The 60,948-nt window shown below is 39.5% G+C and overlaps 1 protein-coding gene across 1 annotated transcript; it reads left to right on the top strand.

Annotated features, from left to right (window-relative positions):
• Positions 1 to 1,398: 1,398 nt before the first annotated feature.
• Positions 1,399 to 31,256, top strand: SLC17A6 (solute carrier family 17 member 6; the record flags this gene model as incomplete). Its single annotated transcript, XM_079786994.1, has 12 exons — positions 1,399 to 1,484; positions 4,176 to 4,431; positions 6,073 to 6,191; positions 15,426 to 15,540; positions 16,967 to 17,054; positions 17,630 to 17,716; positions 21,186 to 21,328; positions 25,783 to 25,932; positions 28,970 to 29,102; positions 29,495 to 29,605; positions 30,090 to 30,217; positions 30,921 to 31,256. The coding sequence occupies 12 exons, from the start codon at positions 1,399 to 1,401 to the stop codon at positions 31,254 to 31,256; spliced, it is 1,752 nt and encodes a 583-aa protein (XP_079643120.1).
• Positions 31,257 to 60,948: the final 29,692 nt, after the last annotated feature.

Genomic DNA, 60,948 nt, shown 5'->3' with positions numbered 1-60,948 from the left:
ATTAAACACCTGTCTTTTAACCAAGGTCATTGAGGTTGCAGGTATTTTTTTCTTTCTCTTTCTTTCTCTCCTTTCCCTTTCTCTCTTTTCTCTCTCCCTCCCACCTCTCTCTCTTCCTTCCTTCCTTCCTTCCTTCCTTCCTTCCTTCCTTCCTTCCTTCCTTCCTTCCTTCCTTCCTTCTTTCCTTCCTTACTTCTGTTCAGGGGTTAAACCAAAAAGCATGAGCAATATAATTATGCATTTTGTGTACATATGTTTTATATCCAAGGGATCCCAGGTGCCCCCAGAATACCACAAACTTAAGTAAAATACATTGTTATCTTCCTTCCTTACAACAAACAGATTTGTCAGCTTGCTGAGCAAAATGTAGGAGATTAGAACAGTCACTTGTCAATTTTTTATAAAGTCTTCCTCCCTTGCAGCGCCAAATGCACCATTCTCCCTGCAAACTCGGGCGATGATGACATCTTCCCACTTGGTCTCCATGGCATCCATGTCTGACGATCCCCAGAAGGCTTCCTGTTCAGGGCAATCCGCCCAGCTCCCCTAGAAAGTTGGCGATCTGGTCAGCCAAAAGAAGCGTCCCCATTTCCTGGAACTCTGTCCGTGGTGCTGAAATATTCTGACCAGCCGCGCCCCCGAAGGCGCTGCGAAGGAGGCGCAGTCAGCTTGGTTGGAAAAAAAAAAAAAAAAATCTTCCCTGAAGCTGCCCAAATCAGAACTGTGCGTCTGTTATTTACTCACGTCCTCAAAGAGCAGCGAGCTTTCTCCATCTTAATTCGACTCTACCGCAGAGCAGAGTTGCGCAGGTGTGATGGGAGGAGATCATAGGAAGGAGACAAAACGAATAGCAGCATTGCTCACCTGAGACCCAAGATGCTCCCATGAGTTTTGGAAGTGCTCTGCTCCTCATAGCAAATACACATATTTTTACAAAATGCTTTTATGTTGCCTTTGTCCTTACACAAGGGTTCTGTGATGTTTCCACCCTTCCGTTTAAAAAGCCAGAAGATTGGACAGCAATAAGGCTTCAGCACCAGGAATTTAAATTGTTTTTCAGTGGACTGACTTCCAGGACAAGAACTCATCAGCGCCCGCCCAAATACCATGCGCCCTTTGCCACCGGAACCTCCCCTTCCAATGAGACTTTCTGATTGTGTCTACCAACTCTCCTATTAGGAAACCCGTGGGTTGCATGCAGCTATTCTGTTGTGTTCTGTTCTCACTCTCCCTCCCTTTGCTCACTGGCACTCTTGCTGGAGGCACATCAATACCTTTCCGCTGAGAAGAAAAACCCCCACAACTACCTTAGAGGGTTAAGACAATATGCGCAATTCTCGCCTTCTATAGCGATCACTATTTAAATCTGGCAAGAGCCTGACACCAGTCTTTGCAAGAATGGAATCCGTAAAACAAAGGGTTTTGACCCCCGGAAAAGAGGGGCTAAAGAATCTTGCTGGAAAATCCCTCGGCCAGATCTACAGGTAAGAGGAAAGCAAACCCATATTTGCCTGGGGCTCGGCATGCAAAAATCTGCAGGGCTATTTCCGCAAACCGCGTTGCTTAGGTTGCTTAGAGAGATTGTAATATGATCGGAAAGTATTTTTTTCTTGCTCATTGCTGGAGCGGGCTGCTCTGGAAACCTGCTTGTTTATTCAGGAATGTTGCACTAAATGAACCTGTCTGCTTTGTGCATGTGTGTGTGATTTTTGTTTCCGTACCTGCAGATTCTCATCCTTTCCTGCCCAGGGTTTATCCTCTTTACAATTGAAAAAAGACCAGTACCTGTTCAAAAAAAACCCCAAAAAACAAAAAAAAAAACCTTTCTTTTGGTGCTTATAGTGACACCAAGTTAATTTGTTTTATCCAGACAAATGAATAAAAAATACAACCCTTTAAAAATGAATCAAGAAATTCCAAAGAGTAATGCCAAAAAAGAAATTTAGATCTTAGCTTTAAAACCACTTGAGTAGCGAATCCCCCCCGGTGGAATCATCCTTCTTTAAAGAAGGAAGAAGAATCAAAACATATCAATAATTGATAGCGAAAGCAGTTCTTCTCTCTGAACCCAGAACAATGTATATGTTTATATTTATTATTTGACCTCTCATAGAAGTCTATTTCTTGTATGGGAAAGGTCACATTACTTATAAGAAAAACCATAGTAATAACCAGTAAAATGACTTTGAAAGTACTGGAAATTTTTTAAAAAATAATTTCATCCTCCCTATAGTCATTGCACTAATTATGCTGTCAATTCCACCACTTTATAGCCTTTCAAGATGTATAATGACTACACCCTTTCTTAATATGAGCCAAATCAAGAAGAGAGGGCAGAAATGAAAGGATAAACGAGTTCAAGAGAGCGCCAATTTTCACATTTGGACAACTGAAGCCTTTGGGAATGGATAGGAAATGTAAACAAATTGACCAATGTGCCTCCCCATTTTCCAAATCTCTTTGGTTCCGGTGGGCTTCATGCAGGCTCCGTCATGCACCTATGCGGCAGTGCATACCGCAAGGGCCCTGCAGTCCCGCAGCTGCCTGGGAAAGAGCTGTTCTTCTCCAGCCCAACTGCCAGCAGGTGGGGAGGTCAGGTGCAGAGTTGGACTTTGCAAGATGAGTATAGAACGCCAATGTGAAATAAGTAAAAATAAAATCTCATTAGTTCCCTTTTCCTCTCCCAGTATATATTGCCCTATGTTCTACAATTGGGATTGGACTTTAGGAATAAGCATTAACAGAGCCAACAATACGTTTGTGACCTATTTCCAGGTGTTACTTCCAGAATTTGGAAGTATGACTTTTTTTTCCCCCTCGTAGCCTCAAATTGCTTGACAGCCATCTCCCAAGCCATGCATTCTTGGAATTGATATTAAAATTTCATTTGCTTTACCCGTGTGTATGAAAACAATTGTGTCTGGATATATCATTGAAAGGGCACGCATAAAAAGCAATTGTATGGTAGATTGGAAATATCTGCCCATTTTAAACGGGGAGGCTCTTTGTTTAAATATTGAGAGCATTCCCCTCAAGGGTCCATGGCGATGTTACTGTTCACGTGCTTTTTTTTAAAAAAAGCACAGAAATTTCACAGTTAAATGGTGGACTAGAACAACATTATGGGTTTTTAGTAAAACCTTTCTGTCGCTCCGCTTTTCCCTACCCCCTTCCCCCAAGGACAAAAGCCTAAAAGGAATCAGACGGGTGAGATCTGGTGAGACGCTACGCTTATTTTAAAAAAAGAAAGAAAAGAAACACAAAACAAAAACTAAATGTGAGACCTTCTACCTGGGTATGGACCATCCTACCAGAGTTGATTGGGGGGCGCGTTTGTATACCTGGGAGTCGCATTTCAAACCTTTTGGAAATGGGCCGGTGACATTTTTTTTTCCGGTGTTGGTAACCGAGATAGTAATGACGCAAGATTGTGAAGAATTAATTATTCATGTTCTGGCAGTAGGAGGCTTAGGTGTCGGCCATATGTTGCGGAGGCCTTTGTTTCCCACTCCAGTAACGAGGAAAAAGATGTGTAACCGGAGAGAAAACATTGAATTGGCACCGGGGGCTGGAGGAAGGGGCCCGAGAGAGCGCGGCTCATTCACAGACCGTGGGCACGGGAGAGGCCTTAGTCCCGGGAGGCCTGGGGCTCCTTTGTGGGCGGGATCGCGGGGTCCCCATCCGGGAAAGCTTGCCTGGGAAGGAAGGGGTAGGACGGGTGCGGGGCCTCGGCTGGGCCGGCCCGCAGCTGGGCAGCTGGATAAAAAAATCCCGGGTAAAGCACTGCGGCGGGGAGGCGCCCACACAGTTGCTCAGAAGGCGCTCAGAAGGCGCCTTTGGGGTGATCCTCATAAACTGAGAACCCCGCAAAAAAGTTAGGCCCAAGCAAGCGGCCTGTGCACGTGAATCAAGGTGCTGCGGGGGTGGCTCCGGGGGGAAGGGGGCCTGGAGACCCGAGGCCAGCGGTGCTAACCTTGAAGAGATGCTGCCAGGGGGAGGGGACTGGCAGAGGATGGAGAGTCCGGTGCATCCTCATCCCGGAGGGACCGGGAGTGCAGTGGGTCAGCGCCGCTCCCCTCAGCCCTGCCGGGCCCTGGGAATTGGGGACAGGGGGGCGTCTGGGGTGCCTAACCTGAGGCGTCCTTGCCTCCCCGGCCCCCTGCTCTGCCGCACAGGGTGCTGGAGAAGAAGCAGGAGACCTCCGGGGAGACCATTGAGCTGACGGAGGATGGGAAGCCCCTGGAGGTGCCTGAGAAGAAGGCGCCGCTGTGCGACTGCACGTGCTTCGGCCTGCCGCGTCGCTACATCATCGCCATCATGAGTGGCCTGGGCTTCTGCATCTCCTTCGGCATCCGCTGCAACCTGGGCGTGGCCATCGTGGACATGGTCAACAACAGCACCATCCACCGAGGGGGCAAGGTCATCAAGGAGGTGGGCGACCGCTGGCCGTGGCTGTGCTAAGCCACATCCCCTGTTAGAGCCCGGTTACCCACCCCACCCCCACCCCCTCACCCCCAATACATACACTGAATGGGGAAGGCCTGGGTGCCCCCTCGGGCCCTTCTAATACCGCCTTTCCACGGTGGAGCCCTAGGATCATCCTCACCTGCCATTTTTGCTCCTGAAGCACGTGGCTTCTGCCCTCTGGGCCTTCCTTTTCTCACCTGCAAAACGGAAAACCGCGTGTAGCTCACTGGGCTTTTTTTTTTAATTATTTTTATTGATTGATTTATTTATTTTAGCTCACTAGGTTTTTGAGAAGAGCAACTTCATGCAAGAAGTTGGGGCTTAGTCATGTCCGCAGACTCTTAAATCGAAGTATTTTTCTTTTACTCGAAGGAATGAAGCAGCATGTTAGTTATAATTTCCCGCCGGATTCCTCCGAACATTTTTAATAATGAAAATGAAACAAAACCGAAAAATAAATCAACTCAACCTGGCTGGCGCGGGGGAGTGGAGAGGGGATGCAACCCAGGGCATCTTGGGGTCTCTGGAACCCAATCCTCTGATCTTACAGGGTGTGTCGAGTGACCCCTAGGAAGAGCAGGGTCCATGTCAAGGTCACAGAAACCGGTGGGTCTGTATTTCCAGTTTAAGAATTTGAGCGCCCATTCACCAGGCCAGGGTTGGGAGGATTAATTTGGCACTCGCTTTGGAGGGGAAGCGGCGAGCGCTGTCGGGCCCTGGGGATTCGGGGAGACCCTGCAAAGTGCGCTTGGTTTCAGAATTTTTTTTCTAACGGAGAAAGGGGGCCCCAGTTGCTCAGGCGGAAGAAGTGCGCTTTCCCCTTTCCCCTGCAGGTATCTCGCCCCAGTTTACTTAGGGGTTCACCTGGTGCAGCCGCCGGGGCTGGCGATGGCAGACTTAGGCCCTGACCTCAGGCACACCCTTCTGGGCTCTCGTGACCACCCCTGAGCAGCACCTCCCTCTCCGCTGACTCCCCAAGTCCCCAGGGCTACTCTCAGTCCTTCCTGCTCATGCCTGTCCCCGTTTTTCGCTGGGACCATCCTCCTTCCTAACTCCTCCAACCAACCTCCGCACCTCGCACCCCAAGTTCCCCAATTTCCTTCCCCACAATTTCCTGGGTTGGATTCCGTTCTCCAAGCCATTCCACTCCTGCCCACACTGGCTGGCGTCTAATAAATGCGCCCAGGAGGGTCTCTATGCCCAGCGGGCTAACGAAATCTCTTCCTGGGAAGTCGGAATTTCCCAACCTGGAGCCCTAAGCTTTCCTCACTTGTCCGGGCGTTTCCGCCCGCCTGACGTGGTTCCCAGAGCAAAGCTAGGGGGTCTAGCTTTTCTATTAACCACGACACGTTTCAAATGAGCACGGGTTTCCAGTGAAAAACGACATTTCCTCTCTAGAAGAAGGTATTGGTTCTGTTTTGTTGAGAAACGAAATTAAGTCACCCACACGCCCCGAATGCAGAGAGTGCCCGGGGAATGGGGGCTCCTCGGCTGGAAAAACCATTGAAAGTGAACCCCGGCCCAGGCGCTGACTCTACCCTCTCCCTCCACCCCAGTTCTGTAAATTAAATTTTATTTAAAAAATGTTTTGTCCTACTCTCATAGAAAGCCAAATTCAACTGGGACCCGGAAACCGTGGGGATGATCCACGGTTCCTTCTTTTGGGGCTACATCATCACCCAGATTCCTGGCGGCTACATCGCGTCTCGGCTGGCGGCCAACAGGTAACGCGCCCAGCGGGCCCCGGCTCGGCTCGGGGTCCTGGCGGTGGTACCCAGAGAAGGGCAGCGGAGACTCGGGGCAGGGAACACCGCCCCGCGGGGGTTGGGAACTCCTGGGCCAGGTCTCCTAATTCCCTGGCACCCCCTTCCCGGAGCAGGGATTGCTGGGGGCCCCCTTCCAGAATAAGGCGCCCTAAAGGATTTGGGGTCTCCGGGGAGGGCGCACGTTGTTGTCGCTTCCTCTGCGCCCGGTCTGAATCCGCCCTTCGCAAAATAGTCGACGTGCCTTAAGGCCTGGAAGGAGCTGCGGCCTGGCGGCGAGCAGACCGAGCTGGGGTGGGGAGGCCAGGTGCACGCAGGGGTGGGGGCGTCACGTGCCGCGCTCTCCCCCGCTTGTCCCCCGGGTGCCCCGGCTCCTTTCGGCGCTGACCTCCCGGCAGGGCGGTGGAAAGCCCGGCGGGGGCGCCCGCCCAGATGGGGCTCTAGGTCTGAAGGATTTGTTTCTATGGAGGCAGGCGGGATTTCAGGCTCCGGGGAGGGGGGGAGGCGGGGAGGGGGGAAGAGTCCACCTGTTAATGAGCTCCGCTGAGCAGGGGCGGGGTGGAGGCGGCGCCACCTGCGGCCTTCGGCGGGGCTGCTGCAGCGGGGTGGCTGCGAGCCCAGGTCTTGGTGTCAGCCCCCAGGCCTGCCCCAAGCGCCACCCGGAGAGGCACCCCAAATCCGGGGCATAGGAACTGGTGGGGTGGGGGTTTCAAAGAACACAGCCACCCAAGGGTGAGAGACGGCTTCATTGACTCCACTGTGTGAATCATGACAAATAAAACTAAGTGCTCTTTAAATCTGAATTGTTGAACTGATAAAGAATACTCGCCCTTCCAGGTAATGCTGCACAGAGACCCCGCATAGAGACTTTGGGTCTTTCATCAGACCCTGTACCTATGACTTCTCCCATCCTGCCCCCCGAAAGGTGGCAAGTAATCTAGAATTGGCACCTCTCTAGTCTGAGCTCCTCTGTTTGTGTAAACTGGTCCCTCTTCATCTCAGTGCAATATCCCAGGCCACTTCCAGTACCTTTTTTTACCTACAGTACCATTCCCAGAGGTGTCTTCCTTCCCAAGATTTCCCAGTTGTTTCCAAGGCCTAGGATCCTTCCTAGGATCCTTCTTGGAAATTTATTTTAGGTTTAATGATTCTAGAGTGAATATTTTGGGGCAATCCTTCAAAATGTTAAGAGGAGAATGCAATAGATTAAGAATAGTGCCCTTTGAATATTGTTTTTACTCTGGCATTATGGATGGCTAGCACTTAGACCCAACAAGAGACAAACTTTCTTTTTTTTTTAAAAAAGGAATCAGTTTAAAATGAAAGGCATTAACTGTGTAGAGGACTCAATTTTATAAATGGGATAAATAAAAAAAATTATATTAGAAAAAGCTGAAACATTACTGGTAATGAACTTGTTACATTTTTGGCTTTCATGTCCCTAATATGTTGTGTTTTGAATCTTTCTTTTTTTCCTATAAAATATTTTCTAAAACAAACTAAACTTCCCCAGAAAGATACTCCAAATACATACATGAGATATTTTCACTTCAGGGGATAAATATACAAAAAATTCACCAAAACCCAACAATGATTCAGGGAACTCAATGTAATGTGAAATGAAAATATAACGGCTGTGCCTGTAAGTGTTTTCAGAGTCAAAGCCTCCAGCTTGCCAAATGTTACAATGTTAACATTTTCTTGCCAAGAAAACAGCACCAGGGATGTCCCAGCTTTCCTGGTTGTAAAACTGGGAGGTCAATAAATAGGTTTTTCTGTTAGTTTTTGTCATTGTTGTTGCTTTTTTTTTTTTTAAGCAAGCTCATTGCTATCATTTGTGTCATGTTTAGCAAAGAATTGACTAATACTGACTCATGTTCTAATTTATTTGGTACATTTTCCACAAAGGAAATTTTCTGAATTTAAAAATTTTTATTTGGATTTGTATACACCTTACCTTTAAATAGGTATTCAAGGGAGAGGAACTTAATATTTTCACATGCAGTGTTTTGTGTTCTACAAGACTGAGAAAACTAAGTTAAAGTTCATTGTAAAATATTAAGAATCGATGGAAAATCATTGACTAGCTAGGATTTTGAGATCTTTGCTACATTTAAAAAATATAACAAAACATTACAAATATAGTTGAAGCCTCCTGTGAATGCAGGTTTTAAAAATATCTAACATTTCATTTTCTAATTATAAAATCATTACATACTAAACAAAAATATATAAAAAAGAAATTATAATAAAATTATAAATAATTTCATCACCCAGAGTCACCTATTATTAACATTTTGGTCACTGTCTAATTAGTCTTATACCTGCTACATGGAATTTAATCTTAGAAGAGTTTTGTTTTGTTTTGTTTTGACACAAAATCTGAGAGATTTTTAGAATTGGGTAGAAAAGTGTATGTTTTCTATTATAATCACTTTCAAACACAGTAAAAACAACACAGCAAGACCAGTTTTCCACCTACAAGTATTGATGCCCATTCAAATAAGATTCTCCCTATAGATCATTTAATAATAGAATAAAATTCCCCTTGGGTGGGATACTGGGGACAGATTCCTTTCCCTCCAGGAATAAAAGAAGCGTGCTTTGGAAAATGTTTGCCATCACTGTGATGGGTGGAACTAGAACAGAGGAACTGAGGTGTGTGGAGACAGCACCTCAAGAGAGAAGGGCTCCTGGTTACACTTCCAGGCAGTTCTCAATGAAAAACAAACAGCAATGGTTTGGTACCTCTGTTTTAAGGAGAAGCAAAAGGAGCCCCTCATGGACAGAATACAGGTTCTTGGTTCTTTTTTCTGGTCAAATTCTAAGAATTCTTGCTTTCCAGCTCATGGAGAGGAGGAAATGAGGGAGTCCCGGGAAGAGAAAACTCAATTCCCAAGAGAAAACTCAAAAATGCATCACTTTTTCCCTTTGTCTTTCCTTAAAGGGCATTGTGCATCCTGGTCAGGAGAATTTACTCACCTCCATGGAGGGCCTTAGGGTGGGGAATCAAAGAAAGACTCCTCACAAGAGCTGTACTATTTTCCCATGAGAACATATTTAACATAGTGATTGAAAGGTGTTGGGGACAATTAGCTTTGCCTTTAAACAATGCAGCATGGAGCGTCCAGTGATCCAGATATTTACAAATGGGAAATGGCTAAGGACTACTTGTACCTTGCATTGAGAGAGTGAGGAGGAACCTTACTGGGAAAATATTTAATGTGAGAAACAACAGGATTTTGCAGTGGGCATAATCAAAGAGGTCAGAATTACCAAAGGAAGTTTGGACAACATGACATTTCTAATGGATGATATTATACACACAGATTATTCTTGCCTCTTTATTCAAGGTGGCAACATTACTGAAACCCTACTTAAAAATTGCCCCTAATCTGCTCCTGTCCTCCTGACTTCCCAACCCTGCTTTAGTGTTTTTTACATAGCACTCACTGCCATTTGCTATTCCAATATTTTACTTACTATTCTCTTTAATATCCGCCTTTCTCCAATAAAATGTAAGTAAGCTTCATGACAAAGCAAATGATTTTGTCCATGTTGCTTTTACTGCTCTATACCTAACACCTCAGAGAGTGCCTGGCCCATGATAGATCCTTGTTGATAAATAAAATGAACATCACAACAAAATGTTTGTGGCTTAAAAAGAAAAGGATCATGGCATAGTGGTTAGGATATAGGTTCTAAAGCTAACTGTATGAGTTCAGATTCCTAAATATGCTATTTAATAACTGAATGGCATTACACATTGTTTAACCTCTTTGAGCCTCAGTTTCTGTTTCTATAAAAGGGAACTAACCAAAATATCTACCTGATATGGCTATCCTGACAGCTAAATAAGAGAACATGTGTGAAATTCTTACAAGGGTCTGGCACTCAATAATTGTTTGCTGTTGTCATTCACTATTAATAAAATCTTAAATCCAGAAAACACATTAAAAGAAAAAAGCTCTTATGAACATTCAGCATTACTTGTGTTTAAATTTGCCTTAAGTATTAGTAATGCAAAGGATTATTTTTATTGTGATAAAAATGCCTCTTTTCAGGTCAGATTTCTGCCTTTAAAGTTGTTTTCCTTTACAGACTATTAATATTATTGTTCACTGGAAATGTCATGTCTCATAAATAGCTGTCCTAAAAAATATCTCCAGCCCAGGGTATTGAGAGTGTTAGTACTTCAGTGCGTGCAATGTCTGAATTCTAGCCAGGCATTATAAATGCACTAAGAAATCCACAAGCTGGAAGTTAACCTCTTTGTTGAAAGCTACTATTTTTTTTCTCTTGCCCCATTCTTTATTTAAAGAAGATTCAGTTCCTAGTGCAACATTTTGTCTTTCAGGGTATCTCTTGGGTTTCTAACTTGAATTTCGCTAAAGAAAAATAATTCTTTATTTGAAGAGACTGAGGGTTGCATATGTCTGTCCCATAGAGTGCACTCCCTGTACCAGAAAGAACCCATAATGAGAGCTGGACAGGACTCATCAAATCCAATCCTCTCATTTTACACACCAGGAAAGGAAATAGAGAATCAGGGAGTAGGTGATGGGCCCAAGGTCACAGAGAGATTGAGACTAAAACTCAGATGTCCCCTAGTACATGACCACAGCCACATCTACTTTGAAATTGAACATCTCTGCCTGATAGTATGGACTTCATCTCAAAGTTCACTTTCAGCAGCAGGCTGAGCCATCTGTTCTCTGGATCAGTGCCTACAATCTATCATGCCCCAAATCCTGGACAAAAATCCATGAATTAGAGAGAGAAGCTTTTAGTGGGCCCACGAGATCCTTAGATTTTTTGTGGCAGGAGAAACATACTAGTATAGTATTTGTGTGTGTGTGTGTGTGTGTGTGTGTGTGTGTGTGTGTGTGTGTGTACTGGCTCCCGAACTATTTAGCCACAACATGAGTGATTCTGTTCTTCCCTCTACAAAAGGCAATATCCAAACTTGATAATGACTTAAACAAAGAGTGTGATTATCTGGAGAGGAAAACATGGTATTTAGAACTTTTCCTCCCTACTCAGCCCCTGTGGCAATTTGGGCTCCTAGAAGATTGTAGAGGTTCCAGCATGACTGGGAGAGTGGAGTAGTTTAGACCTTTTGTCAAAGAAGAAGGGTTCTTCCTTGGGATTTCAAATGGCCCAATTTAATTCATACTCTAATATAAAAGAGAGAAGAACTTATACTTAAACATGCACAGATTCAAGTGGATGGATTTTAAAACTTTATTAGTGTGCATTTGCATTTATAAAAAGGAAATTTGATATGTTTTAAGTAAATATTCTCGCTAACATAATTATGAAAAATTCCCCAGTGATAGTGATTTTCAGAATGAGAGAAACAAAGATACTTTAAACACAACACTTTCATATTTTAAGCCCAAAAAGAAACGATTTTGCTGGAGCTATTCTTTTTCCTTCATAGAAATAAAACAATAAAAGTGTGTTTTATTTATTGGAAATCTTACGTCTTATTGCCAAACACACATGCACATACAAATACACCCTATCTGCTTATCTATCTATCTATCTATCTATCTATCTATCTATCTATCTATCATCTATCTATCTCTATCTATCACCTATATATCTATCATCTATCATCTTTTTTCCTCTGTACTTTTACTTATTTTCTGCAACATTGAAGTAAATTGCAAGCTAGGGTTCCTTAACCTTTCCAGGGAGAAACATTTGCAAATTCCTTTTGTGTGAGAAAATAATTCAGACCAAAATCATAAAGCCTGCTGCAAGGGACCACTATTCTGCTATGATGGAAAACAGTCTGTAGTCATTCAGTCTCTTAGGGTCAGAGGTGACTATTTCTATCTCACTCATCTAGCTGCCTTCCCATTGTGGGCCCTATAGGTTAGGTATCTAGGGCAATGCAGAAGAGGCCTTCCTTTTTCCGACAAAAGAAATACCCTTTCCACAAGATGAATAGATGCATGGAGAGGGAGGGGGGTCCCTAAGGGCTTGCAGGTGGTTTGCTGACATGAGCTTCTCTCAGCTTCTCTGGCCTTTCATTTTCCCCTCCTCTCACCCCTTACCAGCTCTAGCTTCCCCTGTGGCCACATCTTACAATGGCAGCCCCTGGAGGGGAGGGAGGGGAGAGTCAGGTGGGCAGCTGGTGGAATGATTTCCCCTCCACCATATGCCACTGTGGGGGCTGTCCAATTTCTCTGTCATGAGTGATGAAGTCATTTTTACAACTTAATGATGTACCAAGGGAGCCCGAGGGCTGGTGCGCTCGTGTAGTCCTTATTTAATATGGGAGTGGGGGCATCAGATGTGACAAAGGGAGGTGCCTGAGCACGGATTTGATTAGACTAAATAGATTAAACAGCCTGAATCACTCTATTCCTGCACACGCTCTAGGAGAGGATTAGTGCCACACCTGGGGTGCGGAACACTAGTTCCCTGTTAGTAACAAGCCGCTGCCCAAATGGAGATTGATGGATTGATCCCAGGAAAATGGATATAATCCATAGAAGTGACAAGTCACCAGTGCTTCTGTCACCTCTTCCGGGCAAATCCTTGTGGGGTGGGCTTGATATGTGAGGGGGTTTGTGGCTATGGCTCATCGAAAAAGGATATGACTGCGAATCCCACAGCTAACTCACTTTGGAACACACTGAAGGATTATCATCAGGCAGGACATGGTGCAGGCTTTCAACAGCAGCTTCTTCTTTTCCCAACATTTCTGTATCAGCGATACTCCATGAGTCTCAATTTTGGTAATCTCTTTAGTAATACAGAGCCTCCTATACTGCACACACATACAAACACACACACAGGCATACACACACACAGGCATACACACACATTGCTTTCCTCTCCTTTGTCTTTGGATGTGAAATGATATTTTCTTTGGGGGGGGGGCGGGTGCAGGGAGACATCTACATTTTTAATGAGCACTCAGCGAATTCTAATGCAGCTGGCTTATAGATGACAGTTTGAAAGAATTCTTTGAAAGGGCTGAATCAAGTGGATGCATAACTCATATCAACACTTTCAAGAATCTTGTAGCATTATGTGGCTTTGGTTCTCTTTATCCTTAAAGCCCTGAGCAGTCAGTTTCACTATTATCAATGATAATAAACAAAGTGGGATGGATCTTCAGAAAGACAGCACACATTTGCCAGCACCCAGACAGCTTACTCGTGCAACCAGAACTCCTGTGCTGTTTGTCCTTTCCAACTTCATTCTTTCTGCTGCACAGGTACCACATCCAAACTCCTAGAAAAGTGGGAAGATATGTTTGCCTCACTGGCCTTTGGGAACATGCACCGTTTAACACCAAGTCCAGCAAACGTGCCCCATAGACTCCCCCTTACTCCCTCAGCCCTAAAGGATCCAAGGTGTTCTGGGGATGGCACGCAAGAACATTTAGATTGTAGACTTAAGAGAGGTGAAAATCCTTTTAATTCAAAAGAAATAAGTAAGGATTAAAATACTTTTAAAAGCAATTCTTATAATAATATTAGATCCTTATTTTACAGGACAGGTTCTGGGATTTTTGCATTTATTTTCTGAAAAAATAAATCCATATTTGGCAGAAGTTTAACATCACTGGGTGTGTGGCATTTTCATGGGAAGAGTTATTTCTAGGAACAGAAAGTTTCTATTTGGTGTCAAACAGTTAGGAAATAAATTATGTTTTGACACAAAAACAAAGATACCTATTCAGTGGACAGAACAGAGGGAAATGGAACAGGACTTTCACCTCCTGAGTCACCCTTTACCTCGCTGGAGAGAAACCTCTGAGGACAGGGGCTATTAGGCTGCATCAAGTACACAAAAGTATTTGGCTCGGTCTAGGTCTGTGATTCATGGAAAAGGAGCTTATCTTCTTCAACCCTTCGTAAAGTCATTATTCAAATCTCAGTAGCAGATGAATAACGATCAAGGCTCCTTACAGAAGCTCAAGCTTTCCGCAGTTACATTTCAATGTGCCTCTGGAAGAATCTGAGGTTCTCTGAGGCAACAAATTTTGACTGAGTACTAGTAAAAGGCTCAATGTGTGACTTAAGAAAACTTACATAGAACACATAGCTAAGCTCATTAGAGATAATATGTCACAAACCTTCCATGCAAGAGGATATTTCTAAAATCACTCAGTTGGGGCATGTTTTTCTTGCTTTAGTATGAACATTAAAAGTGTTTTAAGTGATGAAATGGACTTTTCATTTTATTTTATTTTATTTTATTTGTAGATGATTAAAAGGCTGAGTGTCATATTTTCATCAATTTTTTCTTGAATTGTAATGTATATGTATGCATCTAGAGATGCTACTCAAACATCATCTCCCCACCTACCCATATGCAAAAAAACAAACAAACAAAACAGAGAAAACTGAGACATAAATATTAATTAATAGTTATTTCGATTATAAAAATATGTGCTGCCCTAGCCGGTTTGGCTCAGTGGATAGAGCATCGGCCTGAGGACTGAAGAGTCCTGGGTTCAATTCTGGTCAAGGGCACATGCCCGGGTTGCAGGATCAATCCCCAGTAGGGGGCGTGCAGGAGGGAGCGGTCGATGATTCTCATCATTGATGTTTCTATCTCTCTCTCCCTCTCCCTTCTGCTCTGAAATCAATAAAAATATTTTAAAAAGCAAAAAACAAAAACAAAAACGTGCTGTGGGATCTGATCATGTGATCTCTTGGGGCATTTACAATATGATATCATTCATAAAATTTTATGAATCTACTGATTTAAGGATGTTAAAAATACTTGTATAATGTAAGGCACAGCTCCATTTAGGCATTTATTATTTTTTCAATAGCTCTTCAGTGAGTATCTGCTATATGCCTGGCACATAGTATTGAGGATATAACAGTGTATCTGAAAACACACTCTACCCCTTAAGCAGCTTCCATTGTAGCTGGAGATACAGACCAAAAACATATGCACTGATTCATTAAATATTTGCAATTTGTACGTACATCTGCAAAGACAATAAATACAAGTAAGTATAACTAGTTTTATTAGATCTTTCTTTTATTTCTTGTATTTCTAGCATTTCGAGTTAGTCTACAAATCTGTTTGCAATGGCTTGAGCCAACCAAGTCCAGAATGTATTTTATTCTTTAAGAAAAAACATTCTACTTTAAAATTGTTTGTGATTAACGTAACCAGAGAAAATTAGATCTATTAACTTCTTTTGTTTTTCAGGGTTTTTGGAGCTGCCATACTTCTCACCTCTACTCTGAATATGCTAATCCCATCAGCAGCCAGAGTGCATTATGGATGTGTCATCTTTGTTAGGATATTGCAGGGACTTGTTGAGGTATGGAACTGCAGCATGACAGCATGCTAAGGTTGCCATGTTATTAAGAACCAGCAATCTTTGTCTTGATCTACAAATAAATATGTCTTAGTTGGTTGTGTCTACATCATGTAAAAAAATTGAAAAGTTAAGCAATCAGATATTTTGTCTTTAAATGACGATAAATTACAACTGTGACTGCTTACTTCCCCTTCTCTAGAATTGAGTGGTATTAAAGAAATGTTTAGTGACTATTTCACTTTTAAAAAAACAGGCATTTTTTAATTGTGCTGGAATGAAAATTCTTGAGTGTATTCTTTGCTGACCATAACACTGAATTTTGGGAGTTTTATACCAAGTCTCTCTATTGGTTTTGAATCATTATTTGAGTTTTCACTAATGCATTTTATTGAATATATTCCTTGGGCACGTAACTCTAGTGACTGACTTGCTCTATCAGCTTACGGCCTTTGGAAGAATTGCATTTAAAAATGTGAGGTTGGCCTACCTGTTGCCCCTTCTCTCTCTATGGAGTATGGTGGGGATAGATAAGTCAGGTAAGTATGAAGGCACTGAAAACAATCTCCTCTCTCCAAAAACAAGGAAAGATTAATAGGATCAAAATAATAGAAAAAGGAGAATTATAGTCGTTCCAGGACCCTCGTTTGGATACCAAATTTCATGAATGAGCAAGTCCTTTAAAATGGTGTAGTCTTTGGGTATAACATTTGCACGGACCTCCTTTGTAGTTTATACCATCTCTAAATTAAATATAGTATCTAATACAATGTAAATACTATGTAAATAGTTGTGATACTCTATTGTTTAGGGAATAATAACAAGAAAAACAAGTGTATACGTTTTTGGTACAGACACAACCATGGTAGGCCCAACTACATAGTACATGTCAGCAACAAATGTAGCATTTTTCCCCTAAAAATTTCAAGCTGAGATTTGTTGCATCTGCAGATGTAGAATCTGTGCCTGCAGAGGGCTGACTATGCTTTAAGGGTCTTAAGTTCTAGACACTACTTTCAGGAAGTGTGAACTTCAAGGATCTAAGCTTTAACTTCCTTTGTATGGATTCCTTATATTAAGAATCACTGAGTGTAATGCCTCACAGAAAGGTCTTCCAAATTTCTCAAACTGTTCAGAATTATATATGAACTGAATAGTGTAAGATCTCTTCATTTTGCCTTGATCAGAAGAAAATTGAGGTAGAAATCAGACTTGAAGGGTGGGGAGAATTTGAACAGGTGGCTAAAAAGAGGCCATGCCTTACCTGGTCTGGGCTGAAAGTTTTAAAATGGAATTTCAGGGAATCAGCAAAGTCTCATGAATAGCAACTTCCCCTTGTGCCCATTCTAAGGAAACTGCATCTGGGAATGTGCCTATTTTCCAATGACCCTGGATCCTAAATGGTGATATATACCTTCTTCCATCACAGGGTGTCACCTACCCAGCATGTCATGGAATATGGAGCAAATGGGCCCCTCCTCTAGAGAGAAGTAGATTGGCAACCACCTCCTTTTGTGGTAAATACTATGCGCCAATGTAGTTATGGTGGGTGAAAGTTTAGGAACTGTTTGAATAAGATTTTTAAATTAGTAAAGGGCACCTGAAAAACCAATGGGGGAGTGCCTGTGTGTGTACATGAGGAAAGGTTTGGGACCACCATTTCAATTTCTTTAATTCTTATTGGTCTCCTGTATTTCTTCCTGTGCTTTGTTGTGTATGTGTGTTTTGTTTTGTTTTTGGCGGGGGGGGGGGGGGGGGGGTTGTTGTTGTTGTTCATCCACATCATCTAGGTTTTCAAGTTTGTTTATGAATTAATTTTATTATAGTCTTAAATTTAATTTTTATTGTAGTCTTATTATTTTTAAATCTTTGTTGTGTCTTGGGCAAGTTATATCTACTTGTGTAGTCTTGTATTCTTAGCTAAATATGTAGGCATATATGTGTGCTTGGAAGTGTATGATTGTGAGTGTGCATGTACTCAAGTGTACAAGTGGATATTTGTGTGTGAGTGAATCAAAGAACATGAAATAAAGTCAAGAATTTTTATTGATTTCATTTACCTTTTTTTTTTCTATTTTCCCTTCTACTTTAGGTTCCTATGCTGGAGCTGTGATTGCAATGCCTTTAGCTGGCATTCTTGTACAGTATACTGGCTGGTCTTCAGTATTCTACGTCTATGGTATGTTACATTTCTATACACTAGAGTTCAAGGAAATCTGCATAAGCTAGAACAATGAGATAGGTCACTAAATGTAACTTCTGTGTTTACTTACTTATTTTTCCCCTATTAAGAGTTCTTTCCTTATATTCTGAGAAGATCAAGGAAAATGTTCTACCTCTATGATTTTTCCTACATTGTTATTTATTGTTTTAAAAAGCAAACACATTGCTGATGGAAACCATGTGATGTATGATGTATAGTGCCCTTGATTATGAATAATAAAATTAAGTTAGCTCTTGAGTCAAAGCTGAATAAGAGGAAAGAGCTAGGAAGCCCCCCCTTCTCTTTCTTACTACTGTTTCCTTGATCATTTCTCTGATCGTGCCTCCTCAAGACTGAATAGGGTTAGAGAGCTGGACGGCGATAGTAATGCTAATGAAACAATTCAATTTCGTGAAGAAATATTAGCAGTCCCTTGCAGCTGTAGTACATTTGAGTCCTCATTTCTTTTGCATTAAAGGAGATTAGGCCCCCAAATGGAAATAAGAAGTACAACAAGAAACCCTAAATTCAAACTCCCTTTCTGTTTACTTTGTAAGGAGAAGCTGAAAACTTATCAATGAACGTCCCCCTAAGGTCTCTCTCTGAGAGACATTTTTATAATAATGAGGAAAGGAAACACATAAGAAAGCTGGATTCCAACTGATATTGTCACTGATTAGTACCATCTCTGAGCATGAGCATGAGAACCTGGAAGATTAATGGAGCCATGTGGTTGAGCAGAAGAGTTATCTGGCTGTTTCCAAATTTGTTGCAATTCATTTCCATTTTGAAATGTTCTCATCAGAGCAAACCCTTATGTTTGTAGAGTGTTATTAAATATACTTTACAGGAGGGGCTCTTAGTCTGGCTCAAAAGCCCTGGATGGCTTTTGCATTTATGAATGCCCTAAATCAGTGGTCGGCAAACTCATTAGTCAACAGAGCCAAATATCAACAGTACAACAATTGAAATTTCTTTGGAGAGCCAAATTTTTTAAACTTCTTCTAATGCCACTTCTTCAAAATAGACTCGCCCAGGCCGTGGTATTTTGTGGAAGAGCCACACTCAAGGGGCCAAAGAGCCGCATGTGGCTCGCGAGCCGCAGTTTGCCGACCACGGCCCTAAATTATAAGCCATGCATGCATTTGTACATTGTTTTTCCTGGAGAGATCATTTTATCAGATTTTAATCTATATCTTTCATTAGATTTTCAAGAGTTCATAATTCAAATAAATTTCAAGCATTTATTTCTAGGGTATAGAGTACAAGTTGGAAGGTTCCATCCATTAAATCCTCTGACGTGTACCTAGTCCATTACTTGATTGAAAACATGGTGTGGCTTTAAAGTAAGGAGACTCATTTCCACAAAGCATGTTTGAAAATCAGCCACATTATTTCAAGTTATAACTTATTTTATGTTTATCCTTGAATGGTTCAAAGTTTAAATATTAGGTAATCTGAAAATATCCTATCATAATACCTGCTCAGTTGCTGTGTATAACAAAAAAAAATGTGGGTCTTTGAGTCACACATTTAATATTGATATTTTAAAACTCAGTAAGATAAGATTTGTGTAATGACTAAGGTTTAAAAAGATAATGCATACAGAGTGGGGCAAAAGTAGATTTACAGTTGTTCTTATGGAAAATAATACACTCATTAATAAATAATAATACCAGGATAAACTATGTTTCAGGTAATTACAACTGTAAACCTTCTTTTGCTCCATCCTGTAAAAAGCAATTAGCTGCATATCTGGCACTTCAGATGCATTCAGAGAGGAGTAATGGCAATTATTTCTAAATCACAAGAGCTCCCATTTATTGAATTCTTATTTTCAGCCCTCCACTGTGCTAGTGGCTTTGTGCATTATCTGCCTTAACTTTTCTTTGCCACAATCTCATAAAAAATGAATTATTATCTCATTTTACAGTGGAGGTTTAGAGAAATTCAGTTCCTGATCAGATTATGTAGCTAATGAGTGACACAGTGAGGATTTGAATCTGGGAGAGCCATATTCCATAACCAGTACACTATATGATTTTCACTCTCATGTTTTAGTAATTGAAAGAAGCTTGGCACAGCAGAAACTATGGTATTAAGGGACACTGAGAGACTGAGCAAGAAAAAAAGAAAAGGTATATGGGGATCAGGGATTGTTGCTCAAGGGAGAAAGAACAGCCTGAGGCAAGAATGAAATGGCCAGCTGCTGGGAAACAAGAATAAATCACTTGAAATACTTTGTATTATTAATGTGTCCGGATTTATATCACAAAATAAGGGCATGTTTAATGGTGAGAGAGATGAATAAAGAAGGGGATGAAAAGAACTTGCAAACAGTTTATTGTACTGAAATTTATAACTTTCATCTGCCCCCAGAAAATGATCAGTAGGCAATAGCATGTCCTGAAAATAATATGGTATTCAGTCACATAAAGTGGGAAATGTTCCTATAATAATTACAGAAGCCCATTTTTAAATGTACAATAGCCACTCAAGGCTGAAATAATTTTCTATATTTTATTTAATAGTCTGTTTTCTAGATCTGGAAATGCTATCAGAAGAGGTAAAGGAGCATTTCTTTTCTCTGGAAATGCAGACCGCTCTTGTATATTCAAGACAGGCCAATAACAAAAGGATTAACCTCATAGAATTCTTTGAGGACAGGGATTTTGTCTTGTTCCTCATATTTCTGTCCCTTAACAGAGTATCTGGAAAAGTAACTTCTCAATAAATACTTGTTGGATGGGTGAATGTGTTCCAGACCACACCCTTCAATAATTATTGGTTGTGAGTTTCTTGTGTATCAGCATTATTTAAAGAGACAAAGAGGTAAATCCAGGACCACCCTTCAGGAAGATTGAAGTCTGGTGGCAAAAGACAAGAAGAGATGACTAAAGTCAGTTGTAGAAACATAAACTTGAATTCACATTCTATCCTACCTAATAAAAGGGTAATATGCAAATAACCATCACTCCGATACGCCCATGATTGGGCCGGCGGGAGGCTGGGGGGCGGGACTCGGGTGGCAGATTGGGCCGGCAAGAGTCGCCGTGGGAGCGGCGGCGGCGTCTGGTCCCGCCCCTCAGCGATCTCGGTCAGAGAGGCATAGGCACCCGGGTCCCTCCTATCACTGAGGGACCTGGGTGGTGGCGGCGCCCAAATCGCGGATGGCGGCGTGGGGCCCAGCAGCTCCCGCCCCACACTGCCACTGCTGCTAGGGTCCAAGCCCCCACCCTGAAAGAAGGCGGAAGGAAAACTGGTGCCAGTAGCCAGGTGAAGGAAGGTCTATTGCACGATTCTTCGTGCAAAGGGCCTCTAGTAGAATATGATTGCCATGAGATTTTTTTTTTTTTTTTGTAGTGTTATTTCAGCAAATGACTGTTAAATGGAAGTATTTATAATGGTTTTCTTTGACTTGCTCCTTTTGAACTCTTGCTTGCAGGAAGTTTTGGGATGGTCTGGTACATGTTTTGGCTTTTGGTGTCTTATGAGAGTCCTGCAAAGCATCCTACTATTACAGATGAAGAACGTAGGTACATAGAAGAAAGCATTGGAGAGAGTGCAAATCTTTTAGGTGCAATGGAAGTAAGAATTTTATTATGGTGTATATTTCTATTCCTATTCTCCATCTCATCTCCCTTCAACCAACCAAATTATTTTATGAGTCCCTATTCAACAAAACTAATTTGGTATCAATCATGAATATTTTCTTTACTTCATCCATATTCCCTGAAATACTTGGGAATTATTGCTATAATATTTTTCTTTATCTTTAAGTATTTTCAAATTTGCCCTGTGTTATAGCTATGACTATAAACCTAAGTGAGTTTTTAAAAGCAGCTCAATATGGTCCATAATTTAAACAAATTCAACCAATAGTTAATTTTAGATTGTAGGGAATACCAAATCACCTAATACAGTCATGGAAAAGGAGATTTTTGTTCATTAAATAGTCTAAATGTAGGTTTCATACATATGTATTTATATTACATGTGGTTTAGTAAATCATAAAGCATTAGAATGCTGATAACAGATAGCTGATGTGAAAATATTCTTAACATAATCCTTTTATTGATATAATCCATTTTCAGGATCATTGTTATGGAGATCATTATATAGATAATGTTGTAAAGCCCTTTTTCTGATTATGATTTGGCTTCTTGGACAGGATCTGCCTATAGAGAGTGAAATGAAGTTATATGTCAATAATGCAACTATTTTAGTACATGTGACATTAATAATTCATAAATAGTAAGTAGTAGATAGCCATATGATACTATGATCTAGTAAACTAAAAGTCATGTATTTAGACAGGTTTAGTAATTCAGCATTTAATCAGTAACTCAACTTCCTTATGCTGAGTGGGAAGGTAACATTCTCTGGCTGAGGAATCAATGCCCCTTATACATTATGTTTCTCCTCCCCACATTCGAATTGTATATTATTCCAGCTCTGCTTCTCTACTTCATTTGTTAGAGAAGGCCTGTCTTTGACATCTCATTCTAGGTAAAAGGTTGGTCGCCCATTGTTACTAAGGACATGCATCTTGACCTTTAATGAATAAGAAAAATTCCATGTTGGATATTATCCAGAAGTTAAACTTCAATACTTAAAAATAATCCTTACAGTATAGCTGTTCCATGAGCTGAGTAGACTGACATTTAAAACTTTCCCCTTCCTGTTTCCTTCTGTAAATGGATTGATAATTTCTTTCTAGAGGTGGCTACTCAAAAGATAGGAGGTTATGTGTGTGTGTGGGGGGGGTGTTGGCAGTGTGCTCTGGTGCCCACCAGCCACAGTTGCTGTGAGCAAAAGCTAAAAGTAGGTTGATTCGAGGTGAGTTCAGAATTTAGCTTCAATTTCTGCCCAAAACAACCTGATCAGCCTGTGTCTTCATTAGTTAAATGTGCTTCTTTTATTTACCAGTTCTTGAGATACTGTGTGTCTAGATCAGGCATAAATTTTCTGAAATAACCCCCAAAAGAACAGCCAGATTCATAAAAGAGCATAATCTCAAAATTCCCATCTTCTATAACTTACTGCTTTTCTAAACATAATTTTTTATGACTTATTGATATTTTATACTTTAGCTTCAAGGTAAATTATTCAAAATGAGATTAGGTGGTGGTAGAACATATATTTTATTTTGAACTTTTTTATTGTGAATGAATTTAATATGCAAGAACAGCCATATACCCACTGCATACTTGCAACAGTTGTTAACATCTTGTCTTACTTATTTCAGTTTTTTCGCTGAATAATTTCAAAGTAAATGAGCTATCATAAACCTTTATTCATGAATATCTCACATGTATCTCTAGAAAATAAGAATATTCTCCTTCAGAATCTAAGTACTAGTATCATACTTAACACAATTAAAAATAATTTCCTAACATTATTTAATACCTAGATATTTAAATTCCTAATATCCAGTGCAAATTCTAATACCTAGTCTATATTCATACGTCTTTTATAGCTATTTGTTTTGAGTATGGATCCAATTAAAGATCACACACATTGCAGCTGACTATAATGTTTCTTAAATCTCTCTTAAAAATAATTAAATATAACATATATACAGAAAAAAATGAACAAAATCATAAGCAAATAGCTTGCTAAATTTTAATAAACTAAATACACCTGTGTAGCTGTAGAATGTTATCAGAATACCATAAACTCTCCTACAGTCCCCAACAATGTTTCAAGGTATGAAATTAGATACTTTTCTCTTATGTTTGATGAAGTGTTTTGCAACCTGAAGAATAAAGTCCTTCAGGGTCCTGATGTAAATAAAAGAAATATCAGTCGAGCAAGAAAAAGTTATTTACTTCTAATAATATTCTAAAATTATTTCTTATACAAATATCTATAATGCAGACATTCCTTATTCGGCCATTTTTATTATCAGCGAATAAGTATACTCATCTGGCACCATTTTTCCAGAACATATTGAAGGAGAAAAAAAAAAACACAAAAAAAACCCCCTGCACTTTTTGAACCCATCTATAATGCTGACACTTAACATTTTTATCCAAAGCCATAGAACTCATTATATATTATTAGGATGGGCTTTTGTGTTGTTTTGATTCTGTTTTTATGTTATATATTATATTTGTGATCACCACAGTATAGCATTCTACTATATTGCTTTTAAAGTGACCTTTAAAAGGATTCATTAGAATCACAATCAATAATAGCAATAATGGGATTCTACATCCAGAAATAATTACTAAATCTGTGTAAAAGCATGTTTGCCTCCTCTTTCTTAAATTTTAAATTTTTATTAAATGTATTGGGATGCCATAAAATTATACAGGTTTCAAGTGTACAATTCTATATTGCATTGCTTACCACCCAAAGTCAAATCTCCTTTGGTCATCATACACTCCATTCCCTCTACCCCTCCTCACCCTTCTTTCCTCATTGACATAGACAATAGTAACCACCATACTATTGTCTGTGTCTACGAGTTTTTGTTTGTCTCGTTTGTTGCTTTCAGTTTTATATCCCACTGTTGAGTGCCTCCTCTTTTACTCATTTGGTCAGGTCAAGGATCCCAAGCTAGAATTAAACACAATTATTTTGGTCTATTGATTCTTCACCAAACAGTATTTTGGTGTTCAAAGTAAAGTAATTGAAAAGTGTTTGGAAATATGAGAGACTATGGTGTAAAAATTAGTTTTGGGGGAGGATACTTGTACATTTGGGCAAACACAGAATCATTAAGTATAATGGATGCAATTTTTAATGGGTATTATAAGCAAAGCCAATCATATTTAGGTTGTTAATTTTGAATGTCTTCAATATCATAAATAACTACAGTCATGTGTCAGTTAATGACTGGATACATTTTGAGAAAAATGATATTAGGTGATTTAGTTTTTGTGCAAACATCATAGAGTGCACTTACACAAACTTAGATGGCATAGCCTACTACTGTAATTGTATGTGCTATATTTTTCTTATTAATCCTTACCCAAAGAGATTTTTATTGACTTTTGAGGGAGGGAGGGAGGGAGGGAGGGAGAGAGAGAGAGAAAAAGAGAGAGAGAGAGAGAGAGAACGTGAAAGAGAAAAATCACATGTGCACATGTGCCCTGACAGAAGATCAAACATGCAATCTGGGTATGTGCCCTGATTGAAAATTGAACCTGTAACCTTTTGGTGTATAGGATGATGCTCCAACCAACTGAGCCACTCATCCAGGGATATGCTATACTTTTATATGACTATCAGTGCAGTAGGTTTGTTTATACCAGCATCTCTGTAAGCATGCGAGTAATGTGTTGGGCTCCAGTGTCACTAGGCAATAGGAATTTTTTTTTAGCACTATTATAATCTTATAAGACCACATAGTATATGTGGTAAACCACTGACCAAAATGTTGTTATGCAATGCATGACTGTAGTTATGATGTGCACATGGTATGCTGGGTTAAAGCCAAATGTTTTAACCAAATGTACATCATGTGACTTTTATAGAGCCTTGCACTCCAGTGTCACAGAATTGATACTGATATCCATTGACTAGCAAGAGTGTTTATAGATAAGTAGTGGTATCATCATCTTTAGGTAGGGTCTAGATTATTGCACTCTTAATTTTTCTCATTTTAATTTTTCCAAGTATATTGAATTTTCAATATTCTAGACAAAGTATTTTGGATACCAACAAGGTCACTGGTTTGAATAACAAGGTCACAGTGAGTTTTAGCTAAGGCATGATCTTATCACTGCAAAAAAGAAAGAAATCTTAAAAACTGAGAGCTGTGCTTTTGGAATTAGTTTTATATAAATATGGAATCTTGTATATCCCCAACACTGAAACAATTTAATCAAAATACGAGGCTAATATATTTTTTCTCTTCTAATGATTATTCATATAACTAAGGTTAACTGGACTGTTGCAATTAATACTATTTCTTGTCTACCTCCCACTCATGTCCCAATATACATATCATGAAAATGCAAAGCCCCTATCATTCCTGTGTAAGTTAGAATATATTTTAAATGGTCAGAATGGCTCTCTCTTTGGGATTTCAGAAATTCAAGACTCCATGGAGGAAATTTTTTACATCTATGCCAGTCTATGCAATAATTGTCGCAAATTTCTGTCGAAGCTGGACTTTCTATTTATTGCTTATTAGTCAGCCAGCATATTTTGAGGAAGTCTTTGGATTTGAAATCAGCAAGGTATGTAAAAATTATCTCTTTGTAACTAGTGCATAATTTTTGTATTTATGTGAATATTAAGTTTCTTTACCAAGATTTTATCTTCTAAATTTCATGAGTTATTTATATATTCAGTTAATAAGTAACTTCTGGGGAACAAAGACTAAGCAAGATGTTTATCTACTGCCTTCAAATATCTGCTAGAATCTGCTCTTTTTTGCAGGGAACACAGACAAAAGGGACCTACTCTCTGCCCACTTGGAGCTTACATCTCAGTTGGGGTGGGCAGCAGTGTTGCCTTCTCTCTGCAATTAAACATAACTTCTTCTTTTTAATTCTCACCAGAGGACATGCTTAGAGAGAGGCATGGAGGGAGGGAAGGGGAAGAGAGAGAGAGAGAGAGAGAGAGAGAGAGAGAGAGAGAGAGAGATGAGAACCAAACATCCATCTATTGATCTATTGCCTCCTGCACAGACCCCAGGGTGGGAGGGTTGGGGGGAGTTGAGCCTGAAACCCAGGCATGTGCCCTGACTGGGAATCAAACCACAACCTTAAGTGCACAGGATGACTCCCAACCAACTGGGCCACACTGGCCAGCCAGGGCAAACATAACTTATTTTAAATATCATATCAGAGACTATGTAACAGTGAATGAAAAAGTACTTCATTAAGGTGGAATTGCTATTACCAATCTAACTCTTCTTCAATGCTCTCAGAAATTTGTCTGGTTAAAATTTTTGAGGATAACAAAAAAAATCTGAAAACATGCTTATATGATGTTTCTCCAATTTATTCATTTGACAAGCATTTGTTGAACATGATATGGGAAATTTTGTGTTAGATTCAGAAATAATATGTTTTCTGTCCTCAAGAATTCATAGCTTAGTGGTATAGACCAAAAAAAAAAAAAAGAGGAAGTTACCAATTACAGCACAGTATGCTAAATGCTATTGTATTCAGGCATATATTCATAGCTATGATAATAATTTTGAGGCTTTCTATAAGGATAAAATGAACATAATACTATTACATTATCTCATATAATAAAAGGCTAATATGCAAATTGCCCCCCCCCCCCACCACGAGTTCAAACTGGAATTCAACCAGGAGTTCAATCAGGGGGTGGGGTCAGTCCACCAACTGCCCGCAACCCCTCCCCTGGCCTGCCCCATCCCCGATGCCCCCCGCTACCCCGATTGGGGGTGGGGCCAGCTGGCCAACTGCCCATGGCCCCTCCCCCCATCTGGCCCAGCCTGATCAGTCGCAATCAGGGTGGGCTGGCCGGATGCCACCTGTGCACGAATTCGTGCACTGGGCCTCTAGTATTTATATAAGGGTTTGAAATTTCCAAGGTCCTTTCATATTCATGAGCAACCTTGTGTGATTAAATAGGGTGTAACTATCACCATTTCTCTTGAACTGATGTAGAACCAGAAGCTAGGGATGATATTTAAATTGCCTGAAGCCAAGCTGGTAATAAATGACAGAATCAACTTTAAGTCCAGATCCTTTGACTGTTTCAATTCCCTCTACTGTGCCATTCAAATTCAGGTAAACCACATATTAACTTAAGCATTTAGCAAGTATTTGTTGAATGCCATCTCTGTGCCAAGCCCTTTGCTGAGCCCTGAATACACTTGTCTGTGCTGGCAATGGACTTGCCATTTCTCTTCATGTCATTACATAAGTCCAGCTGGGCTCACTATTCATATTATGCCTCTACTTGAAAGATTATCTGAGGCCTGGAACTGAAGGAAACCTGAGTTAGGAGTAGCTATTATAAGAGCCCTTTTGTAATCCCTGTTTCTAAGGAAACTGTTTCCTCCATTATTGAGAAGAATAATGCTGCTTTAGACAAGGCCCTTCTCCCTGTAGCTGATCAAACGCTGCAGAGTAGCCTTTGGGAGCTCTGAGAGGTGTTATACTTCTCAACAAAGGCTGCTGGAGGTGTGAGTCCATTTTCATAATCTAGGCCAACTGTGACACTGAGAGGCTATTAATAAAGTCAGGTTTCCTGGGGGAGAGTGAAGGAACCAGCTGATGTTAATGAAACTGCATGGTCATTCTGGCCCTGGAGCTCCAATTAATTGAAAATGCGTGAGTGAAAACAATGGTATTTTACAACAACTAAATATAATAACCAGATGGGTTGATTTGATTCACTTATTATATTTTAAAATTATGGATAAATTCTACACACACAGATTGGCTTGATGATTTTGATTATACTGGTAACAAAAACAAAACAAAAAAGACTCTTGACTTCCCTGAAAAACATGTAAAGCAGGTGATGGAGGAAATAGATCATGGGCTTTGGATCTAGGCTGACATGATTCAGGAACTAAACTCTACATTGAACTATAATAATGATAATATAAAACATTTCTATCCAAAGTGAAAGAGAGATTAAATAGCTTGGACATTTAACCTATTTTAGAGTCATTCACCATCTTAATTAATCATCCTAACAACCCAAGTCTTTGGTCATGGCGCCACATTATACACCTTGGAAAATAAAACACAATCTTTGTCTCAAACCTTCAGTAGTCTAATTTGAAAGACATAGTTACATCAAATAATAAACTTATCCAGCATTTGTCAGGAATTGTGCTTCAAAGTATACATAGTAAAAAACCTCCTTATATGTTTATATTTAAAATGTATTAAGTCCACATGTGGTAATACATAATTAAAATGCATTTTATTTATACTTCCTGCTTTCATAATTTCTAGAGAATAGTGCCTTACACATAATGTGAATCACTCTGTGATAACATTCAAGGTAGCTTATTCATAAACTCAAAATTTACTGACTCATAGCACAGAAGAAAAGTATTCTCCTCCGGAACACAAAAAGGGATCCAAATAAAATTACTTAGCTTTTCCCATTTATTCTCAAGTTATTACTTATTCTAGGAATGAGTAAGTGGTCATTTGGAGACAGAATTCTTCCTGCCTTTGCCCATGAAGAGTTTTATGATGAGGTTCAAGAAAATCAAGACCATTAAATTGCCCACATTACTTATGATCATGTATATTTCTCCCCTCTTGTCACCAGGTTGGCATGCTGTCTGCTGTGCCACACTTAGTAATGACAATTATTGTGCCTATTGGAGGGCAGATTGCAGACTTTCTAAGAAGCAGGCAAATTCTTTCAACTACTACAGTAAGAAAGATCATGAATTGCGGTGGTAAGCACCTATGTGATGTTTAAAACATATTCTTAGTTCATGAAGTTCTAATCTGCCTAAGTAACTTTTTCTAATCATATCAAATATGCCGTTACATTTGTGTCTTCATTGTTCATTTATAAATATTTTCTTATCTTAACTTTAGATTTTCGTAACTCCTACTTTTAAACAACTGTATAACTAACTTGACCCTTGCCACCATTGAAACTTAAGGTTGCTTTTGATGTTTTTATTCAGCACAAGGAAGGTTTCAGGAGTCTTTGTGTATAAATTATTAGTGTTATTATTATTTTTAAACTAGACTGCCAGAAGTGGTTTGCAGGGGCATTTTTAGCTCATTGGAAAAAATGTACACAAATTTCTGAAGTGTTTTCATGTGTTTGTTTCTGAAGGTTTTGGCATGGAAGCAACCCTGCTCCTGGTCGTTGGCTATTCTCACACTAGAGGGGTAGCTATCTCATTCCTGGTACTTGCAGTGGGATTCAGTGGATTTGCTATATCTGGTAACATACATTTTTAAAATTTGTACTTGTGACATCTCATTTAGGCTGGTGATAATAAGATGATCTATCCATCTATCTCCATATATTCTACTTTCCTATTTAAATATTTTGACTTGAGAATGTTTACTCAACATATTTTCACTAAAAATTAAATTAGAAATAAAACATTTAGAAATCATTACTTAAACTTGTTACTACTCACTTTCCCCCTTCTTACTCTTTTTATTTAATTCATTTATGTTTTGGTTATAAGAATATATCTCCTTCTGTGGAGTAAGCATCACATATTAAGCATAATATAAGAAAGCATACCTCGTTTTATTCTCATTATATCCCTGAGCTAGATTAGCAAAAAGTAGTTATTAAGCACTTGCTGTGTACCTCGTATCTTTTAAGGAGGGTGGTGAATATGGTAGAGAATATTTTATAGGCACTTCTAAGAGGCTTGGAATTCTCTGAGTTAAAGATTCTACATGTATTTCAGGTTTCAATGTTAACCACCTGGATATTGCTCCAAGATATGCCAGCATCTTAATGGGCATTTCGAATGGTGTTGGCACATTGTCAGGAATGGTTTGCCCTATCATTGTGGGTGCAATGACAAAGAATAAGGTAAGATGGAACAAAAGAGATGATTAGTTGTAGAATATTCTCTCTCATGGTTGGGGAAAGGGTTAATATATTCTCTTTGGCATTTCTTTTCTGGTCCACTCCCCACACTTCTGAGTAGGGGAGATGATTGAGGCTCAGAAGAAAATATCTAAGAACTCTGAGCGAGCCCTCTTTCCCAACCAATAAGCAACATGCATCTCAACACCTTGTAATATTTCTGAGGCCTCTGATGTAGTTAACAAATAAAACCTTCTGCTCCCAGCTTATTAAAATAGGCAAGCAGAAATCTTCTGAGCTTTATTTACAAACTTCAATTCAGACCCCTCTGCAGTTATCAGTGGAAGAATATAATTATCAGCTACTTGTCCTTATGTGTAGAGCTTCAAAATTAGGGTTTACTAGAGGAAAATAAATAAAAGGAGTGAGAAAAGGATATTAAGCAAATCAATGATAAATATTGTTAAAATTAGCTGACCACAGATATATTTGAAATTATTTTATAACATTAGATTTAAATTATTTTTAAAGTACTGAAAGTTACAGTGTTATAGAAAGTTTCTGTCACAGGATTTGCTTCATATAATCAAGAAGAGGGATTTCCCCTACAGTTAGCATTTTATGGAAAGTGCGATAGTGGAACATTTAGAGAAGATGTCTCACACATGGGGAGTTTGTTCTCACACGGTCACTTTTGTCCCTGCAGTCACGTGAGGAGTGGCAATATGTCTTCCTGATTGCTGCCCTCGTCCACTATGGTGGAGTTATATTTTATGGAATATTTGCCTCAGGAGAGAAGCAGCCCTGGGCAGACCCTGAGGAAACCAGTGAAGAAAAATGTGGGTTTATCCATGAAGATGAACTCGATGAAGAAACAGGGGACATTACTCAAAATTATATCAATTATGGTACCACCAAGTCTTATGGTGCCACAACACAGGCCAATGGAGGTTGGCCCAATGGCTGGGAAAAGAAAGAGGAATTTGTACAAGAAGAAGGACAAGACACATACACCTATAAGGACCGAGATGAGTATTCATAACAAAACTAATTGCTGGATTTATTTTTAGTGTCTGTGATTAACTTAATTGTGATTGCACAAACATTTTTAAAATATGTGGTGTGAACATGTAAACATATCAACCAGGCAAGTCTTGCTGTAAAAATGAAATGAAAACAAACTCATGAAGTTACCATCAAGTGCAATCTGTAGAAGTTGTGAAATTCCATCTTTTCCATTCAGGTCATCTATTCTTGCATTTGTGCTTTCAAGGTTGACTGATCAAAAACTATAGAAACAAGTAGTTACTCATTGGATTTATATGAGCTAAAACTCATCACCATTTAATAAAGCACAGCTAAAACAGTTGGCACATTTCATCCTACAAAAGTTAGGAAGCCAAAGCTACTTGATCATGTCAAATGCTCTTATATATTTGTTACACTGTATTGCAAGATCTCACGCAGAAGTCGTGTTAAAAAAACCACAAAAAACACCAAAAGTGTAATGCTGTCATGTTGGCTGCAGCAGATGTTGACAACGTTTATTGGGTGTAAATCATGAAGTTTGAATATCTCTCAATTAGAGAAGAACATTGTGGGCTAGCAACTAGCAAGGCATACTAAATAATTATTGTTATTACATAATGTGGGCTATTTTGTTGGTTATCAAAAGGAATGTCTTGCAGTGGTTTATATGAAATGCTGGGCACAAACACATACCTGTGAAAGAGAACTTGTAAAGTGTGGGGTATGCTTCATGTTCTTCCATTCATTTACCTGACAGTATAAAACACTTCACATTTTAATAAATCAGACTTTTCATGTAGCATATCACATAACTTTTTTGCAAAAAAAAATAGAAAAAGACTTCAATGTATTTTTATTACAACTTTGTACAGGTTGTAACTTGAATTAGGAAAAAAAAAAGATACACACACGATAAAGAATCTAATGATAAATTTATTATGGAAATAGAGCCCTGAAAAATGCAATATTAACAACAAAAGAAATAGAAAATGGTTAAGATATTCTTCTTCCTTAATAATTAAATGCTATATAAAACTTGTGCCACAGAGCTATATATAAAAAGATAAATTTAATAGAGAGATTGTAAGTAGATAATTTTATTATTTAAAGTCCCATTTAAAATATATTTGTCTTATATAGGACCACAAATTATATTAAAATTATATCTATATATATCTGTATATCTTATGCATATCCATACACAGAAACATAATAAACAATCTTCACACACAAAAATAGCATACACCTAATGTTGGGTTAGGGGATAGCAATTTCTACTTTCATAGAGTCATAGAATTTTAGATGGGGGCAGAGGCATTTTGCTTGTCACTTCTTAATATAACTCAACAGTAATTGCAACATTTGTGTACCAAGCAATAAGTGCAATGCATAAAATGTCCTGTCTGTATATTACCTTTATTTTGCTTGTGGTAGCTTTTTGGGTGGTTGGAATGACTTTTTTTTCTTTTTTTAAAAATAACATCAGACCTCATTTTCATGTTCTAAAATGATAATAATGCATTTCCCAATTCAACTCAAAATATTACTGGTGTATTTAACTGTCTATTCTGGATATTTGATCTGTTCGTTGCATTGTGCTAGTGACTGGAGGCTCTGCTACTGCAAACATAAAACATAAAGTCGGTTTTAAAAATGCAAACCATATCTTTTGCTTTGTGTCTCAAAGTGGTGTAATGTGATCACAGCTTTTGTTGTATTGAATGAAAAGATGTGGGCTGTCATTTTGTTGCTGCAAAAAAAAAGTGTTAATAAAATGCTCTATTTATCCTTTTGTAAAAAAGCAATACTTTAATTGGGGTTGATTTTATTTAGATTGTAGCTTTAATGTGAATTTAGCTTGTGTATGATCCAATGAAGCCAAATCTAGGCTCAAGTAGAACATTATTTTAGTCACTTGAGATTTAATGTAGAAACATGGCATTCTTTAAATTGTGTGAGATATGGTTCTGTAGAGAGATTGTTGTTGTTGTTGTTGTTGTTTTGTTGTTATTAATTCTTGCCCAAGGATATTTTTCCATTGATTTTTAAGGAGAGTTGAAAAGAGAGGGAAAGACAGAGAGAAACATCAATTTGAGAGAAATATATCAACTGGTTGCTTCCTGCACATGCCAGGGAGGAGCCTGCAACTGAGGTATGTGCCCTTGACCAGAATTGAACCCAGGACCCTTCGGTCCACAGGCCAGTGCTCTATCCACTGAGCCAAACCGGCTAGGGCTCACTTTTCCCCCTCTGTGCTATTGAGTGACAGCTGCCACTTGCACAATCCCAGGGCAAGGATGCAATAAAGGGTTTTCTTTCAGCGCCAGTATTTTCACTTTTAAATCATTTTATTAATCCCCTGATTAGAAATGTAGTATGGGGTAAGAGGGGACCTTTGTTAGGTAAAGAAGAGTATTAAAAATTAAAAAAAAAATTAAGTTCATCAATAATCTTGCTATCCAGACATAATCAGTATTAAAACCATATATACAGAATCCTATATAATAAAAGGGTAATATGCAAATAGACTGAAAGGCAGAACAACCAAACAACCAATCAAAGTATAATATGCTAATGATATGCTAAGGCTGTTCAACTGCTCGCTATGACATGCAGTGACCACCAGGGGGCAGATGCTCCAACCAGTAGATTAGCTTGCTGCTGGGGTCCAGCTGATCAGGACTGAGCGAGATGAACCAGACATGCCCTGGAGCCCTCCCGCAGTTTCTCCCAGGCCTGATTGTGCACCAGTGGGGTCCCTCAGCCTGGTCTGTGCCCTCTCGCAATCTGGGACCCCTCAGGGAATGGCGGAGAGACGGTTTCAGCTCAATCCCGCAGGCCACTCCCCTTGAGAGGGCACCAGACGCAGGGCTCATGGCTGGCGAGTGCTGCTGCAGCAGCGCGAGCCTCTCCCAATTGGGACTGATTGGGCTCAAGTCCGCAGCAGGCACAGTGGGGCTGGGATAAGCAGGAGCAGCAGGTAGGAGCTGCAGGTGACGTTGGGCTGTGCGTTTTGGCCTGATCCCTGCAGGCCACCCAGAGGGACCCCACCTGTGCACGAATTCGTGCACTAGTGTTTTCTATAAAAACCACATATATAGAAAACTCACATATATTTTGTAATTTGCAAATTTGAACTCACACTTGCTCTGTAATTGCAACCTACTTTTTCCATTTGACATCTCAGCATGTGAATATTTCTATTTGAGTAATAGAGTTATGTAGTCTAATATTACATACCATGAGCAATATTAAAGGTATTTGTTTATCCAATACCTTACTTATGAATATTTCTTCTTTGCACCCTTTTCTCTTTTTCTTTCTGAATCGGGGAATGCAATATCGCATATATATACATTTAACATTTATAACCATGATGGATATTTAAGTTACTATCTATAGTTTACTATTCCTGTGTTTGTCTGTAGAGGATACTACTGGTTATTGGCTTTTCTGGGATTTACTCATTCATTTCTTCACTCAATAGTACAGGTGTTTATTAAGCACTGATACCATGGGAGAAGTCCCTGGGCATATAGTGGTGAGAAAACAGATCCCGTCTCTACCATCATGGACCTTAAAGCCCAGTCTCCTCCCTGAGGTGTTTGCAGCATGTCCAGCTGCCCAGTCAGGCCACACAGATGTGACCAAGAGACTCTTCTTGGACATGCGGCCCTTGCAATCCCCGGAGGAAGGATTTTTCTTAAACCCCTAAACTCCCAAAGCTGGGCTGCTATCGAGGTGCTCCCTTGTCATTTAAAAAAAATAGTTTCAGGTGACAATGCGTTTCTCAGCCTCAGACATCTCCATGCTGCAGGGAGGCTAGGCCTTGAGGGGAGATCAGCATCAGCTTTCTCCAGTGCCTGAAGCTGCAGGAGCGGAGATGGATGGGCTGAACTGATTAAGCACATTTTCCATCCAGTTCTTCAAATTGCTTTTGTTTCTGTTTCTCCCCTGGATTTTAATAATCTATCCATTTTCTCTCCTCCCCCTACCTCCTTTATATACATGCTGCCTCCTTCAGCTTTCACAATAGTGGCTCTTGATATTTCATTCTTACTATACTGATATAATGATCAAGGTGAGGGTTTTTTTTATTATTTTTCTCTCTATTCTCATGCAAGACCTTAAAATTGAATTGTCATTCAGCTGCTATCAAAAATACTTTATTGATGTGGGTTGACCTATACTACTCAGTTCCTTAAAATGCTCAAGCTTCTCTATGCTCGCCCCTCTTCATACACCCTCATTACAGCCAGGCACCTAAAAGCTGCATATTACCCTGATATATCACCCTGCCCCTTATCCAAATGCAGCAGCTCTTGTTGAATGAACACCTCCTTGGCTTTCACCAAGAACAGGCAAAATGAAGAGACCTCTCTACTTTCGTTAAATCACATTTGAGGACCTGTTTTATTGCTCTGCTCAATGTGCAGTAGATGAAGATCCTTGCAGTTCTAGGAGCTGGAAGAATGCTGTCCTGATGCATTACAGCACTGTCAGTCATTAGGCATGAAAGGGCACGGGGCCACCACGTCTCCTTTGTCTCCACAAGAAGCTTTAGAGACACACTTTTTGGCTCAATTGCTGTTTTTCTCTCCCTTCCTCAGTTTTGTTTGGTTTCTGTTTTTTCATACTTTATTTGTTTAGTTGCTATTTACCTTTGACTTTATTTTAAAAGAGGCAGTGAATGAGGGATCCAATAATAATAATGACAGGAATTATTCATATGTGGTATATGAAACACCAGAAACTGTTCTCTGGGTTATTTTTTTTTAAATATATTTTTATTGATTTCAGAGAGAAAGGGAGAGGGAAAGAGAGACAGAAACATCAGCGATGAGGGAGAATAATTGATTGGCTGCCTCCTGCAGGCCCCCTACTGGGGGCTGAACTGCAACCCCAGCATGTGCCCTTGACTGGGATCGAACTTGGCACCCTTCAGTCCCCAAGCTGACGTTCTCTCCACTGAGCCAGGCCATCTAGGGGCTGATCTCAGGATTATTTATATTTATATTTATATTTAATCATTTAATCTTAAAAATATTTAAAAACAAATCTTTGTGTTAGGTACTATTATTAACTTCATTGTATAAATGAGGGCACTGAAGCACTGGGAAGTTAAGTACGTACCTTATCCAACGTAAATGGAGTAAATTTAGAATGTGAAAACAAGCCCTCTGTCTCCAGACCTTGTGCTTTTCATCACTGTTGCTAAGTAGCTGTGTGACTTTGGTAAATTAATTTCTCTGAGGCTCAGTTTTTTCATCTATAATATGGCACTCTAATATCAGATTGATAGCTGTTTTTGCAATGAAATAAAATAACATATCAAGTAGTTAGCTCAGCACCCTGCACATTAGTAAGAGTTTAACAAATGTGACTTCCCCTCCCCCTTTCCCATAATGCTAAGTAAATATAAGGTATTAACTCAATTATAATTTCAATGTCAGATTCATCACAATGGGCCATTTTGGAAACTATCTTGAGATATTTATATTCTTATAAAAAATTACTCAGGTTGGTTACCTAACTTATTTTTCCAATTGTATTTTATAAATTTTATGTGGCACAGAATAATAGGTACTATAGGGTGCTATATGTACAATATAATATATAATTCTGAAAATGTGAGGATAAAGATATGAATTGGAAGGATAGACATAAAAATATTCTTAGTGGTTGCATCTGGAGAGGAAGAAAAAATGAACTTGGGAAAAGCATTAAAGAAGCTTCAAAATTATTATTTTTTAATTTTGAATATAAAGCAAATATGAGAAAATAATATTGGCTTATTCTTAGAATTCATATATGAGTTTGTTATATTTTTATGGTACTTTTCTCTATTGTAAAATGGAAAAGCAAGCAAAAATCAGAGAAAATATTTTCCCCAGTGAACACAAGTCTTATTTCTCTCCAGTATTTTTTTTTTTAAATATTTGGGCTGCCATTGAAGATAATATCATGATCTTCAAGTGTATTTGACAGTTTTCAGAAGCTATATAATTTAATGCAACCACTTTGGGAGAATGTTTTTATTTTACAAAGTCAAGGTAAAGGTAGACTTTTTCACTTTATGAGCAGGGTTATGAATCCAAATGAAGTTCTTCTGCACAGAGCCAACAAAAGTCTGCCTGAGAATAAATGTCACCGATGAAAGCCATCTTTCTGACAGATCTTGTCAGAGTCTGCTGGATTATTTCTCAAAGATTTTAAAAAGGGGGTGTTAGGGACATGTCTCTGCCCACGAATGTAGTGTGGGAATTAGTATGTCATCATTAGTCTAAAGGAATATTAACTCTTTCAATTCCAGTTGCAGTGGGATAGCAGAAAAAGTATAATTGTTTGGGTTCAAGCCCTAGATCTGCCACTGCCCTTTGTATAATCTAAGGTGAGTCACGTTAGCTCTCTGGGCTTCAGCTTTCCCACCTGGAAAATAAGGAAGTTGGTTAACTTTGATCATTTCTAAAGATCCTCCCAGCTCTGAAGCTCTGAAATTTTCTGACTTTGTTCTTGCTGACAAATAGCTGAGTTCCTCGAGTCAACTTGAGAAAGTATTATAGTGGTTCTCAGAGTTCCACTAGATATAAGACTAAATGCTGACTTTCTGCCTACTTTCCTATTGATTTTATTTTTTTAATATTTTTTTATTGATTTTTACAGGGAGGCAGGGAGAGGGATAGAGAGCTAGAAACGTCGATGAGAGAGAAACATCGACCAGCTGCCTCCTGCACAGCCCCCACTGGGGATGTGCCCGCAACCAAGGTACATGCCCTCGACCGGAATCGAACCTGGGACATTCCAGTCCGCAGGCCGACGCTCTATCCACTGAGCCAAACCGGCCTCGGCTTTCCTATTGATTTTAATTAGGAATGGAGCTAACAGTACTGCCAAAATGGGAGGCTCCTCTCATCCTGTGATGCTCCTTTCTTCCTGGCTCATAGGGAACACCTTGCACATTCTTAGAGAATTTGGGATTTGAGAATATCATGGGATCATTCATTAACCAAACACCCTGCAATGAGTTGAAATCCTTATGTGAAAGCATGAATGTAAGTTTTAATAACAGGTCACACTCAACTTTTACAATTTTAGTGGGATATCTTATAAAGTCCTGGCATTGAAAATGATGGAAATGCTTGCTTAAACCCACTCAATGTAGACGAGGAAACTGCAGCTAGAAAAGTGAAGTGACTGGTTAAAGTTTACCCAACTAGTTAGTAATGGAGGGGTAGCGTGAAATTACTTCTAGAGATTCACAACAGTGCTTTTGCGATAATTGAGAACCACTCTCATTAAGTTAGAGAGTTTCTCAAGCAATAAGTATTTATAGAGAATGTTTTATGTGGCAAGTACTAGGAATACAATGGGGAAAAATACTAAATTCTATGCTTTCATAGAACTCTAAATACAGTGGGAGTGTCAGTGAAGAAATGAACAGAAAAATCAATTACAGTTGTGATAGATGCTTTGAAAGAGAAGTATAGGTGCTTTGATAATTTCAAATGGGGAACTTGACCTAGTCTATGGATTGAGGAAAATTTCCTCTGGGATGTGACATATACTAGTAATGTGAGACCTCAAAGGTGAGTGTGAGTTCGCCTGGCAGAGCATGACAGGAAGAAAGTTTCAGAAAGAGAAAATGGTATTTGCCAAGACCCCACGCTAGAAAGAACTTGGTAAGTACTTTAATGCTACTCAAACGTTAGTGGGTGTACATATAGAAAAAGTGGGATTTATTTATTATGTGGAAGTGCTAATCAGCTAAGCTTAAATCTAGCATACTAAGACATATTTCCAAGAGCTATAATATTTGCCCATCATTACTACATTCAACATCTATTAAACTGTGTGCAGGCCTATTAACTGTACTGTGTAAATACAAAAATAAATTAGGCATGGTCTCTGCTCTTGAGAAACTTGTAGTTTCAAATAAATATGGATATAAATAAAAATAAGTATAGAATGTCATACAAGCAAAAGAAAGAGAGAGAGAAATTCTCTCATTCAGGCAGCAAATTCTGCATATCAATATGTATTCATACTCATTCCTTTTGTAAGTACACCATTTTATAGTTTTCAGAACACTTTTGCATGTCATTTACCACAATTTGCAATTAGGCATTTATTTGTTTGCTTGTGACTTTAACCTTAAAATACTTTTTCTTCAATTAATGCATAAATGCCATGGCCATATCTTTTGCTTTTCGTAGTGCATCCACAACTAAACATATATTAGAAACTCAATAAATAATGAATGGAAGAATGCATGGCATATTTGGTATGCAAGCAAAATGATATTACCATCCATATTAAATTAATTCTTCTTTTCAGAAGAGAAGTCAGAGAAAGACAGAGAGAAAACATTGAACTAGACTTTGAAAGTGAAATAGATGTTTGCCCACCTTGTAAGTAGAGGAAAGACGGAGGCAGAGGCTACATCATTAGCAGATCATGAAGGTGTAGCTCTCATGGTATGTTTGGAGGTGTGAACAGGTGGTGTGGTGAACTATCAAGTGTACTTAGGAGCATATATGAGCCTACATGGGATAATTAAGCTGACTGTGCAGTGCATTAAATGCCAGACTAAAGTGTTCAGATGCTATTGTATAATTAAAGGCATTTTAGTGGGGCCTGAGATTATCAGATCTGTCTTGCAAAATGTTGTAAGGAGTGGGGAGAGACTAGGAGCAGATTCTATACAAGTGTCATGGAAGACTTGGGTGGGAGAGGGATGGTTGCCCTGGGGACAATGATGCTTTCCAGATGTCAAGACAAGGGCTTGACATATTCTTTCCTTCCATATCTACCTATTTCCAACTCAAACCCAAGAGCAGATGTGGATAATCAAAATATATTCACAAGTACATGATTCACGCTTTCTGCCCCTTGCATAATCATTCCAAGGTAGAGTGATCTATTTGTCTCTGGCTTCCAAAACTACTCAGAAAGAACTACAGGCAATATTTATGAGATAACATTTTTGTTCTCTTCTTTTTCAAAATACTGTCTGAAATTCAAGGTTATACACAAGGAGAAGACAAAGTGTCTCAATCTTTTACTTTATTTTCTTTCTCATATCTAGGGACAGATTTATTCCAGAGGTATACCCAACCAAGTTAGTCTCTTTTCTCAAGGAAATCAATGCACTCAACCCAGGGAACAATAGACTCTTAATGGTGGATTCAACTTAAGCTCTGACCATATCCCCATCATTTTTTGTGCGTTTTTTCATTGTATTTCTTTCTCCTTTCTGGACAGGCATGATTCTTTATGATGTGCCTGGAAACATAAATAAAACCTTGATGTATCACTAGAGGGTTGTCACTATCAAAATTGTGCTTCATCAGTAATGGTGGACATTATAGTTGCCTGTATTAAGGGTTTATTTTTAAAAACATAGAAAGGGCTGGGTAATCAAAAACACCCCCCTCACTAGGGGTTTCCAAGTACTGTGAGATGAGCATTGGATTTGGCTTTACTTCACACTTCTAACCACTTATAAGCAAACCATTTCATTTCTGGAGCTCAGTATCCTCATCTGCAAAACAGGCATAACAATGCATAGCTCTGTGAATTTTGGTAAACATCAAGGAAGATAACTTGATTTGCAAGCTTTGTAGATCTTTAAAAGGTGACAAACAAATGCAGAGATTTTCAGTTTGTCCATTTGGGTGAAAGTAGCAGCTCTTTGCAAGAGGCTCCCAGTAAAAGGAAAGTATTTAACTGGATGTAAACATACTAGACCATTAGTAACTATGATAAATTACAGGTTTGCTAAATGCCTCCAGACTTCCTCCCTTATTTGATCCTCACTCTAGTGCTGTGACATAGAATGGAGAAAGGTCTTTATTCCCATTTTTTTCAAATAAAACAAAATAGAAAATTGAGACTTAGTGATAGTCTTTGATCTGTCCAATTTGGGGCTAGAATTGTGGCATATAATTTAGATATACCACAGTAATCATTTGTGGTATATAATTTAGATATACCACAGTACTCATTCTTGGATAGGATAAACCCAATGGAAATAAGTCCTAAGATGGGTGGTCATTGGACAGAGCTGCTCTTCAGGAATGGTGGGTTTCATAGGGGCATCCCTGGGTGGATGTGTGCAGGAGCAGCCACATGACTGAACCCCTCTAAGTCATTCTGCTTCTGAGTTCTAATGTGGTCACACAGCAGTTAAACCTAAAGTCTACTCCTGACTCGATGCTGAACTTTCTTTTTTTTTGGGGAGGGGGGGGCCTTCCCTTGAGCTGTAATATCCATCTGAGTCACTGACTGGGCTTCTGTTGCATTTGGTGAGAAAGAACTGATCTACCCAATGTTACTAAAAGTTTCAGCTCAAACTCTTCCTGCTCTCACCATGCTGGCCTGACTGGGCATTGCTTACCCATTGCTCACCCTCTACCTATGGGCTGCTCTTGGCCAATGAATTATTATGAGGCCAATGACATTTGAAAGGGACACCTTTTGCTTTGGTTGCCTGGTGTCAGAGTACATTGTTTGGCATGCATTCTGGGCAACCCTAGTGGCCTGTTCCAGTTGCCACTCTAGTCTTTCCTTTACTTATAGCACAGCTCAAGGCAAACTGAAGAGTTTACAACAGTTCATCAGAGAAAGGACCCAGGATTATAGAAGAGTTTCATACAATTTTTCAACTGGAATTAGAAACTCAAAGGCTTATAAGGACCAAGCATATATGCAAATGAAGGAGGAAGGCTAGTGGGGATGTGCTGACAGGGAAAACCCACCACGACCAGCTGAAAAGGGGCAGCAGTTTCTCGGTTCCCGTTGGCTGTAGCCATGTGGAGATGTCTCTATGTTTCAAGAGAGGTTAAAAATCCAGGTACTTCTGTGACATCTCACAACTGTTCGTGTGTTGTTGTTTTTTGTCAGCAAATATAAAGGCAACTTAACAATGTGAGTTAAACAAAATATCTCCAGGCCATTTTGGCCCTCAGACTCACACTTGACAACCTCTGGGCTGGCAATTTTAGGGGCTATATGGCTTGGGAAATCCTTAGGCATCTCTTATAGGATGTCCCACATTCATTACAGGTCTGATTTCCTGGCAAGATCTAGGGATAACTTCCTGCCCTGCTCTTAGCCTTTTTTCCCATGGCAGAGGTCACCTTTCCCCCTTAACCTGCAGCTATGCTCAAAAACAGCTACCCACCTCAGACGCCAGACTTGAGAGATAGAAGTTCAGAGAGCGAAAGCATTTTCCTCCTCATCCAAGTGTAAAGTCTGCCTTCCATTCAGTCAACAAATATTGACTGTGACCACACATCGGCAGGTGCTTTTCCAAGTATGTGTATGTATGTCATGGAGTTTATTACATGTCCAGGAGACATATTTTTAAAAAAATAAATAAGTAAAAAAGATAAAACTGAAGCTCCTAGATGCAGACAACAGTATGGAGGTTACCAGAGAGAAGAGGGGTGGGGAGAGGTAGCAAAGGGTAACGGGGGCCAACTATATGGTGACAGAAGATTATTTGACTTTGGGTGGTGGGCACACAATGCAATATAGAGATCATATATCCTAGTAATGTTCACCTGAAACCTATATAATCTTATTAACCAATGTCACCCCTATAAATGTAATTAAAAGTCCATTTTAAAAAATTAAAAACACCTTATACTTTTCAATGAAAATTAATATAATGAAAAAAAGACAATTTCAGAATGGTATATGTTAGGGAAAAAATAAAAGAGGATAATGAGATAGAGAAGATTGAGGAGAGTGGGGGAGTTCTTCCTTAGATTGGGTTGTGAACAATGCCTCTCTGAGAAGGAATCTTAAGTAGGAGGTGGTATTTGATCTTGGCCGTGGAAGGATGAAACAGCTGTTCATGAAAGTATCTGGAAGAAGAGTACTTCAGGCAGAAGGGAGGGCAAGTGTCCATCTCCATCATGGAATGAGCTTAGCCAGTGCTTCTGGGGCTCAGTGGGAATGTGGAGCCTGGGATGAAACACAGCTGGAGAAGCAGATGGGAACCAGGACGTGTATGCATGTTAGGGTAAGTGCCAAGGGAAACTCATCATAAGGCTTTCAGTAGGAAGTGATATGATCCTGGCTTGAATTTCAGAATAAGATCTGAGGCTCTTATAAATTGTAGGGGAAGCATGAACAGAGGCAAGAGACCAGTTAGGTTACTGCAGTGTGCAGTTGACAGATAATGGGGCTTGGACTTGAAGACAATAGCCATAGTAAAGATGAGAAGCTGTTAGAGTTTCAGAATATTCTGAAGGAATTGCTAACAGATTTCTTGATGGATATTGGATGATGAGGTGAGGGAGAAAGAGGAATCTTGCTTAAACCTCTCATGATAATATTGGTGAAGAATTTTCCACTCTACACCTGAACCTGAAGAGAAATCTACCTAGCTCCAAAAGCTGATATGGCCCTAGCTGGTTTGGCTCAGTGGATAGAGCATCAGCCTGCAGACTGAAGGGTCCTGGGTTCGATTCTGGTCAAGGGCACATCCCTGGTTTGTGGGCTCAATCCCCAGTGGGGGGCATGCAGGAGGCAGCCAATCAATGATTCTCTCTCATCATTGATGTTTCTATCTCTCTCTACCTCTCTGAAATCAATCAATCAATATATATATATATATTTAAAATCTGATATGCATTTTGGAAGAATGGGGAGCAGAAGGGATATCAGGAAACTGCCAACCATTCAGGTTTTTATGTCTAGGAGATTCAGAGAAACAAACAGATAATATAAAAAGTAGCCAAGAAAGGCAAAACAATAAAAATATCCTGATGCTAAGACTGCTGCTTCCCGGGCTCTGTGGTCTTGATACCCTGGTAAGATGCGGACCCCGCAGGCAAGACTGCCCAATAAATGACAGATAGGGCTTAGGAGGAGGGCGCAGGTCCTTCTCAGGCAGGGTCTTTTCCTAGACAGTAAGACAGACAGCTTTGGAGGGACTGTGCTTTGGACCTGCCCTTTCCAGTCCTACAAATACGGTCATTTATAGAAATTAGATTGCTTTCCTCCTTATATTCATCAACCCTGACTATCCCCCACTGATCCAAATGTCTTCCCGCTGGGTCTGCTATTTCTCTCGGCTTCAAATCCCTCCTCCTTTCCCTTGCCATTTCTCCTCTGTTCCACTTACAATTTATCTTGGTCTGACCTTTTGATAAGCTTAAGAACCACAGCAATATGTGCTCTTTAAATACTAGAAAAGACTGTATATTTAAAGGAAAGGTTTGATGAAGACAGTTTAAAGTTCTGCCATTTTCCAAGCCCACTTGATGTGAATGGCATTGTGTATAAAATCATGATCAAGAGAACTTTCACAATTAGTCCTTTGGCCCACAAGGCACTTTTGCTTTTCTTTGCAAAAACAATTGAAATAAAGGAGAGAAATCCAGGTCTCACTGACACAGAAAATATTTTCTTGCTAACAATTTCCACAAATTTTTTTTAACAGGATGAACTGGTAATTGATATTAAAATCTATGTATTAAACATACATGTGCCAGTTATAAGGACCATGAGACAACCCAGAAGTGCACCATCTCACGTGTTAAGCAGATATACATATGCTCCTTTCACTAGCTCAGCCATTTAAAAGCTATAGAACTTGTGCAAAACACCTTTCTGGGGCCTCAAAAACTTCATCCATGAAGTAGGAGGATAGTGGTCCTAAAGATTAAATGTGAGAGACTGCATTAAGGATTTAGGGCAGAGACTGCTACATAGTTAAGTACTCAGTAAACAAAGGTTATCAGTAAAACAAACAAACAGTGCTATGACTTGGAAATTTAGTGATAAGTGACAAGATTCTTGGGGGTCTTTGATGGGCCCATATAAAGAAGATTAAAAAACATAATGGAGTGTAAAAATCCAGTTATTAAACTGTAACTTGGATAAAATTTTAGCCAAGTTCTTGGGCTGATTAAGGACGACTTATGTGACTTCAGAGAAATGGAAACATCTTTGCTGGAGTGTGAAGTTATTGAAGAATAAGTGTTTATCCGTGAGAAATTTTGATTGACATATTCAGTTCATTGTATTTTCCAAAAATTTAAAAAACACACAAAGAAAAAACATAGGGGAGAGTATTAGAATACATTACTTAAGATGGAATTTCAAGTTTTATCAATTAATAAAATCTGAATAAGAATAAGGTTTGAGAGTAAGTTTTGAGAAAGAAAAACAGGATGTTAGGCACACAATGAGAAGGTGGTGAAGTCTGAGCTCCCAAGACCTTGTCAAACTCACAATGTTCCTGAGGGCCGCACCTGAGCCTGGATATGACAACAGTTTTCTTTGATTTCTTGTCTTTGCCTTTCTGTAAGACTTTAGGTCACCTGACAGTGTCAGTGATAATAAAATTCAACAATATGCCTATTCTTTGGATTTAGGGGGAACATATTTAATAAATAACAGAAATTTTATAAGTCAGATATATTGCACACAGGGATATAGTGAGATAAAATAAATATTTAAGCACCTGAGCATTTTTTAACCCTTTGCATCCGCTTGCTTTTTTCTCGATTCCTTTATTCTAATGCTAACCGTGTCGAGTCACACTCGACATCCCAGTGCAAAAGGTTAATGGTGTTTCTGATTAACACAATGATGCCTACATGATATACTAGGGTTTAATCTCTTAAGAAGTCAGGGCTAACCATGGAGATGTTTACTATTTGGCTTTGTTATCAATGGACAGTATTTTCTGATCATCAAATAAGCAGTTTAAATTTTGAGCTTATGCCACATAATGTGGAAAAGCAAATTAACATTTGCTTTTATTTAAGCAATAATTTCCAGATGTTTCTATTCATCGCTTCAAGTATATGAGTATATTTAAAATGTATGTTTATGTGTGTATATACATAGCCAGGTTTGTGTCTGGAACCAGCACAAACAAAATAAATGAAAAGGGTTTATTACAGGGTTTATTTACAAAATATGGGCTTGGTTAAAGGAAACCACCAAGGTATTTTGAAGCACTCCTAAGTTAGCCTTATTTTAATTAAAATTCACCCTGACCTCAGGACCTTCAGAGAGAGGGCATTTGAGTGGCCATATTTGAACCACTTGACTACCTCATTGGACAGAATCTAATGGGCCAGAGTAGATACTCAGTTGGGGGGAAACCAAGCATAGGATTCAATCTCTCTCTTTGTCTTATTATTTCCCTGTCTCTTTTTGTTTCTCTCACGCCTGAATTTAATGCAGAGGTTTAGTCATTTATGTGGTGATAGACACTAATATTAAAAGGTCACTGAGAGTTATGGCTATAGTTTTTGCCATCCCTAACAGAGCCCTGAGAGACATACAGGAAATAAGAGACTTACAGAGGGAGCGGGTCCTCAAAAAAGATAAAAGAACAGATATCCAGAGAGAATCTGAAATCACAGAATATTTGGGCCCAGTGGGAGAGGGACAGTATAATAAAGAGTCTGAGCACATTTTTTATGTTGGACTACTGCCAACTTTCAAGCACCCCTCTCTTTTCTCTTCTGCCCCACATCTAGGAACACTGGTAAGGGAGCCCAGTGCTCCCTCCCTTCATACTAGTGGAAAGTCTCAACTATGCAAGACCTAATTTGAGACCCTTCATGAGATACCTCACTCTAGCTCCACCCCTTAACTGCTGTAAGCCTCAAAGCCACTTGACCATCCCTGCTCTCTCAAGCCATTTTTGGAACCGCTTGAGACCCTGCCCTACTCTCCCCAGGAAGCTTTATTATGTGAACAATAAATCTTTTTATAGTCTCTTACAGTGTGTGATATTATCACTTTCAACACCTGAACTAAATTTTAGACAGGGAATCTATTCTCTTTCTATCACACAACCACAAGAGAAATAGATAGCAGTTTCTGACATTTTAGTCAAGCTAGGACTTATTTTCTCCATTTCTTCTCCTTAGGTCAGTGGTCGGCAAACTCATTAGTTAACAGAGCCAAATATCAACAGTACAACGATTGAAATTTCTTTTGAGATCCAAATTTTTTAAACTTAAACTTCTTCTAATGCCACTTCTTCAAAATAGACTCATCCAGGCCGTGGTATTTTGTGGAAGAGCCACACTCAAGGGGCCAAAGAGCCACATGTGGCTCGTGAGCCACAGTTTGCTGACCACGGCCTTAGGTGGTTATGAGATTGCTTCCCTTTAACCTTATTCTAAACTGTACTTTATCTAGATTCGCTGTAATGGCTCTCTGTTCTTGGAAATCAAGTGATCTCTGCGTATGACCCCTGATGACCCCGCATTTACTGCAGTCCACAGACCTTGTGAAGCGTTGATGCCTCTTCCTACAGCTGATAAACGTTGTTGACCGATTTAATTAGATGGAGTTTGGGTTCTGCTGTGCCCACAAAATGGCTGTTCCTTGCAAACAGAAACATTATTTTGGCTACGTGAAAATAATAATTGCCCAGACTATAGATAAAGCTGTCCCAGGAAATAGCTGACTCGTAAGTACCCAGAGCAAAGGTGTGAAAGATGTAGAGACTATGTCCCCGGGACTGAAATGGTGTAGGCCTCCTGGGGAAACGTGGTGGAGTCATTCTTTTTGGCTGTCAGGGTTGTTGTTAATTTTGTCTGCAATTGCCAGCAAAGTGCAGGAAGATGTATGGGAATGAATTATTGATTTCCACTTGCATTCTGATTGGAGGTTTGCAGCTTATTTCCAAGTAACTCCTTTCATCTTCATGGCAATAAAGACAAACATCCATCTAATTTATCTCTGTGAGTTAGCACCTTTCATGATAAACTGTATTTGTGAAACAACTAATCTTTTCCTTGTTATAATCAGCAAACGAGCTACAGCTGAACGGATTCTTGCATCTCACCAAAATTTAGAAACAGCAACTTTCAGTAAAAAATAAAGATTCATGGAAGGGGAACACAGCTTGTGGAAGGTTTTAAATACAGTAAGTCTCCCAGGCTCGAGAACCATAAAGCTCCTGTTTAAAATAGTTTTGACAGTGATTGAGGAATATGTTCCTGCCCTCAAATTCTATTCCTTATGTTGTGAGAGCTTTGGTTTATGGATGTCAATCTCCGTGCTTCTGCGACTGCTCCCATTCTCCCATCCCCCAGCCCGCAGGAAGCAAGGCGGCGTCTCACGTGTTCCGAGCTAAGCTGCACTGTGCTGCAAACCTCACACTGCGTATCTTTTTGTTTGCTCCATCCTCTGTAGTGCTGAAGAACTCCCGTCCCCTTCCTTCCGTTTGCTCAGGAGACAATGCTTTCAAAGGACAACTTGGCTCGCTGTGGGCCACAGAGTAGCTGTTGGAACCCTTCTGGTCCCAACCTGCGTGAGGATTTGATCTTTCACTATTTTATTTAATGAGGATGGTGACAGACTCACAGCTTCAGCACAGTTCACCTGTACAAAATAGGCACACTTTACCAAAAGTCCTAATAATTCAAAAACATTCTGGTATGGTTTCCACAAAAAGACACACTGTCTTCTCCATCAAGCTGAGAAGTGAGGCTCACAAAGTCCAACACACACACACACACACACACACACACGTCTGATAGCTCATTTTAGCACCCATTCCAATGGCTCTTCCTATGCATGAGAACATCTCTGGGGAGAAAAGTTTAATTAGGTGCAGACTATGCTCAATAAAATTTTATCTTCTTAAAAATTATTCTTTCAACTTCATTATGATTGATTTAATTTTGATGAATCTTTCATAATATTGTAATTTTAGATTTTATTTTATTGGAAGTATACATTCTCTCACTGTGTGTGTACTATATTGATACATATATTTCCTTACATGTCAAGAAAAAATTTCTAAAAACCGGGTAATGTTTTATATTCTGGAGTAAAACTTAATGAAAAGCAATAGCTTTTATTCCTGGAGATTAAAGGACAGTATGACTGAATGTAAACCAGAAATCTTATAAACATTACTAGCCCAAGACATTTTTTCCAAGCTGTAGAACTGTCATGAGATGACGCAAGAGTGTTTAAATGGTCTTCATTTGTTATTTCACTCTCACCCTCTAATTAAAGCCGAGTGCAAAGCTGCAGGGGATTGGGGTGAGGGTTCAGGGGAGCAGAAGAGGAGACAGCTATGCCAAAGGAAGATTTATAGTATTATATAAGATAGGAGCATCAGGCCCAGGAAAAGATTGTCTGACGGATGAGCTGATCTGTGTAAGAAAGTTGGTGATACCTTCAGTGTGAATTTGGAGACACAGAAAACTTCCTCCTCGTTCTCCTCCAAATATTCATTCAATTCAAAATTAACATATAAAGGCCTTCTTTATGCCTGGGGCTGAGTCTGATATGAGGTACGAAGATGGAAAAAAGACCCCTATCTTTAGATGGTTTATAGTGTAGTGGAGTACACAGGAGAGAAGACATTCAGGGTACAAAGTGATATATGTTATAATAAGGGGAAGCCTAGAAGCTATGGAACATGGAATGGAAACCTTCACCCAGTCCATGGAGCCAAGGAAAGCTTCCTGAAGGAATGATAGGCTGGCACCTTGGGCCGAGCCCGCACGGCCATGGGTGAACCTGCAGTTCCCCAAACTCAGGCCCCTGTTCCCCATACTCAGCCCCACATTGGGCACCATATGTGCCGAGCCGGCACAGCCAGGTTCGGTGAGCCTGAGAGGGGGCGGTAAAGGATTAAGAAAAGACAGACAAGAGAATAAAGCTGGGCGATACATGGGACGCTGCCCTCTCTGATGGAGAGACAGTACCACGGCCTGTAACCCGAGTCTTTATTTTATAGTCAGATTCCACGAGGCAAAGTAAGGGTGTGGTCACAACGTTCTCGTGGGTTTCGAATCTATTCAATTACATGCACCTGATCAAGCTTTGTTTACTTGCTGCACCTCTCGCAGCCTGTATCACTCAGCCACGTGAGGCTACAGGTTCGGACCATAAGGTCAAGCTTACAAATATAGCCTCTGGCTATAATTGGGCTGGGACTTGCACGTGGTTTTGCCATGAGAGGATCGTGTCCTCTCATTAGTCCCAGGCTTGAACCTGTCCAAACGCTGTAGCCGCTCTCTACAGCACCTGAAAGACCAACATAAATTAGGTCAGGGGTCCTCAAACTTTTTAAACAGGGGGCCAGTTCACTGTCCCTCAAACCGTTGGAGGGCCGGACTATAGTTTAAAAAAAAACTATGAACAAATTCCTATGCACACTGCACATATCTTATTTTGAAGTAAAAAAACAAAACAGCAAAAACACCCGCTTGTGGCCCGCGGGCCGTAGTTTGAGGACGCCTGAGTTAGGTGAAGGGAAAGAGTACAGCAAGAAAAGGCAAGAACCTGATGGGGGGGAAGGGAGAGTCAGGAATGAACTCAATCTCAGCTTAAGTATAAAGGGCAATGTATTGGAGAGTTATTGGGATATGTTATAAAACATGAAGACCTTACAGAATGCAGGGATGTGGCTAGATCTCAAAACCAACTGCAATTCAAATGCCTTTAGCACACTATTGCTCGTCATATGTACTTCCATTTGCATGTGGAAGTTTTACTTCCCTCCCACTGAACACCGGCATTTTATTCATCATGATAATCATGGCCTCCCAAGAAGTCAGCTCCAGCGTTTTCCATCTTTGGCAAGCGTAACTCAAAGAGAGTCTGCTTCTCTCAGTACCAGTTCCAAAATTCTCAGGAAATGACTGATCAGATGCCCACCTGTATCCCATCATCTGTGGCCAGCAGGTGAGGTTATAATGTATTTGTATGATGGCTCTAGACGTGACTGTGAAGGCCGAGTTGCTAGGAAGGGAAGGGAGCTGGAGAGGCAGCTCAGTTTCTGGTTCTTAAACATACTAATTGAAGTTACGTACCTCTGGTGCACCCCAGCTACGTGTCATATACAATGCAAAGCACTTGAGCTGCAATATGTAATTAAATGTCAGCCTAATGAGGTAGTTACTGTCATTGTCTCCATATCACAGGTGAGGAAACTAAGTTATAGAGAAGGGCTCAATTTCTCAGGCTTCATGAGGCTCGTCAGTTGAAAAACCAGGATTTTAAACCAAGCTTGCCTAGCTCAGAGTTTGACCTGTTGACTATTATTGGCATTTAATTTAATAAATGTCTCTTTTCAGCCATAAATCAGACTTCTACTTCCCTTCACTGAACAGAAAAAGTCTGAACCCTGGTGAGGTGGAGAACAGCTATTTCCTCATCTCTCCAGTGTTCGGGGGCCAGACAGCGATTGCAAGCAATTCTTCCATGAACATGAAAGCCATAGCATAACTCAAAGACAGGAGCTCTTCAGATGTTGGAGGTCACAAAACTTTGATGTGATTCTGTTACCTATGTCTATATTACCTTGCTCTTTCCAACAGAGTTTAAATATCACACCTTTCATGCTAAAAGTGACTTCCACATGTGGATGCTGATTTTTCATAAACGTTAGTCCTCATTTCAACCTATAGCTCAAACTAGAAATTAAAGAGAAATGATTCTGTAATTCTAAAAATGGATCTCAGGAGATTTTGATAGCAATTTTTTTTGTGGCGAGCGGCATGGCCATGGCATATTCAGCCCCACGTTGGGTGCATTATGTGCCGCGCCAGCTCAGCCAGGTTCGGTGACCCTGAGAGGGGGTGGTGAAGGATTGAGAAAAGACAGACAAGAGAAGAAAGCTGGGTCTGGGAGGGATGCTGTCCTCTCTGATGGAGAGCTAGCGACAGCGCCACAGCCTGTAAGCCGAGTCTTTATTTTATAGCCAGATTCCACGAGGCACAGTAAGGGCGTGATCAAGATGTTTACAACATTCTTGGGGGTTTCGATCCTATTCAATTACATGCACCTGTACTCTATCAAGCTCACATCACTCAGGCACGTGGGGCCACGTGTTCGGACCATAGGTTCAAGCTTACAACTATAGCTGTTGGCTATAATTGTGCTGGGAGGGTTCTGCCCTCCACGCTGGGACTTGCACATGGCCATGAAAGGACCATGCCCTCTCATTAGTCCAAGGCTTGAACCTGTCCAAACACTGTAGCCGCTCTCCACAATTTTTTTTTGGTATATTCATTTTTTATTGAGCATAGGTGATAATAAAGCCATTTATGTTCATTTAGTATACTGTTCTTAGTACTATGCTTAATTTCATATTTTTCATAACTAGGTAGATTATAAAATTACTAGAGGCCCGATGCATGAAATTCGTGCAAGAGTAGGCCTTCCTTCCCCTGGCTGCTGGCACCAGCTTTCCTCTGGTACCTGGGACCTGGGCTTCCCTCCGGCTGCTAACGCTCTCCACAATTTTTAAATGACAGATGCATTCAGTGCCTATAAATTGATCTTAGATTGATTAAACAATCGAGCAAAGCCTGAGTTGGTTCAAGGTTTTTCAATAGGGCTTTATAACAAATGAATATATTTCCCAATAATGTTTTTGACACTCTGGGTAGGCCAGAACATCCACCTGCAGTTTCTCCACTGCAATCTGCAGGGTGTGTTCATCTGTTGGTGTTTTTGTAGAGCAGAGGATGAAAGCACTTATGGCTTTGTTGGGAAGGAAAGGGGGGGGGGTGAATATATTGCAAGTGGTTTTGTTCATTAGTTCATTTATTCAACAAATAGTTATTGAAAAGAAGAAAAATGTGATTGAGGAGATACAAATGTAGCTCAACTTCTATCTGAAATATCTTAAAATTTCAAAGCAAGCATGGCAAAACATTAAGATTTGTTTAAAGCTTATTGTATGTACAATAGCATTTGTTTTACAACAAAGTGTCTTGAATATAATATATAACATTTGGTTGGGATGAAGGATAAGAGAAAAGAAAATGTATTTTCACTCCCATAGGTACTAAAACCACTCCATTTTGCTTCAGTTTTTTTTTTTTTTTAATGCACTATTATCCTTTTGTGCCCATAAATCCTAATGTGCCAGCACCAAGTGAGTTTTAAGCCTTTTTTGGCACTATTATCATTTGGTGCTCATAAATCCCAATTTTTAATGCACTATCATTTTGTGCCCATAAATCTTAATGTTCCAACACCATGTGTGTTTCAGAGTACATAGGCATTCTTTCTCTATGCTCTGTGAATGGTCAGGGATTGTGGTGGTACATTTTGGAGCTAGAAATTAAAAAGGCACATCAAATTGGAAGGCACAGACTTCTCAGATTTTCCTCCTTTCAACAAAAAATAGAAACTTCTTGTTTGAAATGTTACTTAGTATACTTACCATAAAGAACTTTAAACTTCAAGCATGATTTATAATTTATCCTAGAATTTCGCATTGCTCTATCCTGAGCTCCAAAACATGGAACAAGTCACTCTTAAATCTTGTTTTCCTCATGTATCAGTTGGAAAAACTTAAAATAATAGTACTCATCTCATAGGTTGTTATAAAAAGAGGTGAATTTACTATAATATTAATAAGTTTCAAGGCATCATTTGTACATGTTTTCTTCAAATTTAGTATGTAATTTTATATTTGTAATTTTGTGTTGTTTTTCTTAAGAAGAGCCTCATAATTGACTATAATTGACCATTGACTACCTTCAGGCCTCATAATACCTGAATTTGTCACTGAGACAGATTAAATGAGTTATTAAATAAATCTGTCTTGCACTTTGGGGCCAAAGATTAAATGAGATATTAAATAAATAAAAAGCATTAAGAAAGTAATTTATATGGAAAAGAGAGAAAGAAACTGATAGAGAAGTTTTAAGGAATTGGCTCACATGATTTTGGAGGCTGGCAAATTCATAACCTGTAGGGCAGGACAACAGACTGCAAACTCAGGAAGAGTTAGTGGTTGCAATCTTCAATCTGAAATTCATAGGTCAGGCTGATGCACTGGAAATGCAGGAAGGACTTCTATGTTACAGGCTTAAGGCACAATTGCTTCTTTCTCAGAGAACCTGTTTTTGCTCTTAGGCCTTCAACTGATTGGAAGAGTCCCGCTCACAATTATCAAGGGTAATCTCCTTTACTTGAAGACAACTAATAGCTACAGAATACCTTCCCAGCTCAGTGGAATACCTATCCAGATCAGTGTTTGAGCAAACAACTGGACATCATAGCCTAGCCATGTTGACACATAAAATTAACTACCACACAAAGTAAGTGTTCAGCAAAACAAAGTATTCTGCAAGGTCCTAATTAATTATTATTATTCTCATCTTTCTTAATTTATTTTTTGCTTTATTATAGCCTACATTTTTTATTTATTTTTATTGATTAAGTTATTACATATATGTTCATATCCCCCCATTGCCACCTCCCCCAGTATAGCCTACATTTATAGAACAGAACCAAGAATTTAATTTTTTTTTAGAACCTGGAATTTGAAAGGTCCTAAAAACATCTTTTGAGAAAAGAATGTGTAAAAAAAACGTAAAAATGTATGAATAAGTGAATAAAAATGTACTTGTTAGCAACCAACTGATATATGAACCCTTCGAGATGGCTAGCATTATTAAGGGCAATGAATTTGGCTAGGTAGCGCAACAGATAATGACAAATAGAATCTGGTGTATACCTTGCGTTTTTGTCCTGGTCCACAAGCTCAGGTCTTAACAAATGGTTATGAGAAAAAATGTTTGAAGTCTGAGTAATACTATATTTTCTGTATACTTATCTTACTTGCTCAGAGCAGAAAAAGCCTTAGCATATCCAACATTTATACTCTCTTAATTACAGTAGTCTCTCCTCTCTGGGGACTTGCTTTCGGCAATTCCAGTTGCCTGTGCTCAACCATGGCCCGAAAACAATACATGGAAAATTCCAGAAACGAACCATTGACACGTTTTAAATTGCACGATTTTCTGAGCAGCGGGCTGGAATCTCGCGTTGTCTCGCCTGGGACGTGAGTCTCGTAGGAGTTAGTCCCTTAGCAGCCGTGGACTGTGGTGGTATTGCGTGTTTGTGTTGGAGTCTCCCTTATTTTATTTAATCAGGCCCCCAACTGCAAGGGTGGTCACGCTGGCAATTCGGATCTGCCAAAGCGGAACCGTAAAGCGCTTCCTTTTGGGGGCGGGGAGGGGAGAAGGAGGTGAAAGTCCTTGACTTAATAAAGAAAGGGGGTAGGGGGGGGGGAATGGCATGCCGAGGTTGCCGAGATCTGAGGTAAGAACAAATCTATCCTTGAAATTGTGAAGAAGGACAAAAATTTATATTAGATTTGCTATCACACTTCAAACTGCAGAAGTTATGGCCAGAGTGTGAAATAAATGCCTTAATTAAGATAGAAAAGGCATTGCATGTGTGGGTGGAAGACTTAACAGAAAATGGTTTCTGACTGACAGGAATGGGTCGCGCCAGAAAGCATTGAACCTGTATGAAGACGCAAGGGATCCCCTGAAACGAGCCATTTACCGCAAGTTAGAGGTTCAGAATTAAGTTTGGCATTTTATCATCTCACACCATCACAAGAAGAAAAAGGGTGAGTGCAGCATAATAAATGTTTTGAGAAATGTTTTGAGGAAGAGAGAGCCTTCACGTAACTTTTATTACAGTATATTATTATAGTTGTTTAATTTAATTTTTAGTTAATGTCGGTAATCTCTTCCTATGCTAATTTATAAGTTCAATTTTGTCATTGATATGTATGTATAGCAAAATCAAACAAACACATAGTATATATTGGATTTGGTATATCCATGGTTTCAGGCATCCGCTGGGGGTCTTGCAATGTATCTCCAGAGGATAAGGGGGACTACTGTACTTTTCCCTGGTTGTTGTTAAAACGAAGCTGGACTTCAGGAACGAAATAAATATTTCCCCTTTAATCTGGACTGTCCACAATAGAAGGCAGCATTCAGTCCTATATCATAATCTTTACCTTTACGACTTCTTTCCATGTTCAAAGAAGTCAGTTCAATTGTCACCTTTCTCTCACTCTTGTCTCTTAATTCAAATGGTGTTTATTCTTCATGAGAGAGCCACAGAGTGGGAGGAGGCAGGCAGAAGAATTATGTCCTCCGATTCATTAAACACTTCTCTCTCATGCATGAGTAACCTGTAAGCTCGTCCGCAGAGGGCTAAGGCAAAATGGATTGAAACAAATCCACTTTCCTTTCCTTGCACGATGACGGCAATGCCTGTGCTAACACCAGGAATCAAATCATTCTGTTTTCCTGTGCTCTTAATAAATCAAGTGTCTCTGGAGGTCAAAGATGTGATTATGTGCATCTCTACTCAGTATTTTGCTTCAAAATGGTTCTTCCCAGGAACATGTGAATCTTTACCCAAATGCCAATTACATTTGTTCCTTCAGCATTATCAGACAAGACTTCTTGCCCCCATCTTGTGAGTGCTTTGTGTATCTGACATCATTTACACAGATCAAACACTGGCTCACCCTAAGGCCTCTGGAGTGTGAATTCCCACCAGTGATTGAAACCAAGGTAAAATCTCCACACATATCTGAGCCAAGTCTGCTCTCTCAATGTAGACCTGAAGACTAAAGGTGCCATTGAAGATATATTCTCCACTTCTCTGTAAGTTGAACTTAGGGCAGTGGTCGGCAAACTGCAGCTCTTTGGCCTCTTGAGTGTGGCTCTTCCACAAAATACCCCGGCCTGGGCGAGTCTATTTTGAAGAAGTGGCGTTAGAAGTTTAAGTTTAAAAAATTTGGCACTCAAAAGAAATTTCAGTCGTTGTACTGTTGATATTTGGCTCTGTTGACTAATAAGTTTGCCGACCACTGACTTAGGGCCTTGAGAGTTGCATTGTAAGGTATTTGTCCATTCCTTTATTTCTCCACTTTTTGTTAGAACTCTATTCTCCCTCCCCCTCCACACACACACATACACACAGAGGTGTGGACCTTCAGAGTCATCTGATAATATGTGACCACAACTCCTGACTACACATGTTTGAATACAGGTAAGTACTTAACCCAATGTGGGTCAATCAGATTTTCTCCACAGGGATTTGGAAATTCAATTCTCAGATACTAGTTTAGTCTCTTTTGGTCATGTGAACTAGGAACTCATATAAAGCCAGAGTTGGGATAGCCATTACTTGAAAAACCAGAGAGAACTGGTTTGCAGAGAGAGAATGATGCAGACAAAATTGCCATGCTAGCTGAGAGGAAATAGCCACAGGATGTGGTGATATTTTAGTTCCTGGTTCTAAGCCCCTGAGAGGTCATGGCTGTACTTTCTGTGCATCTGTAGATGACATTTTGGTCCTTTTAATGATTCTTCCTTGTATGTAAGTTAGTGTGAATAGATTTCTGTTACTTGTCACCAAAAAAAGCCTTGATTGAAATATTCTATGGATTTTGTACTAACCAATGTTAATGCTATTTATGTTGGAATTATTGATTTGCTAAAAAAATAATTGTCACATGGATACCATTTCCAGTAATGGTTAGGTGCCAAGGATACAAGATGGAAAAACATATTTTGTGTTTTATGAACATCACTTATAGAGTGATTGTTATATACCAGAGTGTTTCAAATATGTTTAAAACATTCCTCACAGAAACCATGCAATGTAAAAAACTTGTTATTCTCTTTACTATGCAAATATTTATTGAATACCTACTATTTTTTAATGCTTTGTCCTATAAGCTGGGAATGAAATGGTGAACAAGATGTGTTCTTAACACTTGTGGATTTTCTATTCTAGTGGAACAGACACATAAGGGATAAACTTTAAGTAATACAAATGCTATGAGGAAAAAGCAGGGAAGTGTGGTAGAGAGTGAGCAGAGGTATCCAGCGGTCACCAAACTTTCAGACTTCATGGACCACCAATGGTCCGTGGACCACCAGTTGGCTACCTTTGGACCATGTGAGGGAGTAGGAGAAGAAGCAACATTAGAAAAGATGGCCAGATCACATCTGAGGTGAGACCTGAATTATAACAATGCCTCATCACACGATGAGCATCCCAGGTTGAGAAAATAGCAAGGGCCAAAGCCACAAGGCTGGAACAGGCCTGGTGTGATCAAGCAGCACAATGCAGATCAGAGCAGCCCAGGCATAAGAAGGAGCATAGCAATGTGTGTGTGTGTGGGGGGGGGGGGGTGGGGGGGCGGTTGGAGAGTGGTAGGCAGGGGCCATATCGGAGCATTGCAAACAACCATGAAAATTTTGTATTTAATTCTCTGTGCAGTGGAAAGCCATTAGAGGGTTTTAAGCAGAGAGGTAATATGATCATTTGTGTTCTTAAAAGATTCTGGCAGCTGTGCAGAGAATAGACTGAAGAATTCAAGAGTAGAAAGAAGCAGCGAAGCTGTTATAAAGATACTGCAGGAGATGAGGGATGATGCTAGCCAGGCAGGGATAGTAGAAGCAGAGATATAAAAAAGGCATATGGATTTGATATATCTTTTTGGTATCTAACAGGAGTTGGTAATGGGTATTTGAAGGGGTAGGTAGAAACAAGAATGAATTCCAATTACTGACCTGAGCAACAGTAAGAGCCATTATAAAAACAACAACAACAACAACAACAACAACAACAACAAAACAACTAGGGGAGAGATGAGGTTTATCTGTTGGAGGTGGTGGTAAATAAACAAACAGAATCAAGTGTTCTGTCTGAGCATGTTATGTTTGATCTGCCTAGCCAACATCTAAGTGAGAAGGGAGCATGAGAGAGAGATTAAGCCTGAGAAGTCAATTTAACTGGCATCCAGAAGGGAGGTAATGAATATGCCAACAGATGCAGGATTGTTACTAGGAAGATGAGTGATTCTTTGATTCATATTCTCTCAACATGTGTGTGTTTGTGATGTATGTTATGAAGTAAGATTATCATCATAACAAATAAGTGAGACTGATAAGTAATATTCAGTGCCCAGATGAGACCTGTAGTCATAAATTACAAATGAGAGAATTCAGGATGGATGTTTGGGTTGTTTTCTTCAGTGACAATTGCTCCAGTATATGGTGTGATAGGCAGATTGTTGGGTTTGACCAGAGTCTGGATATTTTTCCAGTTGAGTACTTTGGAGAGAAAATTAGAAAAAAGGAGTTGATAATGCTTAGAAAGAAATGATCATAATGATAAGAGTATGAAATACAGTTTGTTTAACAAGGATGTGATATATTTTTGCAGTAATGTCCCACAATTTGTCCTGGCCTCCCTGATTCATGTCCTTTAGTAGTTTCTGACACACAGATTATGGCCATTTGACTTATTTTGATTCATAGGACATGAGCAAATATGATATAGAGAGCATTAGGGCTTGACCTCTTGGTGCATTCAAGATTCTACTATCACCACTGTATGAGTAAGCTTGGATAATCCTACTGGGAGAATGAAAATCACATGATACAGTCACTCTTATCACATCTGCCAATAGCCAACCTACTGGTTGATATGTGAGTAAGGCCATCCAAGACAACTGACCAATTGATTACAAACTCATGAGCAAGCCCCGCTAAGGTAATCTAAGCCCAGATTAGACCAGAAGAACCACTTAGAAGAATTGTGAGCTTAATAAAAGGCCTGTTACATAGAAATTGATCATTGATACAAGGTCAGTGATGGATGGTGAGAAAGGGTAAATGGATTGGCAGTTTGAGGAAGAAGGAAGGATGGTAAAGGGGAAGCATAAAAATAAAACTTTGAGAGGTTGAAAAAATTTCTGGAGTTAGATGATGGTGATAGTTGCACAACAATGTCAATGTACTTAAGGACACTGAGCTGAACACTTCAAATTGATTAAAATGATAAATTTTTTGTTACATATATTTTACCACAATTCATAAAATTCTTTAAAAATTAAATGTGTTGAAAGAATGAATTTTATTATTATTTTTCCATCAAAGAAGTTAAGCTTAAATATAGAGAATAAATTTGTCCAAAGTCACACAAGCAGTGGATGGAGAAACTATGAATAGCAACGAGACAATGCGCGTCTGACATTTGTGGCATAGTGGAAGGAACATAAAACTTAACTAAGCATTCATAAAATTTTTTGAGTTGGTTTGAATTTTACAGATCATCTAGTCTAATCTCTCACTTTATAAATGATGTAATACATATATTTGTGTCATTACATGTTGCTTAACCATTGATTTGTTAAATACTTACTGGGCACACTCTGTGCTTGGCATGTGCTACCTGGTGAGCATCCAGCTCATAGAGCACCTGGAGCTTTCAATTGTGAGAACAGACTCTAAACTAAAAAGTTATGACACTTGTATAATTATATATTATGTACTATGAAGAAAACTACAGAGAAATTTGAGAGTATAGGGAAGGAGAGGGGGCTCGTTTTTTGGTGGCAGCAGAATCAGTGAAAGCTTTCCCAAGGAGTTAATCGTAGGCTGAGACTGGAAGGATTAGTAGGGTTATTAGCGAAAAATCTCTCTGTGCCTCAATTTCCTCAAGTATAATATGAGGGAATTGGACCAAATTCTTTTCCAGCTCTAAAATGAATTATTCACTAAATCTAGAGATAGGGGATTTAAATTTGACTGGAAAACAGATGTGACCATTATTCAGGAAGTTCCTGGTTTTTACATTCATGTGGATTGTTTATTATAGAGTTCAGTAAGAAAAGATACTTAAAGCTGGTATTTGGGCACCAATCTTTTTTCAATATGCTCAAATCAAATCCTCTACCTTGGGCTGAGCTCTTATAGGATTTTTATGATATCTTTTAATCAAAACTTAAGCATAAACTATATAATGGCTTTAGATTTCCATTTCAATATACACAGAGGGACTTGGGGAGCTGTTTCCTTTTCCATATACAATAATCTCTCTAATGGAAAATATGGTTTAAATTAGGC

Source organism: Cnephaeus nilssonii (assembly GCF_951640355.1).
Source record: "Cnephaeus nilssonii genome assembly, chromosome: 13".
In the NCBI taxonomy this organism is placed as follows: Eukaryota; Metazoa; Chordata; class Mammalia; order Chiroptera; family Vespertilionidae; genus Cnephaeus; species Cnephaeus nilssonii.
This window is presented reverse-complemented; position numbering and strand designations above follow the sequence as displayed.